The sequence below is a fragment of the Pelobates fuscus genome, chromosome 3 (assembly GCF_036172605.1).
Source record: "Pelobates fuscus isolate aPelFus1 chromosome 3, aPelFus1.pri, whole genome shotgun sequence".
In the NCBI taxonomy this organism is placed as follows: domain Eukaryota; kingdom Metazoa; phylum Chordata; class Amphibia; order Anura; family Pelobatidae; genus Pelobates; species Pelobates fuscus.
Window position 1 is genome coordinate 79,308,423 of NC_086319.1, and position 72,089 is coordinate 79,380,511.

At 42.9% G+C, this 72,089-nt stretch overlaps 1 protein-coding gene across 3 annotated transcripts; it reads right to left on the reverse strand.

Moving 5' to 3' along the window:
* Window positions 1–13,233: 13,233 nt before the first annotated feature.
* On the reverse strand, window positions 13,234–59,312 carry SNCB (synuclein beta). Of its 3 annotated transcripts, XM_063447285.1 has the most exons (8): window positions 59,007–59,312; window positions 58,852–58,903; window positions 57,350–57,486; window positions 51,279–51,320; window positions 49,657–49,775; window positions 22,825–22,914; window positions 14,553–14,595; window positions 13,234–14,190 (listed from the first exon to the last, which is right to left on the reverse strand). In XM_063447285.1, exons 3-7 carry the CDS (start codon window positions 57,468–57,470, stop codon window positions 14,584–14,586), a joined length of 384 nt encoding a protein of 127 aa, XP_063303355.1. In that variant the 5' UTR covers window positions 57,471–57,486; window positions 58,852–58,903; window positions 59,007–59,312; the 3' UTR covers window positions 13,234–14,190; window positions 14,553–14,583. The 3 variants fall into 3 exon arrangements, with proteins under 3 accessions (XP_063303355.1, XP_063303354.1, XP_063303353.1); XM_063447284.1 differs by lacking the exon at window positions 14,553–14,595 and having other exon boundaries at window positions 57,350–57,484; window positions 58,845–58,903; window positions 59,007–59,299; XM_063447283.1 differs by lacking the exon at window positions 14,553–14,595 and having other exon boundaries at window positions 59,007–59,297.
* Window positions 59,313–72,089: the final 12,777 nt, after the last annotated feature.

The following is a 72,089-nucleotide window of genomic DNA, read 5'->3' on the forward strand; positions in this document are numbered from 1 at the left end:
GTCATTAATAAAATTAAGATTATAGGTACACTAAAGCTAGCATAATCTACAATTTTATAACATGACAGGAGGCTTCGTATTTGCTGTTTTAACGCTCAGTCAACAAATTCCACGCTGTTTGTTTCGCTGGTACCCATTCTCTGAGCTACCCGAGCAAACCCAAATGGACTTTCCAACTGCGATAGATGACAATACAGCAACCGATGGAGATGCCAGTTGATGAAGTATCCCAAAAACGGAAAAAACATCCTCCGCTGATAGATTCAATGTACGTGGGGTCGCGACCTGTTACCTACCAGCCGGTCCATGAGCTGGCAAACTGACCTATTAGCCATTTCCCTGCAGTTATAAAATGTCGAAGTCATTTGCGGACTTAGGGCCGCGATAAGACACTGCCACCATGTCAACACTCTTGATGTATAAGGTTGCTCCACCGATCGTGCCAGGGGCACCCGGCAATGTTGCCTTGCAGGTAGACCTCCACTCTCAAGGGATGCGCCCAAGTCCACCACCAAGTCGCAATAGAACCGAGTAGGATCTTTCGTTCCCTCCTGGCCTACCCGGTGAGATGTCTCATCCGAGAATACATTTATAATGCAGGCAAGAGTGTGGTCAGACTAGCCGTATCCTAAGTGATTCCAATATTCCAAATGGACTGTGTAATCCTCGGATGTGGTAGAAAAAAGACTCCAAAAGGACGTCCATTCAGGGTTCCGAACTGAACTTGTGTAGAGGAACGGTGGTCGACTATTCAGGGAATAGTGAATCCCAGAAATATTCAAAGGGATGGGAAGTGCAAACTGTAGCGCAGATTTCCATGCGGATTTGTCCTCGTCTAAGAGTGAAAGATGTTTGTGTAGGAGTAGGGGCACACCAGGTACCTCCATAAAGTCTCGTAGGTCTCCTCGACGGTAGTTGAAAAGTAGGTTAGCAAGAATCCAACAAAACGGCTCCCGTGAGGGATAAATAGAGTATAGATGGAGGGTCCACCATCTCCGAACCCTGTTCACCAGGTATGCGCTCCGAGGAGATGGGGCAGTCCTGCCATTTTATCCCAAGATCTTAATGACCGGGGAAGTCAAGACAACTGGGGTTTCCGGTCTTACCATGTGATCCATACGTACGGTTTACCTTCAGACCGGGTAATAAGCCTTCCTTAATCTTGTTATCCGAGCAAGGCAGTGCCCGTTTGCTCCATGAAGGTCTCCATATCTACTAATATCTTGACATGGGAGAAACTGTCTGCGCAGTTTGTTCGTAATGGTCTGGATATCCAAAACAGAAAGCAATTCTCTGTATTATATGGTGCAGAATATACCAAAACCTGCACTCTCGTAATACCGGAGGTCCATCCGTTAGCCGTACCATCTCCGGGAGTGTGTGTAAATAAGTGGGAGCCTCCCCCCGTTATACCTCTGTGAGTATTTCTCACGTGTGTTACAGCGGTCCGGATCCAGTAGATCCATTACAGTAGATAGAATAGAGGGATCCAGTCTAAGTATGTATATCTTGCATGACCAGGCAGGCCTCTATAACGAAATTAGTAGCATGGACGTCAGCTCTAATTGAATGCAGGAGGGACGCCTCTCTATGTAGTCATCAATGTCTTGCACAGCTACAAGCCTGTGTGATGAACAAATGGCCGGTACTGTAGAGCGTCGAGTGTATGAGAGAGCCGCGCTCTCTACTAATGTGATCGCATACCGTGATAGCGCCCGGCTGCTAGCCTGAGCGGGCCGCACCCATTAATAACTAACAGCAGAGTCTACATCCGTGACCGGTTCTCTCTATGAGAATGTGTCCTCCAAACCTGTCCTCTGTATCCAGCCCAGTATCTGGTTGAGGTCGAGGGAGGGGCTGTGCCCTCTAATAACAAATCAGTATCCGGTTCTGTATATGAGAGGGGTTCGCCCTCTGTTTCTGAAAATAAATATACTCGGATCGAGGTGATGGAGGGCCGCACCCTCCTGCGATCCAAACTAGAGTCCCTAGAGACTCAGGGTGACCAACTGCAGGGCACACCACTTATTAATGTCAGCATAAGGCTGAGGGCAATCTTCGGAAACAACGATGGAAAACTATCAACCGACTATCCGGATCCCATGCGCGCGCGCGGGGTCCAGGAAGACCGTTGGTAGTCTGAGGAAAGCTGGAGACGTTCTCCGCAATCCACGAGTGCCCGGGAGGTCGGAGGAGGTCAAGTCAGGGCTCTCGACGACCCGAGCGAAAAGGAAGTCATGAAAGAACAAAAAAGCAACAATTAACGTAGATAAGAGTACATACACCAATTCTATCTCAGATAGAAGGCAAATAGCAGGCCGGAAGGTAATAAAAGTAAGCCCCACTGGACAGGGCCAGGAGCTAACCTAACGTGGGAAAAAACTACCGACACCTATAAGGATTCCGGGAGGCAGATACGCAGTAGATGTTAAAGACAAGGAAAAACACCGCTTTCTCCTGTAGGTGTCTGAGTACCGGTCCTTGCCTGTGCGAAGTTCTCCTTGGAGATGTGCCGTCGCCGGTTTGGAGTAAACCGTGGATGTGTCCGGGGTCTTCATACGAAACCCTGCCCTTCAGGCATGAGGTTTAGGGCCTTCACCCTTCCCACCATATTCAGATGGCCGTACATTGGTGTCCTCTTGGATAGTATGGCAATGGTACTTGTCTGGACACCTGCCTATTTCCATGTCACTGGTGGGCACTGGTTTTTCCTCAGTGATATTCCCCAAGGCCTGCGGCCAAAAGGGGTTCGGCTCCAATAGAGCAGGCCCGTCAGAAGGGCACAGGCCCAGCAGGCCAAATGAATGGACACAGAATAGTTGGCCAAGCAAATAGGCACGGACATAGCAGGCCCTTCAAATAGGCACCGACATAGTAAGCCAATAAATGGGGCACAGACATAGCAGGCCGTTTCAATGGGCACAGACATAGCAGGCCGTTTTAATGGGCACAGACATAGCAGGCCGTTTTAATGGGCACAGACATAGCAGGCCGTTTTAATGGGCACAGACATAGCAGGCCGTTTTAATGGGCACAGACATAGCAGGCCATTCTAATGGGCACAGACATAGCAGGCCAATCAATGGGGCACAGACATAGCAGGCCAATCAATGGGGCACAGACATAGCAGGCCAATCAATGGGGCACAGACATAGCAGGCCAATCAATGGGGCACAGACATAGCAGGCCAATCCTGGGTTTCATATTAAATGAGTAATGGGGACCTCTGAGTTTGGCAAATGTCTGTAAATCCTCCGGGTATCCTGTGACCTAGGTCCCTTACACACTAATCTTAGACAGCGTACTACTGTGTGAATAAACCGTAACCGGGACTGGCGGTCCCTAAGTGCCCAGCAGGCAACATAGAGGTAAAACTTGTTATATTGGGTTTAAGCTGGATATGTTCCAGTGATATAGTGTCCATAAAATCAAGCTCTGCTGAGCAATACCTTCTTTAAAGTGCAAATTGTAATGCACATGTACATACAGATCTGTATGATATATCTTATCTTTATTGTAGGTCATCATCATCATCGTACCGCCTGAAGGGTATAGTACTCATGGTCTCTTCAGGAGGTCTCTTCAACTCAATGAATCTTCCCAAGAAGCCTGATAAGATAGAATAGTATCGGCATAGACAGGACTGACATCTACCGTCAGTGAAACTCACAGCAATCCGTGATATCTATAGCACTAAGACTCACAGCAAGCCGTGCTATATACACTGACATAGAACTCACAGAAATCTGTGATATATACATAGTCATAGAACCCACAGTAATCTGTGATATATATATACACTGGCCTAGAACTCACAGGAATCTGAGAACTCACAGTAATCAGTGATGTATACATATACATAGCCATAGAACCCACAGTAGTCTGTGATATAAATATACATATGGAAACTCACAGTAATCTGTGATATATCTACCTGAAACTCACATAAATCTGTGACATTTACACATGGAAAGCTAACAGAAAACTATAAATAAACACATGGCAAACTACCAGTAATCTGTATAAATAAACACATGGCAAACTACCAGTAATCTGTATAACTAAACACATGGCAAACTACCAGTAATCTGTATAAATAAACACATGGTAAACTACCAGTAATCTGTATAAATAAACACATGGTAAACTACCAGTAATCTGTATAAATAAACACATGGTAAACTACCAGTAATCTGTATAACTAAACACATGGTAAACTACCAGTAATCTGTATAAATAAACACATGGCAAACTATCAGTAATCTGTATAAATAAACACATAGCAAACTACCAGTAATCTGTATAAATAAACACATGGCAAACTATCAGTAATCTGTATAAATAAACACATGGCAAACTACCAGTAATCTGTATAACTAAACACATGGCAAACTACCAGTAATCTGTATAAATTAACACATGGTAAACTACCAGTAATCTGTATAAATAAACACATGGAAAACTGTCAGTAATCTGTATAAATAAACACATAGCAAACTACCAGTAATCTGTATAAATAAACACATGAAAAACTATCAGTAATGTAAAGGAAACATTCCCCAAAGAAAATAAAAGAGCCAGAAAGGCACATAAATCTCACAACCAAGCATAGTTCATAACAATCATAAATAAATCGCACTAAATCCCAAAGCCACCCACTAGAAGCAGGAGGCAGTGGTACTCTGACCTGTACTGATGCGGAGCAGCAAAGAAAGAGGAAATGATGCAATGGGAAGGGGGTTTTATAGTACCTAACTTTTTTCTGATTGGTTGTTTTTCTGTGCTGCTGTGGAGTTCTAGTAAAGAGAGACTAAGGCAAATACGAAGCCTCCTGTCATGTTATAAAATTACTGAGCAAGTTTTCCATGAAGGAAAATTTCCATCAAAGCATTCATGACAGAGAAATTGGCTGAAGAATAAAGATAGACATTTTTTATTTTTAGGCATGATTATTAGAAACCCTAATATGATTTACAGGTAACGTTATAGCCATCTTCTTATCAGAAAGTAGAAATTAACCCCTCGTGAGTATAGCTATTACAAACCTACCTGTCCACTCCTCAGGCCACGGACGTTCCACGTGGCCGCGCAGCCTGAATAGGATTGTACTCACCTTCGGTCCTGCGACCGGGTCCCTCTGCTGGTTCGCAGGCCAAACTGCAGCACCTAATAATAAAAGTTATTGCCATGATGTCACGCCTTAAAGGGATCGCGTCATATAGGCGACCCCATGCTGTTTAGAAACATAGATTGTGACGGCAGATAAGAACCATTTGGACAATTTTTCTAAATACTTTCATTAGTCCCTGGCCTTACCTGTTTGGGGTTGCAGAGATGAAGTGGACTCACTCGAACTAATTTCAACCTATTTAAGGCCTGTTTTAGCCCTTACCCATTGCCATATTGCGGTTTCTGTCCTGATACATGTTAGTGCTAATAGTAAGTCTCTCTTGTTATATTCCTGATATTGACCTCAGCTTGTTTTTGACTTGTGATTTCTGGTATCCTAACCCGGCTTCATATTGGGTGATTTTCTAGTATCCTGACCTGGGTTTGTACATGTTCTGTGTATTTCTGTATTTTTGACCTTGGATTACCCTGAGCTTGTTTTTCGCTATATTAATACGTTACGTCCAGCCACGACTCCCGGGACAATACCATTGAACTCTCTAGGCTTGTAGTGGCAAGTATTTTTTAGGCATATCTAGTAGCGTAGGACTTGAAACTTTGCAATAAAGATTATATTACACTACAAAACATTCATCAGATTGATTTGGACCATTATTTGATCAGCTATTGTTCTACATGTAACCACTCCATTGAAAGTACCTAGTTTAGTTCATCAGTTGGTGTGACTTTTCCATATGAACATAACCTAACTCACCATCCAATTAGTACATCATACATTTCATTTTTATTTATTTTTTTTATGTGAAACTGTCTATTTTAAATTCTCAATAGAAAATGCTAACTTTCCTGGTGCTGCACGTTCACACAGGGCACCCAAAGAAATCTCAGCAGAGGGTAAGTTGGGTTGAGCAGGTGTTGGTCATGTAACAGACTCTGATTCAACATGTCTGCCCAGCTAGATAAAAAAAAAATCAATATGCATCATTAAAAAAAAAAGCAGAAGGGGCGGAGCTTAGCTGTCGACCTGAATGGCCGCAGATCCCACAAGTTCCGTGAGAGATATATTGACAAAGCTACCTAAACGAGCAAAACACCCGCAAAACAAACGACAAAATACTTACCCACCTCTGGGAAGCTGAAATGGGACGGAAAAACAAAAAACCTAGATCAGACAAGGGCTTGCCAGCCCGGGACATTGGAGAACTGTTCTGTAACTCCCCGAGGGCCGCATGGGACAGCATGGCGCACCTCGATGGAGGCTCCTCGTGCTCCTCGGAAAACCTGCTAGACACGGGTGAGGGAACCGTACCCAACATACAGACGGGTCCCTGGTTACCTCCGACAGAAGACAGTGACCCTGTCACGGCATCACTTCTAAAGAAAATGCTGACGGAGCTCCGTACTAACTTAGCCAGTGACATGGCCCACTTCCAGAAAACAGTGGAGGGCGCACAGGGAAAAATCGCAGTCCTGGAGGCCTCCCACTGCAAACAGGACACCAAGCTCTCCGGGATGGAGAAACAGCTAGAGGAACTCCAGCGGCAGCAGAAAGCAACCGCAGAAAGAGTGGATGCCCTGGAGGATCAACGGAGGAGGCACAATCTTAAGGTTCGGGGAATGCCTGAGGTGGTGAGCCAAACGGATCTACCACACTTTATAAGACGATTTTTGGCCGTCAACCTACCGCCTAAACAGGCCAGGGCGGTGAAGTTAGATGGGGTATTCCGCATCCCTAAACCTGCGACCGCGCCACGGATCTCCACGCCAGATATTATTATCAGATTTCAGTCTTTACAGGACCGAGCCTCACTCCTGTCGGCTGTTAAAGGCCAAAATTTGCTGTAGTTTGAGGGAGCTAACCTGCAATTGTTCCCAGACCTAACCAAAAACACCTTGGCCTGGCGCCGATCTTTGCACCCCCTCCTCCAGCTCATGCGAGCAAAGGACATTCCCTATCGTTGGGGCCCACCAAGATCCCTGACCCTTACTGCCCAGGGAGAAACTCGACGCATAAGCACACCGCAGGAATTGGAAGACATCCTCCACAAGATGGGCCTACTCACCCAGACCGCATCGGCCACAGCGTCCATGTCTCAACTAAATCCAGTAGGAATAAAAGAATTTACTCCCAGATCCACACATGCTCCATCGACGTCCGAAGCAGGGACATGAACGTGGAAACAGGACTTGGAGCTGCCAATCAGGTCCCTAACACCACAGAGACATAACCTCTCCTAAAACCTGTTGATTTAATTTTACGTTTGCTTTAATTTGTTTATGTTACAACTCTCTCACAACCGACCGTAGTTATTTTTGGCTCATACACTATTGCCAAGCTCACAACACCTTATGTGACAGGGCCACAAGCCTCCCCCGCTCCTATACTGCTTGTACCAAACACACAGAGGGGGAAGGCCTTGCGGAGCCTCGCACCATGCAGGTCCATAGTTTTGCCCAGAGTATAGCTAATTTTACTACTCCCCCCCCCCCCTCCCGTATTACATGACACCACCTACCTACACTTCGGTACTCACTCGAGATGGGGTACACATTCTGACATCACTCCAGCTTGGGTAAATGCAATAGTTACGCGGATTCTACCTTTCAGAAGGTGCACTTAACAGCCGCTTCATACTCATTCGCTCCTTTTTTATTCATTTCGATAAAGAGGCAGGACACATGGGACATGGGCACAATGTGCACAGCGTCTATCTCTCATAAGGACGGCCACCCATGTGCACTACACCCACTTAACCCAGCGCTGATGACCCCATGCCTCGATTACGTGTTGTGCCAACGTAGCCCAGCTTAACCTTATACTAAAAAATGTGCTAGTTTCTATGCCACTGTTTAACATGTATGTCTGCATGTGCGCTGTTGTGGCGTAGTTCCAAATGATGTAACACCCTGCACGATAAAAAAAATAAATAAAAAAAAAAAAAAGTGCAACACATCTTAAATTGTTCAATACCAAGCTACAAACTTAAATGTAGATTACGTGGCCATATAGCCAACTAATCTAGCATGTTTATTGCAAACTAGCGAGGTCTCATACCCAGTCTTTATCCAGGGGCTGAACAAAAATTTTACTGTTTAAACTGCTAAACATCGCAATGAAAATCTTGGTACTACTTATTGTCTTATATAAAAGGAATCTATGCTACTTTTTGAACCTAAACAATGTAAACCTATTCTGTCAACTTCCTCACCAAAAAATGTGCAAGATCTACTGTTTACCCTTATGTTTTAACTGTGTATATTACGCTAGAGGAATGCCTTTGGGGTTCCTCTTAAGCATTTGTTACCATCGTACGCACTACAAAAATAAAGAATTAAAAAACAAAAAAATAAAGCAAAAAACATTGTTTCATTAAATGTAATAAACGTTTAACCCCTTCAGGACGGAGTCAATAGTGCACGTTCTGATCAAAACAAAACGTAAACAAAAACTGGAATTTGCGCTGTCTGTTCAACCGTAATTCCCCGCTGTCACATTAAGTGCACCCACACTTATTATATATCATTTTGTTCAGGAGAAACAGGGCTTTAATTTATCATTAACTATTCATATATGGAACATAATGTATTATGAATAAAATGTAAAAAAAAAAAATGAGAAAATAAGATTTTTTTTTAATTTGTATTTCTGTCTGACATTTTAGCTGTGAATGTCATAATACTGTTAGGTGTTACTGCAAAATAATGCACATATTTGTAATCAGCGATGTCTCACAAGTACAACAGTACCCCCCATTAACCCCTTAAGGACCCATGACATGTGTGACATGTCATGATTCCCTTTTATTCCAGAAGTTTGGTCCTTAAGGGGTTAAAGGACCACTCTAGTGCCAGGAAAACATACTCGTTTTCCTGGCACTAGAGTGCCCTGAGGGTGCCCCCAACCTCAGGGACCCACTCCCGCCGGGCTCTGGGGGGAGGAAGGGGTTAAACTTACCTATTTCTCCAGCGCCGGGCGGGGAGCTCTACTCCTCCTCTCCTTCTTCCTTGCGACGTCATCGGCTGAATGCGCATGCGCAGCAGGAGCCGAGCTCGCATTCAGCCGGTCGTATAGGAAAGCATTATCAATGCTTTCCTATGGACGCTTGCGTGCTCTCACTGTGATTTTCACAGTGAGAAGCACGCAAGCGCCTCTAGCGGCTGTCAATGAGACAGCCACTAGAGGTTTTGGAGGCTGGATTAACCCTCAGTATAAACATAGCAGTTTCTCTGAAACTGCTATGTTTATAAAAAAAAAGGGTTAATCCTAGAGGGACCTGGCACCCAGACCACTTCATTAAGCTGAAGTGGTCCGGGTGCCTAGAGTGGTCCTTTAACAGGTTTTATGGTGTTTTGGAAAGTTACAGGGTCAAATATAGAACGTTCCATTTTCAAATTGAAATTTGCCAGATTAGTAATGTTACCTTTGAGACGGTGTGGTAGCCCAGGAATGAGAATTACCCCCATAATGGCATACCATTTGAAAAAGTAGACAACCCAAGGTATTGAAAGTGGGGTATGTTTAGTCTTTTTTAGTAGCCACTTAGTCACAAACACTGGTCAAAGTTAGCGTTCATATTTGTTTTTGTGTGAAAAAAGCAAAAAACTTATATTTGGCCAGTGTTTGTGACTAAGTGGCTACTAAGAAAGACTGGACACACCCCACTTGCAATACCTTGGGTTGTCTACTTTTGCAAATGGTATGCCATCATGGGGGTAATTCTAATTCCTGGGCTACCATACGCTCTCAAAGGCAACATAACTAATCTGGCAAATTTCAATGTCAAAAAAATGAAATGCAAGCCTTATATGTGACTCTCTAACTTTCCAAAACACCATAAAACATGTACATGGGGGGTACTGTTATTTGAGGGAGACTTCACTAAACACAAATATTAGTGTTTTAAAACAGTAAAACATAGTACGACAATAATATAGTCCATAAAAGTGCTGTTTGTTTGTAAAAAATTCCAAAAATGTCACTTGTACTTAAAATATCATCGTTGTTATACAATTTATCCAGTTTGAAACAGTAATATTTGAGTTCTGCGAAGTTTCTTGAGTAAAACAGTACCCCCTATGTACAGGTTTTATGGTGTCTTGGAGAGTTACAGGGTCAAATATAGTGCTTGCGAATTGCAAGGAGTGCACGTTGATGTCAGACACAAAAGTTGCACAAATTTGAGATTGCCAGTCAGATGAGCGCATTCCAGCTGGCTGGCAGACCGCCAAGGGAAGCATTTTGCTGCTGTTACATTGTTTATTCACTGTTTGTTTGTATTGCTTAATGAGAAATCATTGGTAAAAGAAAATGTGCTACTGGCATTTATATAGTGTCAATATATTCCGCAGCACTGTACAACTGGAAAAAATACAGTACAGGGGCGGGGCCTGGGCAGCATGGCGGCTGGCTGCACATCGCATGAGCTCCAGACTTGGATCACACAATCTGCCTGATATCGGGCACCCAGCCAGCCGCCGACACCCTACAAAGATACACACATCTATATATGATCCCGGGAGAAGTTCCTGCCACCTTGCGGACTTACCCACTCGACTCTCCAGCGGAGACCACACTGCGGCCTACCATAGCTGCCGGGCGAGTGAAACGGCCTATCACCCGACCCATAAGCAGCTGCAACACATCTACCACTTGATCACTCACCCCTTTACCCCCCCCCCCTGGACCAGGGGGGATATCCCGGTCCCGGCTGTAGAACTCTCGCTCTCCAGCATCAAGCAAGGGGCCCATTAGAGACCCACACGGCGCACGCAACATGGCCGCCGCCTCAGCGACCCAGCACTCATTGCCAGGCCTAACAATACAAGACTGGCTCACCGCATTCAACCGGAGATTTGACGACATCTGTCACAAATTCTGGAGTCGGATCCAAGACCGAGCTCAGAGGCAACCCTCCCGCTCAAAACAACGGTCCCAGAACAAAATCGTTGAAGCATACCCCTCACCCAAGCAGAAGACTGAAAATGGAAACGGCACACATGTATATACGCCTCCTGCGGTGCGGATTGAGGATACTGGGGCCTTCCACACCTGCTCTTCTTCTGAGCCGGGGGCTCAAACGGAGGTAACCCCTCACAGCCGTCCATATACCCAGAGGGCCATCCGACACCCGGAGAACCCATTGGCCCACGATCCCGCGGAAAGGATCAATGGACACCAGGCACGGGCCCCCCAAAAGGCCTTGGGGGGATGGAGACCCCACGCACCGATATCCAGTCGACAGGAGACGGCACAAGACCCACACAGACCCGGTATGCAGAAGGGTGTGGGGAAAACAAAAGCGACCTACCGAACATCACAGTCCTCTACAGGGGGCCGACGCGGACAGAGAGCCACCCCAGGAGACGGGCACCCACTCTACCAACCCCTTGGATCCACCTGCCAAAACATGGCATCTCCGGCACCCAGAAGCGGCGGCCTACCAGCCGTGGGCATAGGCTGATCAACCTGTCCCATAGACTGGCAGGGAAGTGCTGTAGCTCAGTAACCTACAGGTTGACCCACGAACTGTGAATCGCACCCACTCGGGACTCAGTGACCACCACCACAAGGCTAAGCAACTCACCTACCACAGGCCTTATTAGTGTCTGCATGCATTCTATTTAGTTTATTTTCCTTTAATGTTTATGTGTCTCCAGTATACATCCTTTTAATGTTTAACTGTCAGTTGGGAGCCTCCCTCAGGGAATTGCTATCAGATACAGTGCCTAAACTATTGGATGGTCTGAGCCTAAATAGAAATACCTAAGTCATGTTTGCAACAGCCTTGCAGATATTAGATCAACCGCGCATAATATTGCCAAAACTGACATATTGTTTTTCGTAGATGTAGCTCCTATAACTGGTAGCTGTTGATGGGGCACTATAACTAACGCAATGCACTTTGCTAATGCTGAGACTAATCACTTTATTAAGCGCGATGTAGTGGTAGTACATAGCGCACGTACTTGCATAGTACATAGACTGCCGTTAGTGTTTTACCTACAAAATGCAAGCCACCATCTTGTTCTTTGGTTACGTACTGCGCAGGCCCACCTATTAGATGTTAAGCACTCTAGCGTTGAGCGACATGATATTCTTAGCAATGATTCTTGTTAACTTTACATACACGTGTTTCTTGTATTACAATAAGTGTTACTAGCATGTTATCCTACTTCAGAACAAAAATGTGCAACTGTATATCGCCATGACCCTGTAAGCATTATTCCACCTGTGTCTGCTGTCGTGGCACCACAGGAATGTTTGTTAATCATATTTGCACCAAAAATAAAGAATTATAAAAAAAGAAAAAATACAGTACAAAATAAACAGACCAATACAAAAAGTAGAGGGCCCTGTCCCTGACCAGAGATCTAGCTTCAGAAGATCTGCTATACAGAATACTTTGCTAGATAGCGAGTTTACTGGATTATTTATGAAACATGAAAATTGTCAGCAATTCAAAATAAATTTCTCATTTAAGGCCTAAGTAGCCAAACCGGAAGTATAGCTGACGGAGAATTTTTCCAGTTTGAATAATTTGCCTTTAAATTTGAAATTCACTTTTAATTTCCCCAAAAATCATGTGAATAGCAGGTTATAAAGTTTTGGGTTACTGGCTAATGACTGGAAAATTGTTGATTATTCTCAGTTAATAGATTTGCATGTATCCCTATATTTCTAGTTGTCACATTTCACCTGCTAGCAAAAATTTGTACTAAAATTTGACACTGAACTTACCTTGAATGGAAGACTATTTCCCACACGGAAGCAGTCAATTCACTCCATAAAGTTTCTTGGTATTTATTTAATTTTTATTTATTTTTTTACAAAAAAATGCAGATATATACAGTAAAGACACTAAACTTCTTGTGTGGGAAAAAAATGTATCTTGCCCATTTTTAGTGTGTACTGTATATATGCATGTCTGTATGTTGCATTAAAATTACATTTTAAAACAGCTCAAAATGTCCGTGCCTGAGGTAGAAGTGGAACAGGGGTCCTGTAATAGAGAAATCAAGTGGGCAGAACGGAGCTTGAACTAAAATTATTATTATTAATCTAAAAAAACCTTCTTGGCGTTGCAACACACGAGATTACATCACTTTTGGTTAATCCTTTTTTTTTTTATTCCTTTTGCAAAATTATTTGGAACACAAGAACATTGAAAAGATTCTGAATGGATTCCCACAAATATTTTTTTTCGGCTTTACAGAACAGTCACAAATAAGTCAAACCATTAATATATTCGTAGATATGTGTGTATACATGTATAAAAAAACAACAGCAAAAGAAAAAAACTGTCACATTATAACACTGAGTTAACTATGTCAAAGGTCAGTCATCCACAGCTAATTTTTATTTTTGTGTGTTTTTTCCTTTAACTCCACAACTGCCAAAGAGATACGTTGCTCAAAATAATGGCAGCCAAGTAGTTAAGTAGAAAATTCATTTGTAGGTGGGTTTTTCTTCCACCTTCTGTTTATAAAAACATGCTTTTTTTTTTTTTTTTTTAAATGTAGGTAGACGCTCAGGAATATCATAAGCTTGCACCGTTTCAGAGGGTTGCAGGCCCCACAGCCACAGAACAAGCTTCTATACCAAATCAGGAGAGGTGACAAAACAGAAATGTGTGACAAAATTCACCAAACCCCCAAAAATTATTTTCTGGGAGGGAAACAGAAATAATTTCTGGGGGCAACAGGACTGCGAAGACAAAAACAATGCATTCATATGGGTCATACGTTACAAAGGGGATTTTTTTTTTTTAGTTTTTGTCTTAAATATCTTTTTTTTGTTCAGACTATGACTCAACGCTAAAGGTTACCATACATGAAATCACTTGACATGAGTTTCTCTGAAGGTGAATAAAAGGAAGAGCTCATATTTTGGGTGGAAGAAAGGGGGGAGGGTAATTTCACACACCTCTCAGGGAACGATTAGGGCTTGAGGCGAAAGGATAATATCTTTATTATAGCTATGTTTGTGCTGCTGATGCTGCTGGTGGAGGTGTCCAGTATACAGGGATGTTATGCTTCTGGTTCATACTCCTGATAATCATCCTGAAAAACAAGAACGCCAGACTGTGTGAAAGTGTTAAAAACAACAGTAGACATGCAGTCATCATGCCGAATATCAATATACACACGTATCCCAGGAAGTTGGACCATTTATGCAACCAGGAAATGAGATGAAAAAAGAAGTGGTGGAAAGATAGGTAAAAAGGTGTGGGATAGAAAAGGCCACAAGTGACATATGTTAGAAATCATTCTCCCCAAGTGTCCCAATTTAGGAGGGTACAAATCCCTCTGGTTTAGATACACATCCCTCTGTCCCTCTTTTCTATCCTAATGTCCCAATTTTACTTGAATGCATACTTGGTGCTTTTGAATTCATATCAGAGCCCCACGACAATAATACTCACAGTAATGGTCTTTAATCTATCAGAAATGTGTTTAGAAATCAGTCTGTGTAAATAAAAAAAAAGATATTGTTCTGATTGTAAATTAAATTTTTATTAGCAAGTCATCTAAAACTCTGGTTAAATATAAACTCACATAAACTCTGGTTAAAAGGTTAGGGCTTGCAAAGGCTACAGACACGAGATCTGCAGGCTTTACAAGCTGTTTTTAGATATAACTCCAATGAATAAATGCATAATTAAAGGGAAACTCCAGTGCCAGGAAAACGATCCGTTTTCCTGGCACTGGAGGGTCCCTCTCCCTCCCACCCACCAATCCCAGGTTACTGAAGGGGTGAAAACCCCTTCAGTGACTTACCTGAGGCAGCGGCGATGTCCCTCGCCGCTGTCTCCTCCTCCGCGACGCTCCTCCTTGTGATTGCGTCGGCCGGTGGGCGAGACTGATCTCGCCCACCGGCCGAGGAGACCTAATGCGCATGCGCGGAAATGCCGCGCATGCGCATTACGTCTCCCCATAGGAAAGCATTGAAAAATCATTTCAATGCTTTCCTATGGGGTTTTGAGCAACGCTGGAGGCCCTCACACAGCGTGAGGACGTCCAGCGACGCTCTAGCACAGGTTTCCTGTGCTAGAAACCAGGAAGTGACCTCTAGTGGCTGTCTAGTAGACAGCCACTAGAGGTGGAGTTAACCCTGCAAGGTAATTATTGCAGTTTATGAAAAACTGCAATAATTACACTTGCAGGGTTAAGGGTAGTGGGAGTTGGCACCCAGACCACTCTAATGAGCAGAAGTGGTCTGGGTGCCTGGAGTGTCCCTTTAAATACATGCATGTTTTCATTTTAGGATTTACTTATTAAACAGTGATTTTTATTTATTTTGTATTTGGGCAGTGGAGTGTCCATATACGCAATACAGTTCCTTTGACTATTTTCTTGTAAAGTTTACTTGTATGGTTCACACAACTTAGACTAATGTTAAAAAGACATTTCCACTTAGGGGCGTACTCACTTTTGTTGCCAATGGTTTAGACATTAATGGGTGTGTGTTGAGTTATTTTGAGGGGACATCAAATTTAGACTGTTATACAGGCTGTGTTCACTTACTACTTTACATTGTAGCAGAGTGTCATTTCTTCAGTGTTGTCACATGAAAATGTATAATAAAATATTTACAAAAATGTGAGGGGTGTACTCACATTTGTGAGATACTCTCTCTCTCTCTCTCTCTCTCTCTCTATATATATATATATATATATATATATATACACACACACACACACACATATATATATGGTGTTCGTAGAAATACTAGCAAATGTATAGATTTTAATTTAATGCGAGTTCCTTATAGACCTCTTTATGCTACTAACATATGGGTCTAGGAATGAGTAACACGTGATGCAAATAAACCCCTTAATCCCCCATGTGTTTCTCATGCTTTCTGTCACATTGCTATTCCCACAGCAATCATTTCCCATGCGTGAAGGGGGTGTATAGAACATTTTGACACCAATGTGCTGGCAGTGGAGCCAGCATGTTAGCATCATCAGGGAGTATTGCCCTGCTTAGGTAAGCATCTTCAAGTAAGGCTAGTTATGTAGAGAGGGGCATAACTGGTGTAACACCCATAGACCCTCTGATAAACTTGGCGATAGTGCATGTAATATACCAAAAACGAAATATACCATGTTTCCCCGAAAATAAGACCGGGTCTTATATAAATTTTTCCGCCGAAAAACACATTAGGGATCATTTTCGGGGGGAGGTCTTATTTCAGAGAAAACCAAATGTGTGCTAGAAAATAGGTCTATGTTCGGGGGAATTCACCCAAACAAAGACCAGTTCACTAGGGCATGGAATCCTGCAAATCTATGTTCGGGAAACTTTCCAGAACATAGATTAGCTTACTCGCTAATAGAATACCACAAATCTATGTTTGGGGAAACTTCCCCGAACATAGATTAGCTCACTCGCGAATGGAATCTTGCATATCTATGTTCGGGGAAACTTCCCCCAACATAGATTAGCTTACTCGCGAATTCTGCAACATAGATTAGCTGGAATTCTGCAAATCTATGTTCAGGGAAAAAACCCTGAACATAGATTAGCGAACGACTAGGGCCTATTTTCAGGGCAGGGCTTATATTAGGAGCATCCCTCGGAATAAACTAGGGCTCACTGTGATAAATTATATATATATATATATATATATATATATATATATATATATATATATACATATACATATATATATATACACATACTGCAATAGGTCATGACAGGTTCACTTTAAGCTCGAAATCCCCCCTTGAGATATATATTGGCACCTGCTCTTTGCAGAGTACCAGTTTCTGTTCACTGACCCAGATTGTATCGAATTTCCTTTGAAGTCACAGTCAATTCTCAGTGTGATAAATATACCACAATTAGAACCATGGGCCAGTTGGATTGTTTACACATACCACTAGTACATCTATTTATTTTATCACCTTACATTTATAACACATTTTATGATTTAGTATGATTAAGCTTCTTGCACTGATGCTTATAAGATGCAAACTTTGCTTAGTGAATTGATAAAGTTTATTTCAGTGATTTTATGTGAATTAATTTCATTAACTTTTTTACGAACCTTTTTTTTCCCCTCTTATTAATCCAAAATGGCAGAAGGCATGTAGAGTAGATAGTTTTGTATATACCTTGGCACCTAATGAGTTAACCCGATTGAAGAGCAAAGCTCTGGGGATATACAATGTTTGGCAGTCCAATTGCTGTTGACTAATTCCCATTACATTTGACATGGCATGGGATTTGTAGTCCGAATCATATGGATTGCAAAGGCTACATGCCAGTGATAACGTTCATTTAAAATACTGATTTGTAAAATTATGACAATTACGGATGACAATAAAATTTCAATAAAAAATTTTTTATTCGAGCTCTGTGTACATTCATATTCAAAAAAACATTGTTACAATGTAGCAGGTTATCTTTTCCCATTGAAGTGGTGATGATTTAAAGGGACACTATAGTCACCAGAACAACTACAGCTTAATGTAGTTGTTCTGGTGAGTATAATAGCTCCCTTCAGGCATTTTCATGTAAACACTGCCTTTTCAGAGAAGAGGCAGTGTTTGCATTGCCCCTAGGGATACCTCCAAGTGGCCACTCCTTAGATGGAGGGGCTTCCTGGCTCAGGGCTGCACAGTAAGCAGTCCTACCATTCAGCGCCCCCACGCATGGGCGTAGGAACCGGGGGGATAGGGGGACGCCTCCCCCCCAGCAAATCATGCGGGGGGGACAGGTTATAGGGAAATCCCCCCGAGCTCCGCCGGCCCCCCTCATGCTGCAGCCGCCCGAGCGCTCTGCAGAGAGCCTCAGGCGGCTGCAGCTTTTCCCGGGCTGGTGCGTCCATGAGGGCGCACCGCCGGGGCGCAGCATGAGGAGAGGGGCTGACAGGAGGGAAGCGCTCAGCGCTCCCTCCTGTCACTCCCTCACTGTAGCGTGGCCGAGCCCTGTATGGTCCGTGGGTACAGGGAGCATCTGTCTCCTGTACCCGGCCGGACTAACAGGAAGTGCACACTGAGTGTGCACTTCCTTTTAATCCGGCCGGGTACAGGAAACAAAAGCTCCCTGTACCCGCGGATCATACAGAGCTCGGCCACGCTACAATAGAGGTAGGGGAGGGGAATTGACAGGGAGGGAGGGAGGAAGGGGGAGAAAGAGTGACAAGGGAGGGAGGGAGGTGGAGAAAGAGAGTGACAAGGGAGGGAGGGAGGGGGAGAAAGAGAGTGACGAGGGAGGGAGAGAGATTGACATCCATCACACAATCATGCAATCCTTACACACACAGAAACACACAATGCATTCCTTACACACACTCAATGCACCACATACAGACGCACACACTGCATCCCATACATACACAGAAACACACCTTGCAGCCCTTACACATACAAACACAGATTCACACAATGCATTCCTTACACACATATCAGGACATCCCCTACACACTCAACCCCCTGTGAACAAACTCATTGGTGGAACATGAAGGTGGACCCTGGGACCCAGACTTTGAGCTGTGTAAAGGGCCCCCAAAAAATTGAGCTGCTTCCCGTTCTCCCAGAACATTGATTTTTGTGACCACAGTTACAAACAGCCTCCAGAGAGCCTGTTCTACACCAGACCAGTGGAGCCAGACTGCAGCTAGAGCCCATCATCATCCTCATCTGGTTGTAAGTAGGCAATCTAGCATATTATTCGTGGCACTAATCTCTAATTTACCTCACATTAAAGAAACACTATAGTCCCCAGAACCACTGAAGCTTAATGTAGGGTCTATTATTTAATCATTTATTTAGCAACTGCAAATTCCGTAGCGCTGTACAATGGGATAAACAACTCCTAGTTTACGGAATCAGAATATACCCGACGAGTAAAAATGCTATCACCCCAGATTTTTTGGGGTTCCTACGCCCATGCCCCCACGCTCTGCATGGAGATGCTGAATTTTCCTCATAGAGATGCATTGATTCAATGCATCTCTATGAGGAGGTCCTGATTGGCCAAAACGGCATTTGGTCCCGCCCCCATGCTGATTTTAGCCAATCCAATGCTTTCCCCATGACAAAGCATTGGATTGGCTAAAAACCGACAATTGTGATGATGTCACCAAGGGGGCAGGGCCAGTGCTGGTGGACCCACGTGACGCTTGAAATAAGGTGAGTTTTCATTGCTTTTAAGGGGGCTAAGAGGGGGCAAGCCACCTAAATGGTGGGTTTAGCACTATAGAGTCAGGAATACATGGTTGTATTCCTGACCCTATAGTGTTCGTGTTCCTTTAATTATGTCGTGGCTGGCCAGCGCTTACTAACCTACTTACTTACTAAAAATCTGCCATTTTGATGATGTCACAAAGGGGGCGGACCTGCGCTGCGCTGGAAATAAGGTGAGTTTTAAACTTTTATAGGGGGGCTAAAGAGGGGCAAACCACCTATATAGTGGGTTTAGCACTATAGGGTCAGGAATACATGTTTGTGTTCCTGACCCTATAGTGATCCTTTGAAGTGGCTATGGTCCCTGGAATCTGTATGTGCAGCGTTTTGCTTTGAAACGCTGCACGTACAGAAATGAACATCTCGTTACACAGAATAACATCTGATGCTCTCAACCAATGAATGCTGACCCCTGCGGTTCTGCACAAGATGGAAGCAGATCACTGGACCACCAGGGCGCATCATAGCCTTGTTGGTACCTGGGTAAGAAGGCAAACCGTTGCTAAATAGTTTGTCCCATTACCAGGGAACCGGGCAAAGGTACTCCGGCATTATAACCACTGCAGCGGGCTGGAGCAGTTATGATGTTTGACATAAACCTTTAGCAAATTATTCCAAGCATCATAACCACTACAGCCCACTTTAGTGGTTATGACGCGAGGAGCACCCTAGGACTGTTGCCCGGTAAGGATTTGCCTCTTGGTTTGCCTCTTACCTGGGTCCTGTCAGACCCTGAGCCCCCTCATGCCAGCTGAGCCAATGAATAATCCTCTGTGGAAAAAAAAATGCTCAAAATTGATATTAGCCAGCCTGGAACTCTTGTTCGGCTAATGCAGGCTTTCGCAGGTGGAGCTACACCTCCAGCAGTAATATAATATATCTAAGTATGTGCCAAGTCCTTGCACCATGTCCACTTCAAAACACTGGTACCAATACTGGTACTTTAATTTCCTTCTATAGTGCTGAGCATATTCTGTTAACGGAAAAATATTAGTAGACTTTGCAGTATAAGGGACATCTATGAGGACACCTTTTAAAAAGAGTTTAACTTTGAACTAAATCTTGGTTATAAATGCATCTGTATATTTTAGTCACACTATGTCTCAGATGTGTCAGTCACAAAAACTACCTAGTTATTTGATGTGTCAAAGGGAACAGTCTCACAATCATATTTACTGTTAGCTGTTGCTATTCCTTAGGCAATTATCACTATGGTTAATCTACTGAACCAGGTACATCCCATGGCAGACCTCAAAATGTCCACCCACCCACTAGCCATTGTCATGATGATACCTACAGCAGTGATTGTGAATTAGTTTAGAAGATTATGAATTTTTCATCAACATCCACCAGGGGGAGAAACAGGTAATGAAATGGCACAGCAGGTGTTCACAGACTTTTGCTATTTATAGCTGCGGCCTGCAGATGGCTCATTGAATTGTTTTTACACATCACTACTGACTATATCCCTTGTTATCTGGACTGACTGTGGTATCACATATAAACCACCTTTTAAAGAGGCACTGATCCATTTTTAGCTATGTGTATCGGATGTGCCTTCCTGTTATTATGGAACTGATCGTACTTATTAGAAGTATTACAGGCTTATTTACTGTTAGATTAACGGAATTTGGATAGCAGGCTAAGGGGGATTTGGGTATTCATTAATTGTTTTTTTAATATGCTATTTGTTATTAGGGATGTGCATAGGCAAAAAATTAGGTTTGAAAATTCGGGTAAGTAAAAAAATGTGTCTGCGTCGGCAATTCGAACCAATGGCATTCGGTTCGACACTTGGGAACTGCCAAACGTTGTCACTTTGGAACTTCGGACATTTGGAAGCATCCGAATGTTCGAATGGCATGAAATTTGTATGAATATACATTCGGAACTAAACGAATTGCACATGTCTATTGCTCATTTCATTGGACAGGGAATAGTGAAACCGGATTGGGCAAGCAAGCATTACATTGCATAAAAGGAATTAGCTTCTTGCTTCTTGATTCCTGTCACAATTCACGTAATTTTCCCTCCCTCCCTCTTGTTTTGCCACTTTTCAGAAATCTGAATCACTTTGGCACTTAGGAGCTTCTGCACTTCCGAACTACCGAACTTCGTCACTACGGGACTTCGGACATTCGTAAGCATCCGAATGGCATGAAATTCGTACGAATTTACATTCAGAACGAAACTAATTGCACATGTCTATTTGTTATATCAGTGCCTACTGTCACTTCCCAGTGCAGCCTCCTACTGGTAGCTCGCTAGGGGGCAGTTGGCACTTGTAAGCTGCTTTGCATGGGTTTAAACCCCATGGCATATCCATACCGACTGCAGTGTTGTGGGTGTGTCAGTTATCCAATCACAGTGCACATGGGATACTCACATCTCAAGTAACCTTACCTCTCAATAAAAATCTAATTCAATAGGGCCCAGTCCCCAAAGCAATGGAAGAGCAGAAATAGCTCAAACACTCTCTCTTGGATCATTTAAGCTACATGCATTCAATTTCTGTGCACCCGCATATTCACACACAACAAATGCAGTATAAACACAATCTAACATCGGTAGTCAAACACATTAACATAACACATGCAGCCACATTTGATCTCTGTACATAGATATACAGTTGCAGTCACAGACATTACACAAAGGGGCATGTTTACTGCTGGCATTATGGTACATGGGTTTTTTTTTTTGTCACGTTAGAGTCTTGGGAGTGTGGGGGGGAATCTTGATGGTCCTGAACCTACGGCAGCAAAAAGCCTAAACCTACACTGAAAAAGAATCAGGACTACAGGCTAGTTCTTTAGCTGAGCTGTGGGATATTACATTTTAACTCACAAACTGGAGAGGTCCTTTAGCTTATCATCACAAGCTCTATTAATGCCATACAATCGTCTTTATTGAGGAAGATTATATTTACATTCAATATAATTATATTTTTCAAAAAGCATTTGCTGGTTTAAGAACCTGTCATCCCTATGATGAACCCTCCTTTCAAATCATGGAATCCTATGACCTTTGGTCTCCTGAAAACAGACCATGAGTTATCTTATCCAACATCCTCTGTACTTCAAAGTCTATACTTGTGTTATGGGAAGTTTGCCCCAGGTCCTTAAAGTTTAAAAAACAGTAAAATAATAAAAATAAAATTTCCTGTGCTAATGTATTCCTATCTACCCTTTCCCACATGTAACTGCATGTAGAAATAAGGCCATTCTTTAATAGCATTGTCATTGCAACACTGCCCTTTGACTACCTTTGAAGAGGGGAAAAAAAATCTTAGTCAACTTAGTTATCCTGAATGTCTATCCTTGAGGAACATACTCAACTTGCACAGCGTGGGGAAGACCAGCAAGCATCAAGGGGAACATTGGCCAGAGCAGGGGTACCACAGGTTAGCTATCCCTGTATTAGGCTAATGTGATGAACAAACAAAGGAAAAGGATATTGAAAAACAATGAACAATGTGATGACTTGTTGCTCATTCTCTCACCTGGGGAGCTTCTTCGTAGTTTTCTCCTTCTGGCTCCAGCAGAGGTTCAGCTGCAGGTTCTTCCAAAGCCTCCTGAGCATCTTCTTCAGGCTGGGGACACAAAAAAAATAATTTCAAACATGTATCCAACTAAACCAAGGACATACAACATAGTCAAGATCTTTCTCAACGAGTAGAAAAACTACACAACCGAGTTGAATAACAGGTGCCCTTAAAAACTAACTGCACATATTCATCAGAGTCAATAGTCAATAAAATATTATATAAAACGTAAACACTAAAAATGGGGTTTGTTTTGAAATTCATCTTGGCCTGTTTATTTTATTTTGATGCCTGATATTTCACACATCGCAGAATATTTATCAAAATCTACTGAAAAACTGGCAGTTAAATTCCGTACTTATTAAAAACTGTTTTCTTCATAGTAAATTTTGCCAGTTTTTGCAGAAATTTCCGTTTCACAGGACCGCCAAATTTATTGTGGAGAAAAAAATGGGGGAAATATTCATAAATCTTTTACAACCGCTGAACAAATACAACATATTCAAAAATGATGGTTAGGGTGCAGGAAAGCAACCCATGAAAAAAATCCAACAGATTTAATAAATTGCACCAAAACTCAGATGGGAAAGTGTCAGCGACTGATAAACCTCTCCCACTGTTTTATAATTTTGAGAATTATTTTGAGAATTACACAAAGCAAATACATTCAATGAAAAATAACATTACAAATGTACATGTGGATGTAATGTGTGGATTGTATATTAAGGCCTTGTTCCCATGCTGGCACATTGGTTTATAACCGGTTAGTCGGGGATAAAAGTGTTTAATTACAAAACAGTGATTTATGAGAAGCACAGAATCCCGTGTTTCTCTTTGAAACACACTGAAACAGAATGTAAAATCCATTGATGGAGCGATCTGAAGTAGGAAGCCACCAGTTGTGCTTTTGGGCAAATGCAAACATTGCCATTACTCATAAATGACAATGCATTTCATACTTTCTTACAAAAGGGCAATATGTATGCAACAAAACCACTACATTAAGGTGCAATGGTCTTGGCGATTAGCGTTTAAATCAGTCACTGTTTGAGAATCACTGAAAATAGAAAGCTACTACAGTGCCCAACTTTAAATGTAAGAATATAATCTACGGTACTCACACAACTTTACACACCTCACACAAGTGCAGAGTCAACTAAGTGACTGAGACAAAGACGATCATATTAGCAGTTAAAAAGATGAATGTTCAAACCGACATTCTTTGAACAAATCTACCACGAGGAAAAATATCAACGGGGCTCTACTCCCATCTCTGTTCCACCGCTTGGGAATGGGGCGACTTACACTACACCGACAAATGGGAAACTGACTTAGGAGATACATTAGAGGGCATCAACTGGCAAGACATGTGGGAGGCCAACTCAAAAACCTCAATATGTGTCACTATGCAGGAACAATCATACAAAACAATGTTCCAGTGTTACACCACACCGGTCCAACAATACCATATGAAAAAGACACTCACCGATCTCTGCTAGCGAAACTGCGGAGAAAAAGGGACCTACACCCACATGTGGTGGCACTGCCCCAAGGTTAGATTATTTTGGGAAAACATTCAACCACTGACATCCCAGATACTATCCAGACCGGTCGAACTGAACCCATGGACATTCCTACTGGCAAAACCCTTTGACAACTGGTCCAGACTGGAACAACAGCTGCTTAACAAAATCGCCCTAGCAGCCAGAAGGGCCTTTGCCCAAACCTGGCTATGGCCCACCACACCCCCCATAGCCATGGTGCTCAACAAAATTAAAGAATGCCACCTTATGGACAAACTGACAGCCCAAATACAAAGCTCCATAAAAACGTTTTCTAACACGTGGGAAAGCTACGTTGACAAACACTAGAGACACATAGACAGGCCAGGGACCCTGACAGATACAACAACGACCAAATCCTCCCCTCCCCACCCCAACCTCCCTCTCCTTCTTCTATTAGGCCGAGACAACCGGTACCCCGGCCTACTGTTCGCTACACCAAGCAACCAACACAAGTTCCTAGTCAAACTTCTTGTTACTACATGCTAAACATGTTTTCTTACTATTCTTGTATAAAAAAACGACAGATGGCAGCTACTACTCCAGTGTCAACAAGACATACCATGTACAGTATACTACTTATAATTCTGCTCCTGTAACTGTAAACAACTGAACCATACATGGGCTTTTGCACAAGCCACTAAACAGCACAAATGTGATAACCTCTGTCAATGCAAAAAAGAAAGAATTATATATTAAAAAAAAAAGATGAATGTTATTTATATAGTTCCCTAAACAGCCTTAAAAGTATACATTAGATTTTGTTCCCAATAATGCAAATTTACAGCATTGGCCTCTGTGATGTTGCTTAGCAACCCGTAACAAAAACTCTTAACATACGAAACTAATTTAACAAGTGTCCCCATTACACTTCGCTCAGATCATGAAAAATTACGTGTCACCTGATGTCTCATGAATATATGCAAACCTTTTCTCAACACCTTCCTGTTTTCTAGATTACATTTCCCAAGAAAGCAACTGATATTAATTAGTTGTTTTAAAAAAAAAATAAAAAAATTATCTATCTGCACAGAAAAAAAAGACCCCTATAACTCAATGCTAAAATGACTGATGCAGGCAATATTAATAGTGCTTTTAAAAGCACTTATCGGATAGACTTTCCGATTCTCTGATTAGGGCTGACCTCTTTATAGTGAAAGCTGAGAATTCTAGCCGTGTCTGTCATTGTAACTTAAGGTACTGGGCAGCGCAGTGTGAGTGTGACCTAAATGAGAATTGGTCAAATGTCCATCGATGCCTGGATACTGTGAGTCTTCTCGAAGGTCTTTTTTTATCGTTAAGTTTACATTAAACTTTCCCCTCTCGTATATATTTTTCTCTCTGCGCTGCAGCTTTTATTCTTGTGGTATCAAGAGTGTAAATGTGTTAATCAGGAGTGATATATGTATACCAATGAACACTGGAGGAGGGGGGACGAAACAGGCGTTTCAATTAACAATCCTGTTTCAATGTCCCAAGAATCAATTATCAGCTTTTCTTTTTCTGTCCCAGTAGAAAGCACAGATAACACATACATAAAGACGCTAGATTTATTTTAAATTTAAACCAGTCTGTCTGTTGAGGGGGTGGGGACGAGGTGCATAATGCCCAAGAGCCATAACACACTGATTAACTCACTCTGTTAGTGAATATTCCCAAGATGGAAATTCTAGCACTGAAAATAAATTGGTAATGTATTTACCGGTGCTTTTTGACTGCCGGGACAAGTTTCTTACCATCCCCCGTTTCCTTATCCACCTCTCCCACAATTCCAATTCTACAATTCTCCTACAAATGTAATCACATCCAAACCTCAGGTAGACATCCTAACCCACTTCCTTCCTTACCAGCAATGACATCACTATCTCGGTTTCAACCCAGGATGTCTTTGTATCTTCCCAACCTAATTATCCTTGTTCTTTCTATCTGATTCCTCAGTCTTAAGGGAGACACTATCCTCCACCATCCACAAGAAATGCTTTTAGAACTAACCACTTCAGGCCTAAAGCAAAGAACAGAACGAAACCTAGAGTTTGAAAAGGAATAATTAATGTTTAGCGCTGTTTTGCAATATGCAAGTAGCATGTCACCTTTTAATGGTGTGCATAATAGAGTACGGAGGACCACCTTACTATTCTATCATTATAAAATATGCATGTTTTTAGACCATGTTTGGCACACAATGGATATTCTGATTATGTTCCGGAAGTTAAGGCGTGCAGTTTTAGTCAAGCACAGGTTTAGTCAAGCTTATTCATGCAAAAAACAAAACAAAACAGCTAGACCTGTACGTCATTGGAAAAGGTACGTAACAACTGTCCCGGGCCATAAATAATTGTGTGAGATTTGGAGAGGACGGGGCGGGGCGGGGGGTCTGACAGGGAGGAATCCCTGGGCTCAGGGCTGGGGCACTAAGATAGTGAAAAAGCCGCTTTAAATAGTGGTCACTAGCATGAAGCAAGTTAATTGCTTAACCTATATACACTGGAAAAAAATTATAAACGCAACACTTTGTTTTTGCCCCCATTTTTCATAAGCTGAATTCAAAGATCCAAGATTTTTTCTATGTACACCAAATGCCTATTTCTCTCAAATAATGTTCACAAATCTGTCTAAATCTGTGTTAGTGAGCACTTCTCTTTTGCAGAGATAATCCATTCACCTCACAGGTGTGGCATTGGCATGTCAAGATGCTGACTAGACAGCATGATTATTGGATAGGTGTGCCTTAGGCTGGCCACAATAAAAGGCCACTCTAAAGTATGTTGAAAAAGTTATAAATTGATTTGCATGTCAACGAGTGAAATAAGTATTTGATCCCGCTATCAGTCAGCAAGATTTCTGGCTCCCAGGTAATGAGATGAGATTAGGACCATAATCACCAAGAAAACAATTGGTAACACACTACGCCGTGAAAGACTGAAATCCTGCAGCGCCCGCAAGGTCCCCCTGCTCAAGAAAGCACATATACAGGCCCGTCTGAAGTTTGCTAATGAACATCTGAATGATTCAGAGGAGAACTGGGTGAAAGTGTTCTCGTCAGATGAGGCCAAAATCAAGCTCTTTGGCATCAACTAAACTCGCCGTGTTTGGAGGAGGAGGAATGCTGCCTATGATACCAAGAACACCATCCCCACCATCAAACATGGAGGTGGAAACATTATACTTTGGGGGTGTTTTTCTGCTAAGGGGACAGGACAACTGCACTGCATCAAAGGGACGATGGACAGAGCGATGTACTGCCAAATTTTGGGTGAGAACCTCCTTCCCTCAGGCAGGGCATTAAAAATTAGCTGTGGATTTTTAATCCATGACAATGACCCAAAACACACAACCAAGGCAACAAAGGAGTGGCTCAAGAAGAACCACATTACGGTCCTGGAGTGGCCTAGCCAGTCTCCAGACCTTAATCCCATAGAAAATCTGTGGAGGGAGCTGAAGGTTCGAGTTGCCAAACGTCAGCCTTGAAACCTTAATGACTTGGAGAGGATATGCAAAGAGGAGTGGAACAAAATTCCCCCTGAGATGTGTGCAAACCTGGTAGCCAACTACAAGAATAGTCTGACTGTGATTGCCAACAAGGGTTTTGCTGCCAAGTACTAAGTCGAAGGGGTCAAAATACTTATTTCACTCATTGACATTCAAATCAATTTATAACTTTTTTGACATGTGTTTTTCTGGATTTTTTGTTGTTATTCTGTCTCTCACTGTTAAAATACACCTACCATTACAATTATAGACTGATCATTTCTTTTTCAGTGGGCAAACGTTCAAAATCAGCAGAGGATAAAATACTTTTTTCCCTCACTGTATGTAAAACATTTAAAAAAAAATCTGCAGTGTAAAAAAATTAAAAGAAGGACAAAAGAAGAAATCTCGGATCAATTAGGTGACATGATGTATAGCAAAGTTACGAGTACGCGATGAGGAGAGTAGTCATCGTTCCATAAATAAATCGGCAGGCCTCCCCTTGGGAGATGACGTCAACTTGCCTGTGACACCTTCACTGTGCGTGCTGCATGAAGGTTATAACAGCACTATAAAAGGGTATTATATTACAGGCTCTGTGGAACAGATATATGCTTTTCAATAAATTGTGACTATATGCTATTTAATGTCAGTTTATTCCGCTTCAACAAAGTAAAATTTAATTATTATTGAACTATAATAGACAGTTATACACCACATTTATTTGAAATTTTGCCTAGATGCTCTGGGACCTTTATCTACATCTTCAAGGTATTGATTTATTTTGGGAAGAGCACACAAATGATTAATGATTTAACAATATTACAAAAACGAAGATTAATGTGGAACCTGCAAGGTAATGCAGAGTTTGAAATACTCCACTTTCAAAATACAAATCAAAGGTCAAAATCCTTGATATTACCATTATACTGGAATGTAATGTGCATTGACATTAAACTTGTTCACAGCAAAAAAAATTGTTTCAGCTGAGCCACATCATCCGAAAATAAAGGAATTTGTAGGATAGCCGAATTTTGGCCATATGTCGGTTTAGCTGGTCCAAATTTTGTTAATACAAAAAGATTCAGAAAATGAATCAGAATAGCCAAAAGGCGTAAATGTTTGGTAATCAGTTTACTGTAAAATTTTTACATGATATAAAAACTTTTCCCAAAATTTGGTTCCCAGATCAAGTGAGATGGAAATAGATGGAAAAAGAGGAGTAGTAAAAAAAAAATATCAAAAAATCTATATATGTATTATATATTTATTACGTATAACATATAAATAATTTTTTCCCCTCTATTGGTCATTCCTCACCTGATCTCTATATAATATTAACGTTTAGTGGCCCTAGCAATCAATCATATTTTTTCCAATCAATCAATTTTTATTTTTTTGGGTGAATTCTGAATCACAAATTACATCAAACATGCTTGTACATTGTGCTGTTTGCTTTGTGATTCGTCTCAGAAACACTTATAGCTATTGTATTGGTCACTTCTCTCTTGATCTGAATAAAAGCTGTCCCCTAGCAATCAATCATCTTTTTCTCCAATCAATTATCTCTTTTTTGGCAACATGAACAGAATTTAGCTCTATTTTGGAGCGGAAATTTGTCCGACCCCCCGATTGGCCCAAATTCCGAAAATTGCAGTTTTTAACTAAATTAATTTTAAAATCCAACTGGCATTGTGCTGTGCTTTTTTCATTTTACATCCTATTAAATATTTTCTCAGACTTATGGCTCTTTTATCGGTCACTTCTCACCTGACATGTGAATAAAATATGTCCGCTAGCATCATCTTTTTCCCCATCAATCATCTCTCTTTTTGGTGCCATAGCCAGAATTCTAAATCAAAATAAACATACTTGTGCACTTTATTTACTTTGTGATTCGGCTACATTCCAGTTCAGAAATTCGTACAATCAAGCGATCAGTCCAAATTCAGACTAATGCAGGTCTGTCACAGGGTAAAACCCCAACACGCCAAGTTTAGGATAGCAATGGACGTGTCAAAGGAAATAAACGTATTACCGGGCCTCAGAATGGCCGGATTTAACGTTAGACAAAGAGAAAAGCTTAGTCAGTAAATTAGCCGAGGTCAAGGTAACTTAGAGACAGCGAAAACAAGAACCAGCCAAAATCAGGTACACCGTAAAGGTCAAATAGGCAAACAAGACAGGCAAGGGTTAAAGACAAATTCAAGAGTCAGGAACTCAAGAGCCAAATCTAATTGGCATTGCACTGTGTTTTTTTAAATTTAACATCCTATAAAAGATTTTCTCGCACTTAAAGCTCTTTGTATGTTCATAGGTGTAGTGTGGGCCTTATTTACATCTGAAGCAGGGCTACCATCGGGGGGGGGGGGGGGGGGGAGGGGGGGGCGACAAGCATTGTAAGTGGTCCGGAAGATCTCAGGGGCCTGCATGGGGCCCTGTAGCGCTTGTTGGTCCGGTTGGGGAGATGGATATATTGGCCGGCAACATGAAATCTCTTTATTATATAAGAGCCTGCACAGCTCCCTCACAGGCAGCAGCGCTGAAGGATGTGATATCATAGATAACACTTCCCCCCAGCATCACCATAGAGCTGCTCTGATAGCTGAGGATCAGGTGTTGGGTAGTGTGTGGAGGGGCTGGGGGTTTGGCATGTTATGTCACCCTCCATTTCACACACTACACTGCCGAGGAGATTGCAAGCTGCAGTACAATACATCTAAAGTAGGACTGCCTGGGGGGAGTAAAAAGTGGGGGCAGGGGTTATTTATGATATTTATTTCTGGTTGCTGTGGAGATGAAGAGGTTGTGAATCTGTGTTAGTTAGTGTCTGACTGTATGTGTGTATCTATGGCTGTTAGTTTGACAGTGTATGTGTATCTATTGTGTGTGATTGTGTGTATGTCTGGCTGTGTGTCTGTTAGTACAATGGATGTGTAAGAGTGTGTATATCTGGCAATTTGCCTGTTTGACTGTGTGTAACTATGTGTGTGTGAGTTTGTACATCTTGCTGTGCGTCTGACTGTGTATGTTTTGTGTTTCTCTAACTATGTGTGTGAGTGTGTATGTCTGGCTGTGTGTCAGACAAGTGTGCATGAGTCTGTGGCTGTGTGTGTGTCTGACAGTGTATGAGAGTGTGTTTGACTGTGTGTACATGTCCAACTGTGTATCTGTTTGACGCTGTGTGTGGCACGTCTGTCTGACAGGGATAATCTGTGTCTGTGTCCATTGTGTACCTGTGTGCGAATGACATTGTGTGCATGTGCCGGCGATGTGAATGTGTATTCTGAAAGAGTGTATATGACAATTTTTATGTGTACCCTGGTGTGTATGTGTATCCATGACTGTGCCTGCAATGCATATCTGTGTCTGTCTGAGTGTATGTGTGCAGGCAGCTGCTTGCAGTGTGTTGTGTGTATGAGGGAGGAGGGGCTGCTTGTGGTCTTGCTGTGTGCATTTTGTATAGTGGGGATGTGCTGTGTGTGTGTGAGGGGTTATGTGTGAATATGAGGTTTACTGTCTGTGGGGTGGTACCTGTGCCTAAGGGTGCCTGTGTGTTTATGTAGTTGACTGCGGCAGGGTGGTTGTGACAGAGTGAGTGTAACAGACTGAGTGTGACAGGATGACTTTGGTAATGTGACTGTGTTAGGGGTAAGTGTGTGAGTGCATGTGACATGGTGACTGAGTGTGTGTGTGGGGGTTGATGTGACAGGGTAACTGTAGGTGTGCGGGGGAGGAGGGAACATAATATGGTGACTGTATGTGTGGGGGTAAGGGGCGATATGACAGGGTGACTGTATGTGTGTGGGGTTGGGGTTGATGTGACAGGGTGGCTGTCTGTGTGTGGGGAGTGGGTGATGTAATGTGGTAACTGTATGTATGGTGGGAGGGGTGACGTGACAGGGTGACAGCATGTGTATGGGGGGATGGGATGATGTGACAAGGTGACTGTATGTATGGGGAGGAGAGGGTGATGTGACAGGTGGCTGTATGTGTGTGGAGATGGAGTGATGTGACAGGGTGACTATGTGTGTGGAAGGGGTGACATGACATGGTGACAGTATGTGTATGGGAGGAGGGGTGATGTGGTAAGGTGACTATGTGTGGGGAGGATTGATGTGACAGGATGACTGTGTGTGGGGTGGTGTGACAGGCTGACTGACTTTATGTGTGTGTGTAGGGTAGGGGTAGGCAACCTTCGGCACTCCAGATGTTGTGGACTACATCCCCCATAATTCTCTTACACCCATAATGCTGGCAAAGCATCATGGGAGGTGTAGTGGGGGAGAAGTGATGTGACAGGGTGACTGTATGTGTGTGTGCAGGAGGTAGTGATCTGACAGGGTGAGTGGGGCGTGTTTTTTATTTTATTTATTTTTTGGTGAGCCCTCCTCCTGTTTACCTTTAGGGGGGCTCTAATCCTTATTCCCTGGTGGTCCAGTGGGCTGTCTGTGGAATATGCTCTCTTGCTGTGAACAGACCCCTTGGAGTGCCACCTTCTGGTCTCTGACTGGGAGGGAGCACTTCCAGAGTGAGCAGCTCCGCACAGTGTGGGTAGACCTAAATAGCATTGGTTCTATATACTAGCGGTCCATTTCCTTGTAAATGCAATGTATATGTAATCTTATTTGTTTTGTTTTATACTTTGTCCCCCCCTCCCCCCCCCCCTATTAAAGTGTCCAAAAGTATTCAACTATTTATATAGTCTTCTTCTCAATACCCTGAGGAGGTGTGTTATATGTTTATATCCTATTTAATGTGATTTCACTTGGCATTCCATTTTTATACAGCCATCCCAGCACAGGATTTTTATTTTATATTTCCAGATTTGGGAGAATAACAGGTTGTTGGTGACGGACTCTTTTTTCACACAGCACACTTCTATTATTTTGGTTTATCGTGCAAGGAGTATATAGGTTTCTCGTCATAGGACCCGAATTCATGACGGGTCTTCTTGTGGTTTTCTTGTAAAATCTACACTGAATGGTCATTATATTTGGTTTAGTAATTACTTAGAATGATCACATCATCCTGCAGAGCTGTATTATGCACAGGCACAGACTACAAACACATGATGATATTACAGGTTTAGATACTGTTTTACACTGTAAAGGGGGGTTTGATCGAAGTAGTTTCAATCTGTCACAGAGATGTAAAATTTGATGCTCAATATGTTTATCCCTCCATTAATATATCCTGATTAATGTGTTTTAAAATCACTTAATCTCTCCGACTCCATATGTAAAACATAGCACATTCTATACTCTTGGTTGGTAAATAACCATGTAAGCATCTGTTCCCTTATTGGGTGCTGTCAAGCTATCTGCATTGCATGCATTTGTATACATTCTGCTGTCAATATCAACTCTATTATCCTAGAAGGCCCTCCAGTGGCACGACATACTCCCTGCTACATTTCTATTAGCTGATATGATAAACAACGGTTCCTATTGCTTTTTATTTGCAATTTTGACACAATGGTCATCCAGGAAGCGTTTTTCCCTCTGATGTGTGATAAGTTGAAGTGAACTGTCAGAAATGGGAGATTTGTCAGAAATCCAAATTGAATTTAAAATGTAAATAAAACGTAATATAGCCAAGCTGGAAATATTATCTAAAGCAGGGTTATATACTGAAGTGAAAATTAAAAGTCAATTTCAAATTTAAGGCCAGAAGAGCTGAAATTAAATCATCGCTGAAATTAAAGCATGCTTCCAGTTTGGCTATTTATTTTGGCCTTAAATTTAAAATATTTTTTAAAATTTACCTTAGATTATTACTTTATTGAGTAACCCGGAAACACACCTCCCAACATTTGAAATGGGCAAAGAAGAAAACTTTCATTTTAGGGGGTGTAGATGTAGGGGCTGTTCTGAGAAATTTTAGGTGACTCACTAACAACAAATTATAAAATGTAATGTAGAAGAAGAACAATTGGTCTTATTTACACAGACTGATTTCTAAGCTCATTTATTGTAGTGTAAATACACATTATTATTGCTGTGGAGCTCTGTTACACACCAACAATATGGAGCTCCTAGAAAGGAGGGACATTAGCATAGAAAGAAGGACAGGGGGATTTGGATCCACAACAGGAACTGTCACTACTAAGTAGGGACTGTCAGGACGTATGCTGGTAGTGTTTCAAAGCACTACTAAAGATATTGTCAGAATCATATCCAGAGAGCCTAGGCCACACCACTATTTACATATGGAAAATTTGAAGAGCTACAAGGTCCTGGGCTGGAATAAAAATAAATCATGCAGCCTTGTGATGCTTTATAACAATTACCCTCAAGGGTACTTTAAATGCCAGTCACTGACATGTGTTGATTTACACTATTGATCACTGCTAAATAAATGATGATGGGAGAAAAAACGGCATCTGGGCCAGTAATTTAAGTAACAATGACCCCCTCCCCCTGACATATGGGGCAATGTGGAATGACGTATCCCTGCTTGGATCTACTCCACTTGTACAAGAGTAAAATGAAAATCCCCTTTAACAAGCCAATGAAAAGAGGTTTTCTTGTTTATTAAATGTATTCAGTTGTACTGACTTAAAAACTGAATTGCAAACTTTAGGTTACAATAGCCGGGCAGTGATTGGCGATAGCTGGAGAATGTTTCCAAGGTAGAATTATTTGCTTAAATTTTGCTATTTAACTTTTCATTAACTACAATTTGGAGTTAGGTGAAACATACAATCAGGTCTATTCACTAAATAGTGATTTTGTTTTGTGTGGATGGAAAAAATTCTGGTTGGAATTCAGTCAACCGAATGTACACCATTCGACCAGATGCATTGATGTGAATCAGTGCTTTTCACATCCGAATCCTATAGAAACTATAGTATTTGGATATTAACAAAGCGGTGATTTAAAAAAAAAAAAAATGCATCTAAAAGAATGCACATTCACAAATAATCATTAACTTGCTTTTTGAAAACAAAATATATTTGCTATCACAGCCAGCAGCTAAATAGGTAAAACAACTCTATGGTTAAACATATGGTGAGCGAACAGTGCTTGCTAACCATCCATCACAATAAACAGTGCAGGGTGGGGGGGAAAAAGTCTATAGTGGTGGGGAGAATTAAAACCACCCTTATGCCCCTATGTATCATGCTGCTGGTGGGAGCTTTTCTACTAAACAGTGAACAACCATTGCCTGTTCACTGTAGCTTAAACTAGTATAGCCTGATGGCAAAAACACAATAATAGGTCGCGCTAAATACAAATAGATGTGTAATAACAATGTAAAATAAATAAATAAAAAGATAAAATAGAACAAGATCAAAAAGACAAAAAGAAGAGGAATAAAAATATTAATATTAATATAAATCCACTTGCACACACTCTAACAGTAAGGAATGGAACAGTTATAATGAATAGTCCCAATACTTAATAGTCTGCTTGTATATTCCAATAAATTAGTGGAAGGCTTGATATATAGGAATTTCCAATGAAGAGAATGGATCTTCTAATTCATGGGGTGTCTTGACTCCGTGGTATACATGGAAAGACAAAGCAAAGAAACTCCAATAGTGCAAACTGAGGACCAATAAGAGCAGGATGAATATAGGGGAGGTATATTACTCACCTATTATTGAGCATAAACTAGCTCAAGTATAGTAAGCATTCAGTGGCGTCTGCCCCCCACTGGCGGGATAAGGTGAAGATAATTCCTCGGTATAAAAAAAGGGGAAGAAAAACAACCAAATATAGTGCTCACTGTAGATATGATAAAAATAAGTATAAACAGTAGAAATGCAGGTACTCACATATGGATGAGCAGGATATACTGCTCAATCTATTCGTTTGGGTGGTATAGTCCCCACCTAGGATTCTTTAGCAGGTATCAGCTTCCCAGTAATATATGACCAGGTAAAATAAATAAATAAATAAATAAAGGATATATGGCAAAATGATTCAACTGGCAGTTGATAAAGCCCTGTGTGGCGAAACGCGTTTTGGCTGTTTTTATATATTTATTATCTTATTAAAGGAATATTGGCTTTACCTAGAATTATTTTGCCATATATCCTTTATTTATTTATTTATTTATTTTACCTGGTCATATATTACTGTGAAGCTGATACCTGCTAAAGAATCCTAGGTGGGGACTATACCACCCAAACGAATAGATTGAGCAGTATATCCTGCTCATCCATATGTGAGTACCTGCATTTCTACTGTTTATACTTATTTTTATCATATCTACAGTGAGCACTATATTTGGTTGTTTTTCTTCCCCTTTTTTTATACCGAGGAATTATCTTCACCTTATCCCGCCAGTGGGGGGCAGACGCCACTGAATGCTTACTATACTTGAGCTAGTTTATGCTCAATAATAGGTGAGTAATATACCTCCCCTATATTCATCCTGCTCTTATTGGTCCTCAGTTTGCACTATTGGAGTTTCTTTGCTTTGTCTTTCCATGTATACCACGGAGTCAAGACACCCCATGAATTAGAAGATCCATTCTCTTCATTGGAAATTCCTATATATCAAGCCTTCCACTAATTTATTGGAATATACAAGCAGACTATTAAGTATTGGGACTATTCATTATAACTGTTCCATTCCTTACTGTTAGAGTGTGTGCAAGTGGATTTATATTAATATTAATATTTTTATTCCTCTTCTTTTTGTCTTTTTGATCTTGTTCTATTTTATCTTTTTATTTATTTATTTTACATTGTTATTACACATCTATTTGTATTTAGCGCGACCTATTATTGTGTTTTTGCCATTTTTCCTTTGAGGTTATTAGAGGGAACCTCATACCCATAGGTTGCAGCTTTCGATTTGTTCACAGTCCTATTAGATCTCTCAGCGCTGATCCAATACCTATCTTTAGTATAGCCTGATACCATGTAAATTGGGTGGAAACTATTACAGTAAATAACTAGCACGGGACTGGATACTGTTTCTCCAACCCTTACAGCGGCTGTAGGTTGGGGCTAATAAAATGTAAGGGGGACTTACATTTATAGGCGGTGGAGGATCTACTAATATTAACATGGGTGGGGCATCACAGCCATCCGTTGGAAGCAGATGGGGGCCATTAAATAATCACATGGGTAGACATGCCATTGTCCACCCCCATTAACTCACACTTATGGGCTTTGGGTGGGTGGGTATAAATACAATAAAGGGGGGGGGTTGGGAGAGTAAGTGTCAATAGCATTAAGAATTCAAAAAGGTAAATATTACCATATGTACTTGTGTATAAGTCAATCTCGTGTATAAGTCAAGTGCAGTTTTGTGACCAACAATTATGAAATATGCTATGCCTCGTGGATAAGTCGAGGGTAAAACTTGGGGCTATGAAATTCTGTGATTTTTATAATTTTGTCAGATTTTACCTAGGTAAGATCCTGGAACATAATCCTGTATATAAAGCAGAGTGTGTGTTTGTATGAGTGTGTGTATATAATGCAGAGTGTGTGTTTGTATGTGTGTGTGTATATAATGCAGAGTGTGTGTGTTTGTATGAATGTGTGTGTGTATATAATTCATAGTGTGTGCATTATATACACACACACACTCTTACAAACACACACACTCTGCATTATATACACACACACTCATACAAACACACTCTGTGTGTATATAATGCAGAGTGTGTGTGTTTGTGTGAATGCACTGTGTGTTTGTATAGTGTGTGTAAACTGGGTGGGGGGAGGGCATTTTTATAATTAATTAGTTTTTATATATATATATATATATATATATATATATATTATTTTTTTTTTTTATTATTATTTTGTTATTTAATATTTATTTTTATCCCCCCTTACTGCTTGTTACTTGGTCAGGGAGGGGGGCTATCTTAATCCCTGGTGGTCCAGTGGCATGGGCTGTGCAGGAAGGGAGCCGGCAGCAAGCTGTTACATACCTTTGTAGCAGCTCCGGTCAGCTCCCTTCACCTCCGTGCAGCTCCCCTGTTAGCTCCCAGTGTAAATCTCGTGATCTGCGTGCCGCGCGGAGCGTTGCCACGGTAACAAAAAATGTGCTGAAAATCTCGACTTATACTCGAGTATATACGGTATTTTACATAATTTTGAATGTGTTTCATTAGTAATACATTAAAAACATGTTGTAATTTTTTTATGTATATACACCATTTAAGCTGGAGTGGTTATGATGCTTAAAGTGTCCCTTTATTACAGCCTGTGTATAAGCAAACCTTACAATATAACAATAGAATAAGGAACAGGAAGCCTGGTCCTGTTCCTCTCCCTCTCTCTCGATCCATTAGTCAGGTTGAGTCAATCTGGCCTACCCATGGATTGCTTCAAAATGCGCACCTGTCTACACATGACACCATCATGGGCACTTTTAACACAAATATACCACAACTTAAGATATCTCAGCAGTTAAAGGAATTGCTCTTAAATACCCGCAGTTTCTTCTCAATGACTTTGGGGCAAAGGACAAGTCAATCTCCAGTTAAATAAAAAAATACAAACTCAAATTACAACATGGCCTCAGCAGATTCCTCTATTGGTATAGATTAGCAATAGACACTGACATCACAAATGCATAAGTCAATACAAATGGTTCTGCCTCTTTGTACATCAGTGATAATAATAAGCATCACTAGGATGTTAAAGGTACACTCCAATAATCATAACTAGTATCACAGGGGTTCTCAATGTAAGTAATCAAACTGTTTGCTACTGGTCTGGCATCTTAAGTGGAATCCGCCACCGCCACGCACCAGTCAATTCCTGTACAAAGAAGCTCTTGTGAGACGTTTCCGTTAGCTAGCTTAAGCATAACCCTGCCGTGTAGACACAAGTCCCTGTAGGCACAGAATTCTCAGGTGCCCCCCAAGCCTCCCTCCACATCCAAACTTATTAGGAATAATTAAATGACCATTTTAAATATAATAAATGATAAAACAATGTTGTGCATACACACATATATAGAGTGAGTTTGTACATATGTATGACATGGGTGCCCATCTGTAGCTGTGTGTGTAAATGTACATATATCTCTGTGCATGTTTAGAGTGTGTACAGTAAAGTGTATATGTAACAGTGTTGGTAGCAGCATATGCAGATGTTTGGGTAGTAGTGTGTACAGTACGGGTGGTAGGATGTGTGTGTCTATGTGTACAAGAGTGTGGGTAACAGCATGTGTAGTGCTTTGTGTAGCAGTATGTGTGCAGTAGCAGTATGTGCAACAGTGTGTGTAAAATGTGGGGAGCTGTAATTGCAGTAGTGTGGGTATATAATCTGTGTGTGTGTGCAGTGTGGATAATTGAGTTGTATGTGTATACAATGTGGTTAGGTTAGTTGTGTGTGTAACTGAAATGTGTGTGTGTACAGTGTGAGTAGTTGTGTGTGCGTACAGTTTGGGTAGCTGAGCTGTGTGTGTATAGGTATCTATAATTTCACACAAAGATCACTGTTCACTGTTAGGTGGTGGGGCAATGCACAGTTTGCTATGCTAATTTGGAGGGGGCAGGGCCATGCACAGATCACTCTGTTCAGTCTGAGGAGGCGGAGCCATGCACAGATCACTCTGTTCAGTCTGAGGAGGTGGGGCCATGCACAGATCACTCTGTTCAGTCTGAGGAGGTGGGGCCATGCACAGATCACTCTGTTCAGTCTGAGGAGGCGGAGCCATGCACAGATCACTCTGTTCAGTCTGAGGAGGTGGGGCCATGCACAGATCACTCTATTCAGCCTGAGGAGGCGGGGCCATGCACAGATCACTCTGTTCAGTCTGAGGAGGTGGGGTCATGCACAGATCACTCTATTCAGTCTGAGGAGGCGGGGCCATGCACAGATCACTCTGTTCAGTCTGAGGAGGTGGGGCCATGCACAGATCACTCTATTCAGCCTGAGGAGGCGGGCCATGCACAGATCACTCTGTTCAGTCTGAGGAGGTGGGGTCATGCACAGATCACTCTATTCAGTCTGAGGAGGCGGGGCCATGCACAGATCACTCTGTTCAGTCTGAGGAGGTGGGGCCATGCACAGATCACTCTGTTCAGTCTGAGGAGGTGGGGTCATGCACAGATCACTCTATTCGGCCTGAGGAGGCGGGGCCAAGCACAGATCACTCTATTCAGTCTGAGGAGGCGGGGCCATGCACAGATCACTCTATTCAGTCTGAGGAGGCGGGGCCATGCACAGATCACTCTATTCCGTCTGAGGAGGCGGGGCCATGCACAGATCACTCTGTTCAGTCTGAGGAGGCGGGGCCATGCACAGATCACTCTATTCCGTCTGAGGAGGCGGGGCCATGCACAGATCACTCTGTTCAGTCTGAGGAGGCGGGGTCATGCACAGATCACTCTGTTCAGCCTTAATACAGCGATCCCAGAGCACAGGAGCCAGCAAACACCTGGTAGGGGCCGGCTACAGGGCATTTACCTGCCTAGTCTGCCTAATTAGAAATCCAGCCCTACGTGCAGAGCCAGCCCTTTGGCTATAAGGATCACTGGTTTGCTCTCATCCAATAAATTACACCCTGTACTGCCAGGCTTAGCTGTTTCATATTTACTACTCTCAAAATCTTCCACACCACATAGGTAGCAGATTCACTCACAGAATCCAAACTTCCTATAACTTTGAATCAACATCCAACTTGTCAGTTCAAACAAAGAAGATTAAGCATCCTTTTCAAGATCTTGACATCTTTAGAATGACCAAAATATTGTCCATCTGTTATGAAAGGATTTGTATCTACAATCCAGCTACACCTATATGTACCTATATGTATTGCTAATGCTTAACTGCTTGTTTTAAAACACATTGAAACATTAATGTATTTGTATTTTTCCTTCTCAAAGCATTTAGAGTTCATTCACTAAATAGAAAACTGCACTGAGCGCATTGAACTGATGTTCTGTTCAATGCACGCATTCCCCCTCCTCCCTATTTTTTCTTCTGTATCCTAATGCATATCGTTTTATGACCTCAACGATGAAAAAAAAAAATTGTCAAATTCAAAAAAAAAAAAATAGAAAACTGCAGAGTTGGACAAATTTCAGGATACAATGACAAGATTGGAAATATTTTATAACTCCCGCATTTACTTAAATTTGCACTTTTAGTATTAATTACATTCTCAGTTTAGTAAATAAATCTATATTTTGTAAGGGGTGCAAAACTACTGACATTCCAGTGTTGGATATTGGAATATGTCTGCAATGAGTGAGCATAATGTATTTGTAATATTTATAGAATAATGATGAATTGTTCTATACCCTTCTCTCCACCATGTATGTAAATAATGTAGATTAACTACTAAAGTACCTGAGGTGGGAACAAGGCAAATCAAATGGGGAAATCTAGACTGCTTTCTCTAAGAGAAAAAGAGTAAGTCATTCTGATTGAGAAAAAGTAAACATATTACAGTGCTATATTACAGCTAATAGTATAATTAGTAGAGTAATGAGTTTGGGTAACAGTACTGCTGTGCGTACACCGTGCATTAACTAATCACCTTACAATACAAGAGTTCCGCTAGTCACAGCATCGTGTACACCTCTCAGACAATCAACCCAACCTCATATTTCAGGCTAAACAAAGCATCCTGCCTTAAGCAGTGTAAAAGCGCAGGCTGAGCCTGTGTTCCCTGGTGTAATCTGCTTTGAACAGAGGAGAGGGCTACTCAGATCTGTCTGTGGGTCACATGCGCAAAAGGATTTACAGGATCAAAAGGGAACCTGGGGTGAGGGGGCAAGCTCGCTCGCTCCAATCATTCCTGAACCCTGCATGCTGCCTTCCGTAGCCGCTTGTTTTTATCCTGGCAGTATAAGCTGTGGCCTCATTTTCTCAGCTGTTGCTATTTATAAGCTAAGCTGGAAGCAGTCCCCTCATTGTCTCCGAGAGCTATACATTTTCCAAGATCTGTTCTCCCTATTCACAGGCAGGATGAAAATGGATTTGTCTCCTGTGTCCTGGAAATTCGTTTTACCTACTGTTATCTCTTGGTTATCTTTCATTCAGTAATTATTTAACCACAAGCTGGTAGCATCAAGAGATCAATGTAACCCACTCATTGATGCATTAAAAAACAAAACGGTTGATAAAAATGTATATTCTTTTTACCAATAGTTTTGTTCTTCTTAACATTCTGTAATTGGTTCATGAAATAAAAACAAGTATGAAAGGAAGATGCAGACATTTTGCTATAAAGGGATATTAAAATGTCTGCTTCCGTTCAGCCATGTGAAAACACAGCAGATGTTGCCATGGCAACAGCTGAAGTCAAAGCCATTATAACCAGGTAGCAGAAATGCAAGGTATAACTTTGAGCAAATTGTCCAATATATATATATATATATATGTATATATATATATATATATATATATATATATATACTTACAATAAAGTTTAGCTTATTTAGATTGCAAGACAGTTGGCTTTCCATAAAGAATTCTGTATCTATTGTGAAAAAAAACTCTCTAAGAAGACATATATAGACAATGACTATGGTTTAATGAGGCTTGTGAGATGAAGGTTGACTTCTACAACCCCAATAACAGATGGAGGCAAGCTTCACGGGACTTAACTATATTACATCGCCAACAAATGTCATGAAACCAACCTAGGATGGGCTCATTACAGTAAATGACTGATGAGTCACAATAAGGGCTCTGCAGACAGAGCAATCTAGCATTTGCAATTTGATCATTGTGTCATTATGTAAGCTATTTACAGAGTACTGTAACTGTATGTTGACCATGCTTCTGACGTTAGAATTGCTAAGAGAGAGGAACTGGGTTTCATTGATCATCCCCCTGGCACTCAACGGGCTTAAAGTAAATAAGACTGTATTTAAATCTCTAATACATTAAAATATCTTCTGTACTCTAAAATGACCGAGGTATGATGCAATCATATGTCCATGCTTTTCTTTAAATAGTGAGGTCATTTAAACGGGGCCCTCGGCACGTTCTGTTTCTGTACATCTCACTCGTCTTAGGCCTACTTGTTCATTAGTCTACCTATTCTAGAGAATACGTTTACCTATCATAATAATAGTAATAATCATATGATTGCAATATACAAATGTATTAGAACTCTACACAGACTCTTGCATGAATATTTACCCCATTTGAATAATGTTTTTTACATTTTGTAGTGCTAGAAATTGTAATGAAAATGTCATTTGGGGGATTTTTACCAAGTGTTTAACATAGAAACATAGAAGGGGACGGCAGATAAGAACCTATAGGTCCATTTAGTCGGCCCAATTTTCTAAACACTTTTATTAGTCCCTGGCCTTATCTTATAGTTAGGATAGCCTTATGCCTATCCCACGCATGCTTAAACTCCTTTACGGTGTTAACCTCTACCACTTCAGCTGGAAGGCTATTCCATGCATCCACTACCCTCTCAGTAAAGTAATACTTCCTGATATTATTTTTAAACCTTTGCCCCTCTAATTTAAGACTATGTCCTATTGTTGTGGTAGTTTTTCTTCTTTTAAATATAGTCTCCTCCTTTACTGTGTTGATTCCCTTTATGTATTTAAATGTTTCTATCATTTCCCCCCGTCTCGTCTTTCCTCCAAGCTATACATGTTAAGTTGCTTTAACCTTTCCTGGTAAGTTTTATCCTGCAAGCCATGAAACAGTTTAGTAGCCCTTCTCTGAACTCTCTCTAATGTATCAATATCTTTCTGGACATACGGTCTACAGTACTGCGTACAATACTCCAAGTGAGGTCTCACCAGTGTTCTGTACAATGGCATGAGCACTTCCACCTTTCTACTGCTAATACCTCTCCTTATACAACCAAGCATTCTGCTAGCATTTCCTGCTGCTCTATAACATTGTCTGCCTACCTTTAAAGGACCACTCTAGGCACCCAGACCACTTCAGCTTAATGAAGTGGTATGGGTGCCAGGTCCAGCTAGGGTTAACCAATTTTTTTATAAACATAGCAGTTTCAGAGAAACTTAGTTAAGCCTTCCCCCAAATCCTCTAGTGGCTGTCTCATTGACAGCCGCTAGAGGCGCTTGCGTGATTCTAACTGTGAAAATCACAGTGAGAGCACGCAAGCGTCCATAGGAAAGCATTGTAAATGCTTTCCTATGCGACCGGCTGAATGCGCACGCAGCTCTTGCCGCGCGTGCGCATTCAGCCGACAGGGCGGAACGGAGGCGGAGAGGAGGAGGAGAGCTCCCCGCCCAGCGCTGGAAAAAGGTAAGTTTTACCCCTTTTTCCCTTTCCAGAGTCGGGCGGGAGGGGGTCCCTGAGGATGGGGGCACCCTCAGGGCACTCTAGTGCCAGGAAAACGAGTATGTTTTCCTGGCACTAGAGTGGTCCTTTAAGTCATTAGAAATAATCACCCCTAAATCCCTTTCCTCAGATGTTGAGGTTAGGACTCTATCAAATATTCTGTACTCTGCCCTTGGATTTTTACGTTCAAGATGCATTATCTTGCACTTATCCACATTAAATGTCAGTTGCCACAACTCTGACCATTTTTCTAGTGTACCTAAATAATTTGCCATTTGGCTTATCCCTCCTGGAACATCAACCCTGTTACATAGTTGCATAGTTACATAGTTGAAAAGAGACTTGCATCCATCAAGTTCAGCCTTCCTCACATATGTTTTTGCTGTTGATTCAAAAGAAGGCAAAAAAACCTAGTCTGTAGCGCTTCCAATTTGGCAACAAACTAGGAAAAAATTCATTCTTGACCCCAAAATAGCAGTCAGATGTATCCTTGGCTCAAACAGCTATTACCCCACTAATTAGAAATTATATCTAAGTATCATCAACAAAAAGACATACCTTACCATCAAGACCTTCTGCGGTATCACTAATAAAAATATTAAAGAGACTGGGTCCAAGTACAGATCCCTGAGGTACCCCATTGGTGACAAGCCCATGCTTTCAATATATACTCAAAACGCATGGGCTTTTGAGTATGTTGCCTGTCACTCAGCCACTGCCTTACCCATTCAACAATATTGGAATCCGAATTTGAAGATTGCAGTTTATTGATAAGCCTTCTATGTGCAACAGTGTCAAAAGCTTTACTGAAATCTAGGTAAGCAATGTCTACTGCATCACACTGATCTATTATTTTAGTTACCCGATCAAAAAAATCAATAAGATTAGTTTGGCATGATCTCCCTGAAGTAAACCCATGTTGTCGCTGATCTTGAAATCCATGTGATTTTAGATGTTCAACAATCCTATCCTTTAACATAGTTTCAATTACTTTCCCCACTTTTGAAGTAAGGCTTACTGGCCTATAGTTTCCTGACTCCTCCCTACTACCTTTCTTATGAATGGGCACAACATGCGCTAACTTCCAATATTCTGGGACTACTCCTGTTAACAATGATTGGTTAAATAAATCTGTTAATAGTTTTGCTAGTACACCGCTAAGCTCTTTTAATAACTTTGGGTGTATTCCATCAGGTCCCATTGACTTATTTGTCTTTACTTTTGACAGTTTAAATAGAACCTCTTCCTCCGTAAACTCACATGCAACAAAGGACTCATTCGTCTATTTTCCTAACTGAGGCCCCTTTCCTTTATTTTCATCTGTAAATACTGAACAAAAATATTCTTCGAGGCAGTCAGCTAGACCTTTATCCTCTTCTACATACCTTCCTTCCTTTGAAACCTTAATGTCACAAACATAACACTGAAATATTGTATTGTGACACACAAGTCACAAAATAAAAAATAAAAAAACATAGTAAATAAATAATTGTGCTAGTTGCATGATTGTTCCTCCATTGCGATGAAACCCATAAATAAGCTCTGACAGAACTAATTGCCTTCAAAATCACATGATATTATTCAATGAATGAAGTCCACCTCTGTGCAATTAGAATATCCCATCTCCAAATCAATTTGTCTGCTTCTAGAACGTCCCAGAGATTATTTTTTTTACAACTGAATAGATGGCTCTATGAACATGAGTCTTTGCTCAACCTAGATTACTATGTAACTAACAATACTTAAAGGGAAACTCCAAATCCTAGCTATACATATACCCCCAATGAAAAATACTTCATGTTTTTAAATATGTATCTTTTTCATTGGGGTTGTATCTAAAAACAGCTTGCGAAAGCAGCAGATTTGCTGAAGCCTTTGCAAGCCCTCCCATTCTAACTCAGCCCAGACGTTCTGTGGCCAGGGACGGATTAACATAGGGGCTGATGTTGCTGCAGCTCCAGGTCCATACCCACGAATAGGCCCGTTGATTAAAAAAAAAAAACACAATTTGTAAAAAAAAAAAAAATTTATTTTTTATTACACACTACTCTTAGGGTTGCCACCTGGCCGGTATTTCTCCGCTATTGGAGGCTGCCAAGCCAGTGCCGGTATTGCAGTAATACCGGCAATACAAATGTCAGTCTCAGTATAAACAGAGATTATTCTGCAATACCAGCACCGGTCAGTAGGGGTCGCTGTGTGTGTGGAGAGAGGCAGGGATAGGAAGTTACAGCATCTGCCTCTCTCTACACACTGATCTGCGGGGAGCAGCTCTGCACAGAGAGTCCAGACAGCAGCTACATGCCTGCAGAGACAGCCTACAGCTCAGTTAAGTGAGGAAGGGGAAGAAAGACTGCAGGGAGACATGGGGACACTGAGACACTGGGAGACATATGGACACTTGGGAACACAGACACTAGGGGGCACTGGGAGACCTGGGGACACTAGGGGATACTGTGAGACATGGGGACACTGTGAGACATGGGGACACAGTGAGACACGGGGACACTGAGACACTAGGGGACATTGGGAGACATAGGGACACTGTGAGACACTAGGGGGCACTGGGAGACCTGGGGACACTGTGAGGCCTGGGGACACTGGGAGACATAGGGACACTGAGACACTAGGGGAAACTGTGAGACATGGAGACAGTGAGAGACTTGGGGACACTGAGACATTGGGACACTGGGAGACATAGGGACACAGACACTGGGGGACATGGGGACCCTGAGACACGAGGGGCACAGTGGCCCCTAGTCTCCCAGCCAGTGTCCCTAGTGTCTCAGTGTCCCCATGTCTCTCAGTGTCCCTGGTGTCTCTCAGTGTCCCCTAGTCTCTCAGTGTCCTCATGTATCTCAATGTCTTCAAGTGTCTCAGTGTCCCCAGTGTCCCCAAATGGGAGCATTTGTCCCATAGTATCCCCATGTCTCACAGTGTCCCAATGTCTCTAAGTGTCCCCTAGTGTCCTAGTGACATGGGGACACTGGGATACATGGGGACACAGACACTAGGGACACTGGGAGACATGAGGACACTAACACTAGGGGACACTGGGCGACATGGGGTCACTGGGAGACACTGGGCGACTTTGAGACCTGGGAGGCATGGGGCACTCGGGTCTCTCTAACACTGTGGCATGTTCCCTTTCTTCTACACTCACTACATATACCTTTTCTCTGTCCCAGAATATATACCAGGAGCTTCTGCCTGCTAGTAAGAAGGCAAGGAGACAAGTGTGCATGTGAGTGCTATGGGACAGTTGTTAGAAAGAGTGGAGCGAGTGCATTATTAGATGCCTTTCGTTAAGTTTAGGGTGCTGTCTGCATAGTATGCCCTTAGTTGGCCAGCCTGCATGACTGGCAGGCAACCTGACATGCATTAATGCCAGGCTGTCCTTTAAATTCTTTGGGCAGACATGTTCGCCCTTTTCGTCAGTTCTGGTTACGTGATTTGCTTCAGTGGCCCACCCTTTTACCCCGCCCATTGACTTTCTGCTTCACTGGACAATGCTGTTAGGGGGTATGGATTTACTTGAAAGGTGAAAGCGTGAGATTAGCATAAGGTATGTGTTTCCCTCCAGCACTATCTCCATCAGATACGTGACGCTTGGGAGGTAGGACTGTTTTAGTATTTTTGGTCGATAATATTTTGTAATTAGGCCCATCATAATTGTCAGCACCAGGCCCACTGGGCTCTTAATCTGGCCCTGTCTGTGGCTGTCCAATCTTAGACTTCCCAATGCAGCTCAATGAGGCGTCTTTGCAAGGTAGGTGATCTGAGCAATTGCCTGCCTATTGGATTTAGCTACACTGAGCTAACCAACCAGGAAATAACAGGACCGGCTGTCTAATTGACAGCCAGGGTAGAGTGTAACAAGGTTAATTTATAAAAGTTTCAGTTTCTATTGAAATATGAACTTTTTGTAAAATGAAAAACGAGGACACCTTCTTCAGTTGCTGAAGTGCTTTATTTTTGAAGTGCTTTATTGGTATGGAGTGTCCCTTTAAAGTATGTATGGAGCAATTAAACAAGCAAAATATGTTACTGTAGTCACATATAAGTAGCTGAATAAAGTAACACCTTGAATGCTATTAACTGTTGTGTTATACATAAACTAGCTGATTTCAGACTGATGCTAAAGTGTGAATTCAAAGTGAATTTTAATTTTTAGGCCAGGGGACAAGTATGAAAACATCTCACTCGAACTCTATCAACAGTTTTGCCTAAAAGCTGTTGATAGAGTTCAATTTAATTCATTCTGAAAACCCACACTCTAGTGACTAACCCTCTGATTGATTTGTTTGTAAATATTGACCACTCATATCAATCACAAAAGCTAGCTTGCGGTAAGTCACTCACAACACAGAACACGACAAATGCTACCCCGTATCGTCATAGAAATTGCTCTTACAGTCTTGTGTGGCTGTACACCAGGTATCTCAAATGCAGGCCCCCACGTATTGCTAAACTAAAACTGACACGGTTCTCTAAGCATATACTGCATTCAAAGAATTCTGGGAATTGTAGGATATCTGAGTTTGAAATCCCTGCCATACACTATGGGGTTTACTCACCAAACAGTACATTAATAACAAGCACACAAAATATATTCCACAGAATGCACTATAAGCCTTCGACCAATGGAACTTGCTTGCTCCTTTAACCCCTTAAGGACCAAACTTCTGGAATAAAAGGGAATCATGACATGTCACACATGTCATGTGTCCTTAAGGGGTTAAACATACTTCTTTAGTAAATTACGGTAAGTCATTTTTTTGGTAAACAGACAAAACATAAGCTGTCCAAACTAGTCAAGTTGGAAAACTCTCGCTAATTAAATTGAAGTTTTGATTCCAGCTTAGTTATTTTGCACCCTAACTTACAGTGATTAACCCCTTAAGAACCAAACTTCTGGAATAAAAGGGAATCATGACATGTCACACATGTAATGTGTCCTTAAGGGGTTAAACCCCTAAGCAATATAAGCATGCTAGTCACCTGCCTCTATGAAGATATATATTTTAGTATAAAAATCAGATCTATAACAACAGCTTCTGAGTAAAAGATGTGAATGAAACACATGGATCTCCACTTTGTGCTGTAAGATGAAAAAACCTGAACAAAGACACACAACAAGGTGTCTCCTTTGTGTAAGTATGTTTCACCTTCATCAACCATATAATTGTAAACATATTTATAGTGCATTGTAAATCAGATTAGATAGATGTAATATTACACTCTGCTAAAATGAGCTCTTATTCAGTGACCACAAAATAACGTTTCATAATATTGTAAAGTGCTGCGGAATTAGTTGGCGCTATATAAATACCAATAATAATATTAATAATGAATACTGTGTCATTGCTGCTATAAAGTAATCACTGATCCATGTAATACTGTCAGAACACATCATATTTTCAGTATCTGAGCTTTGTGTCCAAAGCATTAAGAATGGCAAAGCACCATGGGAAATCTAGCCTAACAAATCAGTCTATCTCTTGGCCATCTCTCGATTTAGCCACATGAAAATTATTACACACCTTTAGATCTGTGGGGAATTCATCTTTCTTCACCAGACCCGTGGCAGCAGCAATGTTTCCAGCCCCAGACATGACAGCCCCACCAAGATGGGATGCCTGCTCTTTGGTCTTTTCAGCCACTGAGGAAAGTAAAAAAACATAATTAAACTTGCTGGTGCAAAGATAGACAATAGAAAGAAGGGGTAATATTCTAAATTATTTCTCAAGATAATGTCACATCTAAAATGAACTAGTATGGAATCTTTGGGAACCGGCCAGTAAATTGCAAAATGTTAGCCCCAAAAAGCCAAAATAAAAATAAAAGCCAGGTGTTTTTTCCTGTTCTTTGATTTTGAGCTAAAAGTGTGACCTGTCAGGAATTCACCAGGAGATTTTAGCTCTAAGGCAACTGTAATAACAGAGTTGGAAACACAGGTGACTGGGAGTGTGGTTTCCATTTGGACTGTTTTGTTCTGATATCTGCAATTTTCGAGTGGATTCCTGGCAATTTACAGTTTAGTGAAAAACCCTGAAAGAGTTGTTTGTAGAGAGTGAGCTTGGATTCTATGTCCAATTACAGGGAAAATCCTGTATTCACTAAACAGATAAGTAAATTGTATAATACATTCCAAAATTGGAGATTTTTCCAGTTCAGCTACTGTGGCTTACAAATACTAATTCACTAGCCACTTATGAAAATTCCTGGTTTAGCGTATCGCCTTGCAAGTTGGCTGTAGTTACACCAAAAGCGACCCATACGCCATTAGAACGTCAACGGTCATTCGTTTTTAGTAGCAATAGGCTCTTAGGAAATAACTGAGAATGTGAGTCCCTTCTCCTTTTAATCATCCAAGCAAAAAAATTATTGAAACTTTTTTTTATCTAAAACTCATATTATACTTTTAATAAGTTACATAATTGGTTGAATATATCAATTAACACTACATACAAATAAACCTTGTACAGGAAGGTAGGTAGGATATTACATTTTTTTTCCCAGCTAATGAGTAAAATGGGTGAATTTAAATTTTTACATTTGCAATACACCTAAGGATAAAATAGAATTTATGGAATAGAAAATAGTGCAAAATAGGTGAATGTTTTAAATTTGGTCTAAATGTTCCCATTCCCCTTTATCAATTTTCATGTAACGATTCACAACAATTCAGCTATTTTGCCATTCTCGTTTTATTATTACTTATACTTGTGACGCTGCACGTGTGCTAATTAAATCACTTTGGGACGTGAATTCTCCACTGATGGAGCATCAATAATCAGCTCAGACAATGTGCGCATCATTTCCATTCCACGGCCATTTCTTGAAAATTGATAAATGATCTGTCACATGCCTGGACACACTATACGTGCTCCTGTCGATGGAATTTCTTATCAGTCCATTTACACATGGCTCGTGAGCACGATTTGCTATTTTTGTACAAACAGACACAAAATGAGCACTAGCTACTTGTATTAATTGCATTAATTCAGTCTGGGAATTCTCAGTCACCCATTAGCCTTTGATCCTATTATGATCAGAGCTGGCGTCCATTCCCTGACTGCCTGAGGTGCTGTGTCACACAGATTAGAGGGCCTCCACAGCAATGAAGGAAGGCTATTTAGAATATAGTGAGCTTGACACTGACCTGAAGTCACTCCTTGCACTACTCCATCTCTAGTTTTACTTCCTAAGAGAGGGTGAGAGAAAGCAAGCATTAATATACAAACCATCTTAAAGGGAAACAGCACAATTAAAAATACAGTATGAACAATGTTAACTGTTTTCATTACCTTTGTGAATTTTATTGCCAAGTAACTGTGTCCAACCTCAGCGTAGCTGGTAGTATGTGGTCTTCTTAAATTCATACATGGAATGTTTGAAAAAAAAAACTCTCTAATTCCTATATACTCTATCTCTGATGTGTATTAAGAGTGTGTTAATTCCTTAATGGGTTTAAGCAAATCTACCGTTTTTTTTTTGTCTAGAAAATTATCTTGATGTTGCTGACAAGTGTATAAAAAGAGCTGCCCTGTAGTATGTATTATTCATAAATAGCAGTGATAAACTTGAGGCACTTTTTTGGGAGGTTACTGACAGATTAATGGATGTCATTCCTGCAGCTTATGAATTCTTCATACATTTCATGCACTGCAGTGTGAAATTATTGGTGTACAGGAATGGTGGATATGGCAACTCTACTTTACTACTTAGCTCACACTGAATAACACAGATTCTGTTATTGGAATGAACTCACACAAAGTTAGCCATTAAATTACAATAGAGAAATATGGTGTGGATATCCAATCTTCTCATATTGAGGGTGCAATATTAAAGGGGAACTCTTGGCACCAGAACCACTAGAGTTTAAAGAGACTGCCCCTGCCTTTTCTGATAAAAAAAGCATTATTTACATTGCTGCCTTAATGCCATCTATAGTGTCTGTCACTCAGACAGCCACTAGAGTGGCTTCCTGGTTGCAGTCCTGCAAGCTTTGATGGAACGGTGTTCGTCATGGACCGACCTTCTGCATGGAGACACTGAATGCAAACTAGTCAACACATCTCTTTGAAGAGATTTTGATTGGCACAGCACAACAATTGTCGCTTGTGCACACTAGCCTCCCAATGCTTCCTTATTGAGGAAGCATGAGGTGCCCTATGGGGAAGCACTGGATTGACTGAGATCATTAGTATTGATGATTTCATCCAGGGAGGAGTGGCGGCCGTGGCAAGACAAGCACACTGGAGGAACTAAAGTAAGTAATTATATATATATATTTTATTACTTCAAGGGAGGGGGCTTAATCGAAATAGCCCTACATCGCTCAAACATTAAGAATACATGTTTGCATTCCTAACATTACAGGATTATTTTAAGGTATTCCTTTTTAGACTTTAATACAAAATCTTGCTATTACTTTGGCTCTTGTATTTTATTGAAAGACTTACTCTTAACAATTTGTAGCTAAAAAAATATTTTACGTGATATCACGTTGTCACTTTAATTACATGCCATTGTCACTTTATATCTACTGTAATCACTGGATAACAAGGAAGATAGATATCAGTGCAGGTATTTTCTTACTTCAGTTGTGTAATAAATAAAGATGAGGCTGCTGAAGTGCAAACACATATAAAGCCATCCCTTGGGGCTCTGGTGCTGTGACTGTGCAGTTCTCAGACATAATGTAGTACAGTTTTCTCAGGATGCTGTGTGAAACATGCTTGATCATGTCTCAAACACCCATAGGACTCTCAAAGTACAGATCTTGTCACTGGAAGAAGGCGCTTGGATGTGACATCATAGTCTGGCACTTGCAGCCCATACTATTACCAAGGGGTAGCATGAGGGAAGGCAGAACACACTTCACCCGCTCCACCAAAACTAGACATCAGGGAGTGCAGGCCATAGCCTCTCAGCTCCCTCCCTGCTTACCTTTTCAGGCAAGTAAGTATGAGGAGAGAGAAGGACATTACGCTTTCAATATGTGTGTTAGTGTATGTAAAGTGATCTGAGTGTTAGTGTGTGTGTGTTAGACTGAGTGTTAGTATATAAGTTCCAGTATGTCTATGTCGAAGTCTTAATGTGTCTAAGACTGAGTGTTATTGTGTGTTATGTGTCTAAGCATGTTAATGTGTCTCTATGTGTATGTGTGAGAATGTTGCTAATTAGGTTGAGGGAAAATGGCAAGGTATGTATGTATGCACATATGCGTAAAACCAAACAGGCTGAATGGGGTACATTGGCTTTGTGGCAGGCATATGTAGTATACGATTATATAACAGCATTAAATTGCTGGTTAGTAAATGAGTGAGTGCGATGGATGTTGTATGTTGTATCTATATATGTATTTTTGTGCATGAGGCTAATTACATGTAAGTATTTGTGGGAACGATGGTGGATGTGAGACCATGAAAGTTTATTGCCCAACGTCTGCAAATAATAATGGTGGTCCTAGGCAGATCTATGGTCCATATCAGCCTGCATTTTAAGTAGGGTTCTGCGTTAAGCATTTAACACACATGGCTCTTGAAAGGGAAATATGAGTAAATAGCATGAGTATATTTAATTTTTATACAAAATGAATGACACTGTATTCTTAATAGCATAATTTTATTATATTAATGCAATCCAATGCATGCATGTAATTTATTTTTACCATTCAGACCCCTGCTGATCAATCTTTTAATAAGGTGGGTCATATATCTTCCACACCTTCATGCTTGGTGCCCAGATCTCATTAAACTGTTTGCAGCAGAATCTATAAATTAGTCACAGACACTGGGGAGGGGACAATAAAAAAGCCGAGAGAGCCACCAACTGGACTATTGCATGACTGTGATACACATACAGCCCCGACATAAAATACATTTACAGGATAAAATCTTTGCTTTAACAGCAAGTTCACATTATAAGTCATTTCATGAATTCATACAAGCAGTCTCCTCGGTGAGAAGACACAGACACTCTGATTTACACAAAATAACCAGCGGTCCCACTGGGAGGAAGGGGACCGGAATAATGCAGTTGTTATAGATATTGTTAAATCTTTATTACTGAGGGAGGTCGCTGTGACAGTGACAAAGATACAACTGCAGCAATTGTCAGTGGATGGCATGGGATTCAGTCCCATTAGGTGTTGCACAGAGATATCCAAGTAGATAGTGTATAGAATAGCACTAAACCTCCCTTAGACATAATACAGTGTTTATAAAAGTAAAGACATATTGTATATTCAATATTCTCAGCAATGGTAACTTACAGTTATTTAAAAAGTGACGTAGCATAATATACTTATGTACATCAATGTAGTTATTTAAAATACCAAGGTTGGACTGATAATTACATTTAATCTCTTAAAGTACATCTTTATGAAGTGTCTATGCATCTATACATATTGATTTGTCTGTTAATAGGTATGTCTATCCTTCCAGCCGTCTGTCTTCATTTCATTCAGAGTCATGTGACTCGAGACTCACAGACCAGATTCCGGGTTGCTCCTTCACTATCTTCTCTACACTAATCATAGGATCAATTGTTTTTTAACTCTTGGGTCATAACCCAAGCCTTAGCCTGCATGCTATTTAAGTAGGCTCCTTTTGGCTGCAAGAAGTACATAAATTTCATCAGGCTTTAGACCACTGCTCACAAGAAGTTGTTTATTGTAGCATTATTGCTTTTCCAGGGGAACAGAGACCGCTTTAATAATCAAAAGAGTCTAATGAAAGATATTTTTAGTATTTAATTTATTATTCATTATATTAATATCAACAAATGAGTCCCCAAGAAAATGTTACAATCGATTTCCACAGCTAATGCATGCAGCTAATTTAAGCCCCTGTTAAGAATCACTGTTAATTCCAGCTAGGGGGCTTGCATTGTACCTAAGAGCATATACCCCAGCTGTGGCCCTATAGTTGTGGTTGTGCTACAATGCTCAGTAATTCAGTCTGGCAGAGAATTATGTGAGTCGTTGTCCTGCAACAAGTAGATGAAGCATATGGACAACTCATTAAATTTGCAAGCACCGTAAGGAAAACCAACAGATCTCTAAGATAGAACTAGAACAGGTATAGACTGTCTAAAACAACAACTGCCAGGCTTCAAATACCCAGACTCTCTGACCAAGCCTGAGCTATTCAGAGATAACCTCAGAGAAAGCAAATTAAACACAGTGATTGAAATGTTATAGAAATCCTGGAGAAAAATATGTAAATTAGTGTTTGATGTGAGAGCATCTTCAACAGTGCAGTGGCCCTTTAAGAGAAAACCCTGGCTGGGTATATAATGGATTGCTCCTGTAATAGCTGCTGATAGCCACCGTTTAATTTGGTTCAGCATTTCATCCAAGAGCCCCAGAGGGACATGGAGTCAGCCATAGACATAGAAATACCCGGATTAACAATAATTAACCCTCCAGCTCCCAAAGTGTACGGCCAAGTAGCCTGAGAAATCATTAGGATTTACAGACTGAAATGCCATTCAGAAATACACTGAATACAGCAGGGAAACTGTGAACTGTTCATAGGCCACCATGATAAACATAAGGAATTTGCAGGGTCCCATTAAACAGTGGCAGTTATTTGTCCTCACATATATAAACCACCTAAGTCACTGAAGGGTAAACTTGTCACCCCTACTGTTAGGTTGGACGGAAGAGACCGTGCTCATTCACAACATGACACTACAGAATGTATTGCCCTTCCACACCCCTCCCCCTTTAATGGTAGAAGTAGATTAGATACTGGGGGCTGAGATTTAATAAAAACTGGAGATCAGGTTATCCTCCCTTAACTACCAGATGAAACTCAATTAGAACTCAATCAGGTGAAACAGATAGAGGACATGTTTATGGCGAGTCAAAATTTAGCCTTGGCGAGTACAGAATCACCCCCAGAGGGTATACTACGGCCTGTAGTGGCGAATACATTTTAGGGCCTGGGTAATAGCATAGGATTAAAATTGTAAGCTCTCTCTCTTTCTCTCTCTCTATATATATATATATATATATTCACAATTTCAATATTTGCTAATTCTGCATACAAATGTCTTCATTGTATAATAACAAGACACGAGGAGGAAGCCACAATAAAATATTATGATTTTGTTTTTGATGATTAAATGTATGATAATATCAAACAGTGAGGTGTTTAAGTAAAAAACAAAAACAAAAAAAAAAAACGTGATTTCTGTGTTCGGGAAAAATTCCTCAGATTAATGCAATCTTTTTTGATAATACCACATGCTCACTGTAGATAGTGATATGCAAATCGCTCTTTATAGATAATCGATATGCTGTCATTAACATAGTTTATTCAATTTTAAAAAGATCATTTAATATTAATATTTAATTTTGCTAAATGCATGCAGGTTAACTTGCACCAGGTAATTAATATTCGTGGAGAGCTCTTGTCTTCACTACATACACTGTTTAATAGACAGTACTCATATGACAGTATGTCTTGGGCCTTCGACTAATACAGCACGGATTTGTAAAAGGGTCCCAAAAAAATGCTTGACCTTCAAGGGTATCTTTCACATGCTTCCCCATAATTATTAGACCACAATGTAAAAAAAATGGTTTCTCATGATGTGCAGCACTCCAAGCCCGTTAGGGGAGTAGCTTCCCCAACAATCCTTATGCTACTGCCTGTGGTTTATGGGAGTTGTAGTCTAATAGTAACTGGTTGTACATTTATGACCATTGAAACCTCTTCTGTGGCCATTTAGGGAACTAAGACTTAATTCAGCACCGGACAGCTCCTGTGTCAAATTTCACAAGGCTATTCACTGAAGTGAGAATGGTCAGGAATTCATAACAAATTAGATTTCTCCTTTGGCTACTTTGGCCTTAAATTTTAAATTCACATTGAAATCCCGACATTTCTCTTTCGATTCAATTTCGTGAATAAAACGATGGTCCCGCATGCTGAAATTGTTAATGTGGACGCTCCACTTTATTTAAACCATTCATTGGCTGAGCAGCTCAATGGGAAAACAGTTTGACCAAGAACTAGAGGGCAGAGTTTGCAGTTTAATGGCATCCATAATCCTTTCATAGGCATGCAGTGGTTATGGTGCTCTTTTAAATGCACACTGGGTTATACTAACAAACAAAGCAATGCACATCATTAGAATACTTCTATACGACCCAATGACATCAAAAAAGGAATGTATTGAATGTATCCCATAATGCTATTAAAATCAAATACTTACCCATATATAATACGCCTTCCTTAGTTTTCTCTGCAGCTTCTGCTACCCCTTGCTTGGTTTTTTCAGCTGCAGCCACCACCCCTTCCTTTGCTTTGGACAAGCCTTTCATGAACACATCCATTCTGATGTTTTGCAGTCTGCAGTCAGAGGGAGAGTCAACATATTAGTATGGACTAGAAAGAGGAAGGCAATACAGCAGTAAGCGTCAGCCTATGCAGCCCACCCTGACCTGTTTTTTTTTTTTTTTTAGTTAGGGTAACAATGGTCGCAACTCAATTCACATCACAACCATTTTACAGTGACTCACACTGAGGGAACACATGAGTGAGCGAAATTCACGTCAAACACCCAGGACCCAGGAGACATAGATATGCAAATATTAAAAGCCAGTGTTTGCACTTATTCAAGCATTATAATGTATGCATAATACAAATCCATACATTACTATCTGTATAATCAACAGAAAAGAAGGACAGTAACTAATGCAAGACCCATTCCTACAGACAATATGTACATCAATGTGTGTAAAATTTTAGGCAGCCCTTTACATGCAAAAGCCACGATTTTCTCTAAACACAGAGACATACATCCTAGCATGTAGCATATGTAGCTCTCTCTCCACTTAAAATAAACACACACACACACACACACACACACACACACACACACACATATATATATATATATATATATATATATATATATATATATATATATACAAATATCTTTATATAATATTGATATACACACAAATATATTTATATAATATCTATACACACACAAATATATTTATATAATATCTATACACACACAAATATTTATGTAATATTTGTGCACACTGTTACACTGCCTGATCACAGGGCAGATTTCTGTAATTAAAGCTTTGATCATTCATGCATGTATTTGAAATATTATAAGCTACACAGAAACTGATGTACTTGGCCCCATGTCCTTGAAACCTGTATTTTTTTTCCTTCCTCTGCAAAAGGGAGCAATGGTACAAGGGGAGGTGCACACATCCCATCAACAACCTTTACACAAGCATTGCAGCTGAGAGAAAGATGGAGGTGCTGATATGATGAGCAGAGGGGCACTACAACATGAGATAACATGAGAAGGAACAAGCAAGCTTAGAAGATGAAAATTACAATTTTGCCATTTTGTGACTGTAAACGAAGACAGTGGGACCATAAACTGTTCTGATGATGGGCACAAACGCCCCAATCAGAAGCTACATATTTTGCTCTATGTATACCTATTTATCCAAAGTAATTGTATGTAGTACATCCAATGCATCTAATACAAGGAGGGGACATTGTAGAAAGCCATGAAATGGCTTATTTTAACATGATGCGGCTGAGAAGATTCAGTGCATTTGCTACAGTGACAGATGCATCCCACCCCCACCCAAATGTCCTGGGGCCACTAAGAAGAGCTTTGATTCGAACACAGCAATATTTAAGGAAATGACAAATGATTCAAGTAAAAAAGAGAGAACTTACCTTCCCAAGACCCAAGCCCACTTATCTTCTCCTATGTAAAATAATGGACTGCCTGATAAAGGTAAGGGGTGGAAAGCAAAAGGAAAATGTCAGATCAGCTGTAATGGGGATCCTTATATAAAGGCAGCTCTGGCAAACCTAAATCCCTCCCTTACCTGGGGTTCAGAGGTGACTATGGCAGTCTTGTTTCTCTGAGTAATGAGGATGCAGAGGGATCAGATGCAGCTGTGGCAGGACTGGAGAACCCTCAGCAGGTTGTATCAGAGCTACAAAGCCATAGAATTCTATTTTTTTTTCTCTGTATCTCTGCTCTGTATACACCTCCCTTTCAGAGATGCAGTTAGGCTTAAGAGTGCTTAATGCTTCTGTGTGTGCTGGATACCCCCTTGTGGCAGGAGATCCTATGAACAGCCAGGAACAGCAATCAGAGGAAGTTCTCACAGCCACCTACCCCCTCTTTCTCCAGCTGCTGATAGACAGGAGGTCCTAGCCTATAGATATCAGCCTCCAACACAAGCATCCAAGCTACATGCAGGAACACAAACACAAAGCCCTCCCTCTCTCTGCTCTCATCCCTGACCCATTCTCCTTCAGCAAGCTTTCTCTGTGACCTTCTTCTTGTGTTAGAAATATAGAGGGAGGGGAGAAGCTAGATCACTGGAAACATGAACCCAGTGTAGGGTCATAGCTCACACATCATGATTTACATTTACACACACTATGCTTTATTGGGGACCAGGAGTTGTAGAATACAGGAGAAATTGGTCATAATGTCTCTACTCTGCTGAATTCTCTATTTCAATTTGAAGAAGCTCATTCTTGAAATACATGGTTATAGAATAAAATGGGTGTTTTACACCACATTTTTAGCAAAGTGAAAACAAAATTGTAAAATCTTGCCAAATACAGCTCAACTGTGACTACAGCTAAAACAGATATTTTTAACATTAAATTTGCTTAAATTTTTTTTTTTTATAAATTCTTTATTTTGCAGTTTTATATTTTCACCGGGAGTTGGGTACAGAAAAAAAAAACCTTGGGAGTGGGGTTAGAGTTACAGAGTTTGTAAATCATAGTTATGCTGATTGTTACATATACAGCGTTTTAGTATCTTTTCTTCTCTAGTTACAGTAGCGGTTGTTTCTTCACATAGTAGTAGGCTGTCGTCTCATTTGTCGCTGTTGTAGCTCTAAGGGTTGGGGTAGGGTACAGAATAAGAATGGGGGCAGGAGGGGTGCCCTGACAGGTGTTGATGCCAGGAGGTTTTGAGACTGGTCATCTTCGGTTGCGTACCATATCTGTCTTAGCAGTGTTGTGTTGCGTCTTAATTGTTCTTGATTGGTGCGGAAGTCAGGGTGTTAGGAGGGGTTATTGTGTGTTTTTCCGTTCGTGTATAGTGTCGGGTCATTGCGTCTGACCGTCGCTGATGTCTATTGTCCTGTGGGGAGGGGATGAGTGATCGGGGCTTGGTTTCGTCGGTCATTCGTGTCTGTGTTTGGGGTTGTACTGTGGTGCGGGGGTGTGGAACTAGTCGTGGTGGGTGTTTTATGTGGGGTTCTGGTTCTAGCTGTGGGGGCTAGGTGTGGGGGTGCGGTGCATGCTCTTTCCTTGCCGGTGTCTGCTTGAGTTGGGCCCCTCTGTTTTGGGGTTGCTTTTAACTTGTCTGGGCAGGGAGGGGGCGTTTAGGTTCCGTCCTTTCATTTTCGGTTTTATGTTGTGTGTTTCCGGGGGGTGATTATGCCAGGTTGGTGTCCATGGCGCGTGACTCGTCGATTTGTGTCTTGTAGTGTCGATGTGGTTGTGTGGGGGGAGTGCAGGGAGAGGAGGGGGGTGAGGGTGGGGTTGAGGTGGGAAAGAGAGGGAGAGGAAAAAAAATGGGGTTGGGGGGATTGGGTGGTGGGGGTCGTGTGTTAAGGAGGTTATGGCAGTATTGCCACTCTCGTTATCCATGGGTCCCATATCTTGTGGAAAGAGTTGGATCAGGGCCGATAGCCTGTCTACGGCCTTTTCTATTCTTTGGTGTACTTCGGGCATGGAGGGGGTGGCATCGCTGCCCCAGTGTCTGGCTATGGGTCTTCGTGTGGCGAGTGCCACCCGGGCTGTGAGTTTGTTTTGGGCCTGGGTTAGGGATTTGTGTGGTTTCGAGAGGAGCCAAATCCAGGGATCTAGCGGGATGCTACTGTGGAGTGCCCCGTTTATTGTTTGGGCTATCTCTCTCCAAAGTGGGGCAATTTGGGGGCATTCCCACCAGAGGTGGAGGTGTGTACCCTGTTCCCCACATCCTTACCAACATCGGTCTGAGGTGGAGAAACGCATTTGTTTCAGTCTCAGGGGGGTGATATACCATCGAAACATGGTCTTGTAAGCCTGTTCCTTGTGTGTGACGCAGACGGTGAGTGAAGCTGTGGCTTCCCATACGTCCTTCCAGTCTGAGGGGTCTTCTGGGTGTCCTATGTCTCTTTCCCAAGCCGCTGTGTATGAGAGGGCCTCGTGGGAGGTGGAGTTGTGGAGAATGCCATATATGATGGATATCTGCCTTTTTTGTATTGGGGTGTACATGCACATCCTTTTGAAGGTCGTGGTTGGTGTGGTGCCTGCTTGGTGGTTGGACGGTAGGGACAAGAAGCTCCTGATTTGTAGAAAGCGAAAATGGTCGAACGTGGTGAGTGGTATGGTGTTCGGGAGGTCCGGAAAGGGGATCAGTTGTGGCCCTTTGAAAAAGTGGTAAAATCTGACCAGGTTATTGTCTTCGAACCGTGCAAAATCTTTGGGGGTCATTCCCGGTTCGAATTGGGTGTTATGCAGTATTGGTGTCAGTGGGGATGGGGAGTTGATTATGTCATGTTTGCGAGTGGTCCGATCCCATAGTTGTATAGAGTGCGTTAGTGCTGGGATTGTGGGGGGGTCTGTGGTCTGTCTTGTTTGGGTAGCCATAAAAGTAGGGAGGTGAAGTCCCGGCCAAGTAGATCATGCTCCAGGTCCACCTAGATCTTGTGCCCCGCAGGGGCATGTAAATTTGCTTAAATGTTTTGTGTATAAAACATTTGCGTTTTTGGTAGTATTCAGTAGTATTTGGGGGCACATTAGGGTATATTCACTAAGTTATTAAGAATTCAAAATTTTGAGCTATACCATCAGTCTGGTCAAATCTCCATCTGTGATTTTTGCCCCTGTACAATTCTGAGATAATATTTGTGCTTGGTTTTTTAATTCACTGCATATTACCAGTTTAGTAAATTCTGACAAATTGATCAATATGTGTGTATTTTTTTTTTTTTAGATCTTTATTTTTGTATGCATTGATAAAAATTTCCAAGCTTAGCGAGACACGGTATACAGAGTAGAAAATAATAGTAACCATAAAGCTTTTCCTACCATGTCTTAGAAGAAATGCTGCATGTTTTTTGTTTTTTTTTATATAACACAAGTGAAAAGTAATGTCTGGGCATACACGCTAATGCAATTAGAGAAAACTGAGCTTATGAGCTAGAAACAGTGCCTAGACCTGATAAGTAAGTTGAGTAGCATTAATATATAACAGGCTGGTTGAGTGAGTAAAATAAAGCATAGCTTAGGGTAAGCTTAGTTAAACAATGAATAATACCACTGGGTGCTAAATTGGTGATGTGACATAATGCAAAAGAAATCAATGAAACAGGCAACTGCCACAGGGATAGAGCCGTGGCTACTAAACCCCCGGGGGGGGGGGGGGGAGGGTTGCTGGAGCATGGTATCACTACTTTGTGGGTGGTTTTCTGAAAAATTGCATGAGTTGTGGCTTTCGCCATCTGTTCTGTACCGCCTTTCGTGTGCTGGGGAGTTGATGTGCAAGCTTTGCTGGGACAACAGTTGCTGCTTTACAGGCTGTGTCCTGCTCAGGTTGGGTAAATGTGGGTCTTCGCTCGGTGAGACGGTCCCAGAAGGCCTGGCAGATTGCCTCGAATCTAGCTTCAAAGGCCTCTCTACAATTCTGGTCTATCAGGCTTGTTTGGCTACTCTGGGATATTAGTGCGGCGGTCATTTTGGATGGGCCGCGTGGCTTGCGAGTTTCCTTCATCCAAGCTTTCTGGAGCAGGCTTAGTGGACCCAGTGCGGACCGGGATAACCACCACTGGTCCAAAGGGGTGGGATAATGGGTCTCTGAGCTGTATGTGGCGCTCCTATTGGTGGGAGATTGGCCGCGTCTCCCCACCATTGGCACGCCAATGGCAGTAGGACTCAGACGTGAAGTCCAGCTGACGTTTCTATTCGGGTTCAGCAAGGTCTGCTTGGCTTTAGTGTGTCAGCTTATAGTTTGCAAAGCACTTTTCGTCTAAATAAGTGCTGTAGCGGAGAGGTAGTATAAGCCAAAGTATCTCTGCTGGGTAACAGGAACAACCTAAAATAATCCAGGCAAATCAATAGAGCAGACAATAATCCCGGTAGCGTTGCAAGAATCCTACCTTCCCAAGAACTAGACAACACATAGGCTGGGAGTCAACTGAGGTCTTTATTCACAGTTCCAGTATTTATGCAAGTCCCCATGCAAGGGGTTTCCATACTGACATAACAGGGGCATTCTGCACATTTCTCCCATCAGGCACTTCTGGACGAGAGGGATACTCCCACTAAAATATACAGTTAAGTGGATTATCCCTCCGTGCAGCCGAACCGGCATTTTACACTAAAATGTATAACTTTTACATTATTCACCTTATTATAACGAATGGACGTTCGGTAGATAGCTGGGGTCTGAGCGTACATTTCGTGAAAGTACCGCTCAGATCCCAGCATAAATAACCGAACGCCGCACGAAACAAGTATTATTTTCAAGTTCCCTTCAAACTACCGATTGATAGTGATGTCCCGAACTATTCACTGGCGAATAGTTCCTGGCGAACATAGCATGTTCGCGTTCGCCACTGCGGGCGAACACATGCGATGTTCGGTCCGCCCCCTATTCGTCATCATTGAGTAAACTTTGACCCTGTACCTCACAGTCAGCAGACACATTACAGCCAATCAGCAGCAGACCCTCCCTAGCAGACCCTCCCACCTACTGGACAGCATCCATTTTAGATTCATTCGGAAGCTGCAATCATTTTAAAAAAAAAAAAATTATTATTATTTTTTTTTTTATTCTAAATGCAAAACATTGGTATATAGGGGAATATTCACTAAATGCCAAACATTGGTATATTCCCCTATATAACAATGTTTGGCATTTAGTGAATATTCCCCTATATAACAATGTTTTGCATTTAGTGAATATTCCCCTATATAACAATGTTTTGCATTTAGTAAATATTCCCCTGTATAACAATGTTTGGCATTTAGTGAATATTCCCCTATATAACAATTTTTGGCATTTAGTGAATATTCCCCTATATAACAATGTTTTGCATTTAGTGAATATTCCCCTATATAGCGATGTTTTGCATTTAGTGAATATTCCCCTGTATAACAATGTTTGGCATTTAGTGAATATTCCCCTATATAACAATTTTTGGCATTTAGTGAATATAGGGGAATATTCACTAAATGCAAAACATTGTTATATAGGGGAATATTCACTAAATGCCAAACATTGTTATACAGGGGAATATTCACTAAATACCAAACATTGTTATATAGGGGAATATTCACTAAATGCAAAACATTGTTATATTCCCCTATATAACAATGTTTGGCATTTAGTGAATATTCCCCTATATTCACTGAATGCAAAACATTGTTATATAGGGGAATATTCACTAAATGCAAAACATTGTTATACAGGGGAATATTCACTAAATACCAAACATTGTTATATAGGGGAAAATGGCTCCCACCCCACCCTGAACGGTGGGTGTGGGCCCTAAAAAAACAATAACCCCCCCCCCCCCCCGGCACGATGGGTGGGGGCCATACATCACAATGGGGGGACCTACTGTCCTCCCCCCGCCCCACCCGTGAGCGTTGGGTGGGGGCCATAAAAATAATGAGGGGGGGACCTACTGTCCCCCCGGCCCCCAGCCCTGAGCGGTGGGTGGGGGGCCCTAAAAAACAAACAATAAGGGAGGACCTACTGCCCCCCCCAGCCCCCACCCCTGAGCGTTGGGGGGCTATAAAAATAATGAGGGGGGGACCTACTGTCCTCCCCCGGCTGCCACCCATGAGCGTTGGGTGGGGGCCATAAAAATAATGAGGGGGGGACCTACTGTCCCCCCGGCCCCCACCCCTGAGCAGTGGGTGGGGACCCTAAAAAAACAATAAGGGGGGACCTACTGTCCCCCCCGGCTGCCACCCCTGAGCGGTGGGTGGGGGGCCTAAAAAAAACAATAAGGGGGGACCTACTGTCCCCCCCGGCCCCCACCCCTGAGCGGTGGGTGGGGGCCCTAAAAAAACAATAAGGGGGGGACCTACTGTCCCCCCCGGCCCCCACCCCTGAGCGTTGGGGGGGCCATAAAAATAATGAGGGGGGACCTACTGTCCTCCCCCCGGCCCCCACCCCTGAGCGGTGGGTGGAGGCCCTAAAAAAACAATAAGGGGGGACCTACTGTCCCCCCCGGCCCCCACCCCTGAGCGGTGGGTGGGGGCCCTAAAAAAACAATAAGGGCGGACCTACTGTCCCCCCCGACCCCCATCCCCGAGCAGTGGGTGGGGGCCCTAAAAAAACAATAAGGGGGGGACCTACTGTTCCCCCCCGGCCCCCACCCCTGAGCGTTGGGTGGGGGCCATAAAAATAATGAGGGGGGGACCTGCTGTCCCCCCCCGGCCCCCACCCCTGAGCGGTGGGTGGGGTCCGTAAAAAACAATAAGGGGGGGACCTACTGTCCCCCCCGGCCCTCACCCCTGAGCGGAGTGTGGGGGCCCTAAAAAAAACAATAAGGGGGACCTACTGTCCCCCCCAGCCCCCACCCCTGAGCGTTGGGTGGGGGCCATAAAAATAATGAGGGGGACCTACTGTCCCCCCCGGCCCCCACCCCTGAGCGGTGGGTGGGGGCCATAAAAAAACAATAAGGGGGGACCTACTGTCCCCCCCAGCCCCCACCCCTGAGCAGTGGGTGGGGGCCCTAAAAAAAACAATAAGGGGGGGACCTACTGTCCCCCCCGGCCCCCACCCCTGAGCGTTGGGTGGGGGCCATAAAAATAATGAGGGGGGACCTACTGTCCCCCCCCGGCCCCCACCCCTGAGCGGTGGGTGGGGGCCCTAAAAAAACAATAAGGGGGGACCTACTGTCCCCCCCGGCCCCCACCCCTGAGCGGTGTGTGGGGGCCCTAAAAAAAACAATAAGGGGGGACCTACTGTCCCCCCCGGCCCCAACCCCTGAGCGTTGGGTGGGGGCCATAAAAATAATGAGGGGGGTGACCTACTGTCCTCCTCCCCGCCCCCACCCCTGAGCGGTGGGTGGGGGCCCTAAAAAAAACAATAAGGGGGGACCTACTGTCCCCCCCGGCTCCCACCCATGAGCGGTGGGTGGGGGCCCTAAATACTAATAAGGGGGGACCTAATGTCCTTCCCCCTGGCCCCCACCCCTGAGCGGCGGGTGGGGGCCCTAAATACAAATGGGGGTTGGACCCTAGTCACCCCCTCCCCCCCCAAAAAAGTTTTCCCCCTACCCCAGGCACTCATTTTCAATGGCGGCGTAGCTCACTTCTACTGTCCCCCCCCGGCCCCCACCCCTGAGCGTTGGGTGGGGGCCATAAAAATAATGAGGGGGGTGACCTACTGTCCTCCCCCCCGCCCCCACCCCTGAGCGGTGGGTGGGGGCCCTAAAAAAAACAATAAGGGGGGACCTACTGTCCCACCCGGCTCCCACCCATGAGCGGTGGGTGGGGGCCCTAAATACTAATAAGGGGGGACCTAATGTCCTTCCCCCTGGCCCCCACCCCTGAGCGGCGGGTGGGGGCCCTAAATACAAATGGGGGTTGGACCCTAGTCACCCCCTCCCCCCCAAAAAAAAGTTTTCCCCCTACCCCAGGCACTCATTTTCAATGGCGGCGTAGCTCACTTCTACTGTCCCCCCCCGGCCCCCACCCCTGAGCGGTGGGTGGGGGCCCTAAAAAACAATAAGGGGGGGACCTACTGTCCCCTCGGCCCCCACCCCTGAGCGGTGTGTGGGGGCCCTAAAAAAAACAATAAGGGGGGACCTACTGTCCCCCCCCGGCCCCCACCCCTGAGCGTTGGGTGGAGGCCATAAAAATAATGAGGGGGGACCTACTGTCCCCCCCGGCCCCCACACCTGAGCGGTGGGTGGGGGCCCTAAAAAAACAATTAGGGGTGACCTACTGTCCCCCCCCTGGCCCTCACCCCTGAGCAGTGGGTGGGGGCCCTAAAAAAAACAATAAGGGGGGGACCTACTGTCCCCCCCCGGCCCCACCCCTGAGCGTTGGGTGGGGGCCATAAAAATAATGAGGGGGGACCTACTGTTCCCCCGGCCCCCACCCCTGACCGGTGGGTGGGGGCCCTAAAAAAACAATAAGGGGGACCTACTGTCCCCCCCGGCCCCCACCCCTGAGCGGTGTGTGGGGGCCCTAAAAAAAACAATAAGGGGGGGGACCTACTGTCCCCCCCCCGACCCCCACCCCTGAGTGTTGGGTGGGGGCCGTAAAAATAATGAGGGGGGTGACCTACTGTCCTCCCCCCACCCCCACCCCTGAGCAGTGGGTGGGGGCCCTAAAAAAAACAATAAGGGGGGACCTACTGTCCCCCCCGGCTCCCACCCCTGAGCGGTGGGTGGGGGCCCTAAATACTAATAAGGGGGGGACCTAATGTCCTTCCCCCTGGCCCCCACCCCTGAGCGGCGGGTGGGGGCCCTAAATACAAATGGGGGTTGGACCCTAGTCACCCCCTCCCCCCCAAAAAAAAGTTATCCCCCTACCCCAGGCACTCCTTTTCAATGGCGGCGTAGCTCACTTCTCTGGGCAAAAGTTTCCGGTTCAGATACGCCACAGGGTGCTCACCGCCATCTGCTCCGACTTGGCTCAGTACTGCTCCCAATCCAAACATAGAAGCGTCTGTATGGACGAGAAAATGTTTAGTTGGATCAGGAGCAGAAAGTACAGGTAATTTACTGAGCGCCGTTTTGAGCTGTTGAAACGCCTGTTCGCACTCTGGGGCCCATACAACTATCTTGGGGAGGTTTTTACGTGTGGGGTTTCGCTATGGTGCTATAGTTGGCCACAAATTTTCTGTAGTACCCTGCGGTACCGAGGAATGCGAGCACCTGGGTTTTGGTGCGGGGGGTTGGCCACTGGGCGAATGCTTCTATCTTAGCAGGTTTGGGTTTCTGTAGCCCGCTGCCTACTCGGTGCCCTAAGTATTGGACTTCTGCCATTCCTATATGGCACTTGCTGGGCTGAGGTTTAGTCTGGCCTCCCTAATCCGGTCTAGTACGGCTCCTATGTGGGTCAGGTGTTTGGGCCAGGAGCAGCTAAAAATGGCTATATCATCCAAGTATGCGCACGCATACTCCTGAAACCCGTCCAGTAGCAGATCTACCATCCTCTGAAAGGTAGCCGGGGCATTTTTCATCCCGAATGGCATGACCTTAAATGGATACAGGCCAAACAGGGTGACAAATGCCGACTTGGGGATGGCATCCTCGGCTAGTGGAATTTGCCAGTACCCTTTGCACAGATCTATTGTGGTGAGGTACTGACCTCTGGCCATTTTGTCTAGGAGCTCGTCTATCCGGGGCATAGGGTAGGCGTCTGAGGTAGTTTTATCGTTGAGCCTCTGGTAGTCCACACAGAAGCGGGTCGTGCCGTCCCGTTTCGGTACTAGTACTACCGGAGAGGCCCAGGGGCTGTCAGAGTGTTCTATTACTCCTAACTGCAGCATTTCCTCAATTTCTCCCTGCATACTTCCTTTAACAGATTCGGGTATGCGGTTAGGGGGTTGGCGAAGGGGAGTCGGGTCTAGGGCTTCTACCTTATGAGTAGCTAACGGAGTGTACCAGGGCCGGTTGGAAAAAGTGGCCCTCTTTTCCTGGATAAGTCTTTGGACCTGGGTCCGCTCCTGGGGGTTTAACCGTTCTCCTTACTGTACTTCTCCCAGGTCTCCGCTCTGGCCCTCTTGGTCTAGGAGATCTGGGAGTGGCAAATTGTCGTAATCTTCAGTGGCACGTGCACAGATCGCGGTTACCTCTTCTGTGCGCTCATGGTATGGCTTGAGCATGTTCACATGGAGCATGCGCTTGCCTCCCGCGCCTGTGACCGGACCGATCACATAGGTGGTATCACAGAACTGCTCTACCACCTTGTATGGGCCCTGCCAGGAGGCCTGCAGCTTGTCCTTGTGGACAGGGCGTAAAATTAACACCTTTTGTCCCACCTGAAAGCTGCGGTCCCTGGCTCCCTTATCGTACCATCTGCGCTGCCTTTGTTGGGCCGCCTGGAGGTTGTCGCGTACGTTCTGGGTCAGCACCTCCAGGCGGTCCCTAAGCTGCAGCACATAAGGTACGATGGGGGTGCCGTTAATAGTCTCTTCTTCCTCCCAGTGTTCCCGAATTAAGTCCAGGGGACCCCTCACTCTCCTCCCGAACAATAGTTTGAAAGGAGAGAACCCGGTGGATTCCTGGGGTACTTCCCTATAGGCAAATAGTAAGTGGGGTAGAAACCTTTCCCAGTCCTTCTGAGTGTAAGGATCATCTGTTTAAGTGTTCTGTTCACAGAGCCCATTGGACTGGGGGTGATATGCGGAGTTCAATATCTGCTGAACCCCACATATCTTCCAGAGTTGTTGTGCGACTTCGGCGGTAAACTGGGTGCCCCTATCCGAAATTATTTCCTTGGGAAATCCCACCCGGGAAAATATTCGCATCAGGGCATCCGCTACCGTTTCTGCGTGCACATTAGCTAAGGCCACTGCTTCAGGGTATCTGGTGGCATAGTCCACCACGGTCAGGACATATTTCTTGCTGGAGGGGCTGGGTTTAGATAGGGGTCCTATAATATCTACTGCCACTCTACGGAACGGTTCTTATTATGGGAAGAGAGCGGAGCCGGGCTTTGTATCGGTCTCCCCTTTTTCCTAGGCGATATTGACAGGTCTGTCAATATCGCCTGACATCCTGTGAGATCCCTGTCCAGAAGAAGTTCTGGGTCAGCCTGTGTTTAGTGCGGGTAATCCCTAAGTGCCCAGACAGAGGAATGTCATGGGCGATGCGCAATAACTCTAGTCTATACTTCCGAGGCACTATTAATTGCTTAATGGGTATGGGTATAGACCCGGACACTATCGTTTCTGCGTGACGGTACAGCAGCCCCTTGTCCCAGGTATATCTCTCCCCTTCAAATCCTGCCTGGTCTTTATTGCTCTGATCTTTGTAGATCTGCAGGGAGGGGTCTAGGGCCACTTCAGAACAAAATTCTAGGGGGGATGCCCAGGGCGTGACATTGGGCATGGGGGGTACATTGCTTACCTGAGCCTCAGAGTGGTTAGGCGGAGTAGAGGTGCCGGCCTGCTGCCGGGTCACAACCGGGTACGCCTCTTGTACTGTGGGTTGAGGAACAAAAGCTGAAGTCAGCTCCCCCAGGTCGTTGCCCAAAATAACGTCAGCGGGTAGGTCCTGCATCATCCCCACCTCCACATTGCCATGCCCCGCTCCCCAATTCAAATGTACCTTGGCAGTCGGTACTTTATAAATAGCTCCCCCTGCCACCCGTACAGCAACACAGTCCCCCGTTAAGTTGTTCTTAGGTACCAGGTGGTTCTGGACCATGGTTAAGGTGGCCCCCGAGTCACGAAGTCCTTGCACCTTTTTCCCTTCCATCTGGACCTCCTGTCGATGACCTTGTCGGTTGTCAGAGGCAGCTTGAATGGGGTTCACTTCATGTAGTGTCCCAAGCAGTTCTTCCCGGGGAGTGCTGGTTTCGGGTGTGCGATATGGTTCTGTTTGTACACAGTGTACGGCCGCTGGGTGTACGGTGTACGGTGGCTGGGTGCTGCATTATTCCAGCTGGGTCTGGGTCGGTTGCGTGGACAGTCTCGCTGGATATGCCCTTGCTGGTTGCAGGTGTGACACCGAATTGAAGGATGTGCAGGGTACCTGGGGTTGTGAGTGTTTTGGCTTACCCCAGGTCGTGGCTGGAACGTGGAAGTCACAGCGGGTACCGTCGGGTAGGTTTGTAGGTGGTTTGGTTTTGCGTGGGCTGATCCCTCCGGGTATCTAGGTATTCATCCGCCAGCTTGGCTGCCCCTTGCAGGGTCTGTAGCTTGCGGTCCCTGACCCAATCCTGTAGTTGGGGCAATATCCCCTTGAAGAACTGTTCCATGACCATTAACTGGAACAGTTCCTCCATGGTGCTAATTTGCGTGGCTTCTAACCACCCCTTTGCAGCGCGTTGTAGGCGTTGTGCCCTTTCCACGTGGGTGTCTTTCGTGGTCTTTTGAATGTCTCTAAACTTTAAGCGGTAGGCCTCTGCAGTAATCACATACCAGGCTAAAATGGCCTGTTTCACCTTGTTATAGTCTCTGCTGTCCTCATCTGCCACCGCCCGGTACGCTTCTGCTGCGCGCCCAGATAATCTCCCTGCTAGTAGCGGTACCCGGTCGGCCTCACTGATGTCGTGTAGTTGGCACAACCTTTCAAAGTCCTGCAGGTAGTCATCTACCCCACCGTCCGCTTCTGAATAACTCTTGAAAGCTTGGTAGGGAATTTTAGCTTTCCCTGGAATGATGTTAACAGGCGTCGTGACTCTTTCTCCTGCTTGCTGGTTCATCTGCATCCTCCGAAGCATGATGTATTCCTGAACATCTGCAAAAATCCTGCTGGCCATCTCTTCAGATGGTGCTGTTGGAAGTAGAGCCACCCTGCTCCTGTATTCTTTTGCAAATTCATTTGGTTCTTCCTCCCTTGGAGGTGCTGCAGCAGCTGCGGCTCTGTCTCCTTCCATCGGCTCTGCAATTAGTATAGCCTTTACCTTGTTGCTGGCTATTGCTCCTCTTGCCTCTAGCAACTCTTTCAATGTACTTCGCTTTAAAACTGCATAATTCGTGCCCATTCACCAGCCGTTCGTAGGTTTCCACGTGTTCCCGGGTTCCGGTTTCATCCGAATGAATGAAATTAGAATTTCTGCCGAAAGTTGCTTTGCTGGGTAGTTGAAATCCCGTCGCTTGCCACCAGTTGTAGCGGAGAGGTAGTATAAGCCACAGTATCTCTGCTGGGTAACAGGAACAACCTAAAATAATCCAGGCAAATCAATACAGCAGACAATAATCCCAGTAGCATTGCAAGAATCCTTCCTTCCCAAGAACTAGACGACACATAGGC

What these genes read in the sequence shown, in the direction of transcription:
- SNCB (XM_063447284.1), bottom strand. Translation starts at nt 57,470, where the DNA reads ATGGATGTGTTCATGAAAGGCTTGTCCAAAGCAAAGGAAGGGGTGGTG. An exon ending in GGAAGGCGTATTATATATGG is followed by an intron (nt 51,321 to 57,349) that starts GTAAGTATTTGA and finishes ACCCTCTCTTAG; the next exon opens with GAAGTAAAACTAGAGATGGA. An exon ending in AATTCCCCACAGATCTAAAG is followed by an intron (nt 22,915 to 49,656) that starts GTGTGTAATAAT and finishes TTGTGTCCCCAG; the next exon opens with CCTGAAGAAGATGCTCAGGA.